The following is a 71,850-nucleotide window of genomic DNA, read 5'->3' on the forward strand; positions in this document are numbered from 1 at the left end:
TATATGACAAACTCACAGCAAACATCATACTCAATGGTGAAAAGCTGAAAGCTTTTCCTCTAAGATCAGGAACAAAACAAGGATGCCTACTTGCACCACTTTTATTCAACATAGAATTGGAAGTCCTAGCCACAGCAATCAGACAACAAAAAGAAATAAAAGACATCCAAATTGGAAAAGAAAAAGAAAAACTGTCACTATTTGTAGATAACATGATACTATATACATAAAACCCTAAAGACTCCACTAAAATACTGTTAGAACTAATAAATGAATTCAGTAAAGTTGCAGGATACAAAATTAATATACAGAAATCTGTTGCATTTCTATACATTAATAATGAGCTATCAGAGAAATTAAGAAAAGAATCCCATTTACAATTGCAACAAAAAGAATAAAATACCTAGGAATAAATTTAACCAAGGAGGTGAAAGACCTGTAGTCTGAAAAGTATATGACACTGATGAAAGAAACTGAAGAAAACACAAATAAATGGAAAGATCTACTGTGCTCATGGATTGGAAGAATTACTATTGTTAAAATGTCCATGCTACCCAAGCAATCTACAGATTCGATGAATCTCCATCAAAATACCTATGGCATTTTTCACACAACTAGAACAAAGAATCCTAAAATTAGTATGGAATCACAAAAGACTCCAAATAGCCAAAGCAATCTTGAGAAAGAATAAAGCTGGAGGTATCATGCTCCCTAATTTCAAACTACACTACAAAATTACAGTAATCAAAACAGTATGTTACTAGCACAAAAACAGACACATAGATCAATGGAATAGAGAGTCCAGAAATAAACCCACACAAAAATAGTCAATCTATGACAAAAGAGGCAAGAATATACAATGGGGCAAAAACAGTCTCTTCAATAAGTGGTGCTGAGCAAACTGGACAGCTATGTGCAAAGATGAATTGGACCACTATCTTACATCATACACAAATATAGATTCAAAACGGATTAAAGACCTGAATGTAAGATCTGAAACCATAAAACTCTTAGAAGAAAACATATACAGTCAGCTCTCTCACAATGGTCTTAGTAATATTTTTTTGGACTAGTCTCCTCAGGCAAGTGCAATAAAAACAAACATAAACAAATGGGACTACATCAAACTAAAAAGGTTTTACACAGCTAAGGAAATAACAAAATGAAAAGGAAACGTACTGAACGAGAGAAGCTATTTGCAAATGATATAGCCAATAAGGGGTTAATATCCAAAATATATGAAGAACTCATACAACTCAATACCAAAATAACAAACAATCTGATTAAAAAATAGACAGAGGACCTGAATAGATATTTTTCCAAAGAAGCCATACAGATGGCCAATACACACATGAAAAGATGTTCAACATCACGAAAAATCGTCAGGGAAATGCAAATCAAAACCACAATGAGATATCACCTCACATCTGTCAGAATAGCTATTATCAAAAAGACAACAAACAACAAGTGCTAGTGAGGATGTGGAGAAAAGGGAACCCTCATATACTGTTAGTAGGAATGTAAATTGGTACGGAAAACAGTATGGAGGATCGTCAAAAAATTAAAAATAGAACTACCATATGATCCAGCAATTCCACTTCTGGGTATCTATCTGAAGAAAACGAAAACATTAATGTGAAAAGATATACACACCCCTATGTTCACTGCTACATTATTTACAGTAGCCAAAATATGGAAGCAATCTAAGTGTCGATCAATAGATGAATAAAGATGTGGTGTATATGCACAATAGAATGTTACTCATCCATTAAAAAGAATGAAATTTGCCATTTGCAACAACATGAATGGACCTAGAGAGTATTATGCTAAGTGAAATAAATCAGAGAAAGACAAATTCCATAAGATTTCACTTACATGTGATATCTAAAAAACAAAACAAACAAATGAACAAAACAAAATGGAAACACACTCAAAGACAGGAAACAAACTGGTGATTCACAGAGTGCAGAGGGGTTGGGGAGACAGGCAAAATAGGTGAAGGGGATTAAGAGGTACAAACTTCCAGTTATAAAATAAATAAGGCATGGGGATGCAATGCACAGCATAGGGGATACCGTCAGTAATATCATAACAACTTTGTATGGTGACAGATGGTAAGTAGATCTACCATGGTGATCATTTTCTAATGTAGACAAATTCGAACCACTATGATGTACACCTGAAACTAATAGGGTACTGTATGTCAATTATACTTCAATAACAAAAATAATTATGTATCAGCATTGGTTCATTAACTGTAACAAATGTACCATACTAATCTAATAAGTCGATAAAAGGGATAACTGTGTGCAGGGCACGGGGTAGTGGGTGGATATGGGAACTCTCTGTACTATCTTTGCAACTTTTTAGTAAATCTAAAATTATTCTAAAATACAAAGGTTATTTTTAAAAAAATCACAAAACCTGGAAAAAGAAGAACAAGAGTCAAATCCCAGCTTTTGTCTTTACTAACTGTGTAACCTTGTACAAATCACTATCTGAGCTTTGGTATCCCTATTTTATTTTTTTTTATTTTATGTTTGCTGAGGAAGAGTTTCCCTGAGCTAACATCTGTTGCCAATCTTCCTCTTTTTGTATGTGAGCTGCTGCCACACCACAACCACTGACAGATGAGTGGTCTAAGTCTGTGCTCAGGAACCAAACCCAGGCTGCCAAAGTGGAGCACACCAAACTTAACCACTAGGCCATCAGTGCTGGCCCGGTATCCCTGTTTTTAAAATAGATAGAATACTATTTTTTTTTTCAGTGACTTTTGCAAGTTGGCAGACTAGGAAGTTCCAGGCCCTCCTTCCCCTACCCACATTAACATGTTAAAAAACAAGTAGAGATTGACCAAAATAACTTTATAGGAGGTTTGGAAAACAGTGTACAGCAAGCAAGTGAATGCTTAATCAAGAAAAAGTCACACAGAAAATGTTAGGAAATCCTGCGTCATTTTTAATTACCTGTACCCGACTCCACCTTCCTCTGTAGGGCACCGCAGCACAGCCTAGGGGAAGCAGTGGCCTGGCTGCCAATTCCCTCCTCTAACTGGAGAGAGGAAAGCAGATCTTTGTTGCAACATTCTAATCTGCCTGGGGGCTGCCTGAGGCACTGGTCTCTGATTCACCTAACTTGGAGTTCAGACAGAGAAAAGTGGCATAGCTTGGATCTCAGGCCAGGAAAAGCCAAAGGAAAGGGTGGACACTGCTTGTGAAAAGCTGCAAGGGGACTACAGCCTCACAATACCTGGGGCAAGAGATAGAGGTAGAGAAACAATAGAACATCAACGGCCCCCAGAAGAAGGAAGAGTGAAACTCTTCAGGAAATTGAGATACTTAAAAATAGATTTGTATTTAGGGGAAGTGAAAAAAGCACACACACAGGCCCAGGCAAGATGTGTGCCTAGAAAAGGTCTAAGAAGACTTTAAGCCTTCACGTGAGGCTGATCCCAAGGCTCAGAGCAAGCCCTGCTAATTCCTCAGCACAGAGCCTATCTGCAAGGTTGTTTCTTTCAAATGTCAATTTTCAATTAAAAAAATCACAAACCAAACAAAGAAACAGGAAAATATGCCACATTGAAAGGAAAAATATAAAGTGCCAGAAACTGTCCCTGAAAAAAACAAAGGCATGCGAAGTACTAGACAAAGACTAAAACAACTGTCTTAAATATGTTTAAAGAGTTAAAGGAAAACACAAAGAACTGAAGGAATGAAGAAAAGAATACATTTAAAAAATGAGAATATCAACAAGGAGATAAAAATTATAAAAAGGAATCAAACAGAAATTCTAGAGTTGAAAATATAGTAACCAAATTGAAATATTCATTAGAGGGGGTCAACAGTAGACTCAAACAGGAAGAAAGATTAGTGAGGTTGAAGACAAATCATTTGAAGTTATCAAGTCTGAGGTGCAAAAGAGAAAAAAGGAATGAAGAAAAATCGACAGAGATTAAGACATTTATGGGACATCATCATGCAATACATGCATTATGGGAGTCTCAGAAGGTTAAGAGATAAACACAGGGGCAAAGAAGTTATTTGAAGAAATAATGGCTGAAAACTGCCCAAATTTGAGGAAAAACACAAATTTGCAAGTTCAAGAATCTCAATGAACTCTAAGTAAGATAAACCCAAAGAGGCCTACATCAGGATACATTATAATCAAATGGTCAACAGCTAAAGTGAGAATTTGAAAGGTGCAAGATAAAAGTGACACTTCATGTACAAGGGAATCCTTGATAAGACTATCAGTCAATTTCTCAGTGGAAACCTCAGAGACCAGAAGGAATGAGATAATACATTTATAGGGCTGAAAGAAAAAAAATGTCAACCAAGAATTCTATATCTAGCAAAACTGTCCTTCAGAAATGGAGAAATTAAGACACTCTCAGATAAACAATATTCAATATCACAAAGGAAGTTTTAGCCATGTATTTATGCAAAAGAAGGAAATAAAAGACATCCAAATTGGAAAGGAAGAAGTAAAATTACCTCTGTTTGCAGATGATCTCAATACCCTAAATATTCCTTCCTCCAAAACTCATTAGAACTAATAAACAAATTCAGCAAATTTTCAGGATACAAAATCAACACACAAAAATCAGTGGCACTTCCATACACTAACAATGAACAATCTGTAAAGGAAATTAAGACAACAATTCCATTTATAATAGCACCAAAAAGAACAAGCAAAGGTAACAAAAGCAAAAATAAACAAGCGGGACTACATCAAACTAAAAAGCTTCTGCACAGCAAAGGAAACCATCAACAAACTGAAAAGGCAACCTACTGGATGGGAGATAATATTATCAAATTATATATCTAAGGGGTTAATATCCAAAAGAATCCTTTATATAAAAGAACTCATAAAATTCAATACCAAAAAAACCAAACAATGTGATTAAAAAATGGGGAGAGGATCTGAATAGACATTTTTCCAAAGAAGACATACAGATTGCCAACAAACAGGTACATGGAACTGTGCTCAACACCACTAATCATCAGGGAAATTCAAATCAAAACCACAATGAGATATCCTACACCTCACACCTGTTAGAATGGCTATTATCAAAAAGATAAGAAATAATACATGTTGGCAAGGATGTGGAGAAAAGGGAACACTTGTGCACTGCTGTTGAGAGTGTAAATTCTTGTAGCCACTATGGAAAATAGTATGAAGGTTCCTCAAAAGATTAAAAATAGAACTACTATATGATCCAGCAATTCCACTTCTAGGTATTTATCCAAAGGCAACAAAAACACTAGTTCACAAAGATATAAGCACCCTCATGTTCACTGCAGCTCTATTTACAATAGCCAAGACATGGAAGCGACATAAGTGTCCATGGATGGATGAATGGATAAAGAAAATGTGTTGTGTGTGTATATACACACACACATACATGCATACAATGGAATATTATTCAGCCATTAAAAAGAAAATCTTGCCATTTGTGACAACATGGATGGACCCTGAGGGCATTTTGCTAAATGAAATAAGTCAGACAGAGAAAGACAAACACCATATGATCTCACTTATATGTAGACTCTGGAAAAAAAAAAAAAAAACGAACTCACAGGTACAGAGAATAGATTGGTGGTTGCCAGAGGCAGGAGTTAGAGGGTTGGTGAAATGGCTGAATGTGCTCAAAATGTATAAACTTCCAGTTATAAAATAAACAAGTCCTGACGATGTAATGTACAGCATGGTGACTATAGTTAACGATACTGTATTGTATATTTGAAAGTTGCTAAGTAGATCTTAAAAGTTCTCATCACAAGAAAAAAAGTTGTAACTCTGTGTGGTGATGGATGTTAACTAGACCTACTGTGGTGATCATTTCACAATATATACAAATATCAAATATCAAACCATTATGTTGTACACCTGAAACTAACATAGTATTATATGTCAATTATATCTCAATAAAAAGTATACATATATAAAACAAAGAATAAAATACTCAGAAATAAACTTAACCAAGGAGGTGAAAGACTTTTACACTGAAAACTAGAAAAGGTTGCTGAAAGAAATCAAGGACTACACAAATATATGGAAAGACACCCCATGTTCATTGGTTGCAAGACTCAATATTGGTATGACGTCAATACCACCAAATGTGATCTACAAACTCAACACAATCCCTATTAAAATTCCAATGACATTTTTGCAAAAACAGTAAAATCCATTCTAAAATTCATATGGAATCTCAAGGGATTCTGAACAGTCACAACAATCTTAAAAAAAGAATAAAGTTGGAGGTCTCAGACTTCCTGATTTCAAAACTTGCTACAATAATCAAAACAGTGTGGTACTGGCATAAAGACAGACACATAGATCAATGGAATAGAATAGAGAGCCCAGAAATAACCCCTCACATAGATGGCCAAATGATTTTCAACAAGGGTGCCAAGGCCATTCAATGGGGAAAAGACAGACTTCTCAACAAAGGGTGCTGGGAAAACTGGATATCCATAAGCAAAAGGAAGAAGTTGGACCCTCACCGTAAACCATATACAAAAATTAACTCAAACTGGATCAAAGACTCAAATGTAAGAGCTAAACCTATAAAACTCTTAAAAGAAAACACAGGAGGAAAGTTTCATGACACTGGATTTGGCAAAGATTTCTTGGCTATGACACCAAACGCACAGGTAACAAATAAACAAACAGGTAAGTTGGACTCCTTCAGAATTAAAAACTTGTGCATCAAAGAACACTATCAACAGAGTAAAAACGCAATCGACAGAATGGGAAAAATATCTGCAAATCATATATCTAAGGGGTTAGTATCCAGAATACATAAAAAAACTCCTACAACTCAACAATAAAAAACAAACAGCCCAATTAAAAAATGGAAAAAGGACTTAAATAGGCATTTCTCCAAAGAAGATATACGAATGGCCAATAAGCACACAAAAAGATGTTCAACCTCACTAATCATTAGGTGCGAGATAATAGAAAATGTCTATACTGTTCTTTGCCTCTGGCTCCTGGCACAGAGGTCCTCAAACTCTTGTAATTCCCTAATTGATGAGAGCACTACGAGCATCTCATGTTCTAATATTTGGTCTTTAACCCTGTCCCTGACACAGGGTTCCTAAAATCCTTGTAAATTCCTAAGTGATTAAGAGCATTGAGAGCATCTTTTGTTCTAATGAAGTAACTCTGGGTGGGCTCCCAGATGGGGATTGGTCACCAGAATGACCAAACCATGATTAGAAGCTTGGAATGTCCAGCCCCACCCCACCATCCTCCAGAGAGTGGAGAAGGGCTGGAGAGCGAGTTAATTACTGATCATGCCTATGTGATGAAGCCTCCATAGAAACCCCAAAAGTAGGCCATTCAGAGAGCTTCCAGGCGGGTGATCACATCCATGTACCGGGAGGGTGATGTACCCCAAATCCATGGGGACAGAAGCTCCTGCACTCGAGCCCCTCCCAGACCTCTTCATCTGGCTGTTCATCTGTATCCTTTCTCATATCCTTTAATAAACTGGTAAATGTAAGTAACTCTCTTCTTGAGTTCTGTGAGCCACTCTGTAAATTAAGTGAACCCAAGGAAGGGGTCATTGGAACCTCTGATTTATAGCCAATCAGTGAGAAGCACAGAAGCCAACCTGGACTTGCAACTGGCATCTGAAGTGGGATGGGGGCAGTCTTGTGGGACTGAGCCCTTAACCTGTTGGATCTGATGCTATCTCCAGGTAGACGGTGTCAGAACTGAGTTAAATTGTAGGACACCCAGCTGGTGTCACAGAGAATTGCTTATTGTGGGGAAAATCTCCCACATGTTTGGTGACCAGAAGTGTCAGAAGTGAAGCATTCTGTGTGAAAGTAGACATACAGGAGAGGAGAATGATAGGTTTTTCCAATACAGTAGGGAAATGCAAATCAAAAACACAATGGAACACCACTTCACACCCATTATGGTGGCTATTATTGAAAAGAAAAGAAAACTCAGAAAATAACAAACATTGGCGAGGATGAAATGAGAACACTTGTGCATTGCTGGTGGGAATGTAAAATGGTGCAGCCACTGTGGAAGATGGTATGGCGGTTCCTCAAAAACTTAAACACAGAATTACCATATGATCTAGCAATTCCATTTCTGGGTATATACCCAAAATAATTGAAAGCAGGGACTCAAACAAACAAACAAATAAAAAAAGTTAACATGGTACTATTGTTATGTATATTTTACTACAATAAAAAAAAGATAGGATACTAAAACTACCTTTGATGTGTTGTAAGAATCAAGTGAGATCTATGTAGAAAAGCTTTGTAATCTATACGGCCCTTCACTAATAATAGCTCTTTTTTTTTTTTGAGGAAGATTAGCCCTGAGCTAACATCTGCTGCCAATCCTCCTCTTTTTGCTGAGGAAGACTCGCCCTGAGCTAACATCCATGCCCATCTTCCTCTACTTTATACGTGGGATGCCCACCACAGCATGGCTTTTGCCAAGCGGTGCCATGTCCGTACCCAGGAGCCAAACCGGCGAACCCCAGGCCACCAAAGCGGAATGTGCACACTTAACCGCTGCACCACCAGGCCCGCCCCAAGCTCTATTTAATCATTATCACCCTGTTTACTTCAACCTGATACCATTATCCACATGCTCTACCCAGCTATGCTCACCTCGCAGTATACTGTTGGAGTTTAAGTGCTGTCCAGCGATATCCACCTTCATTTTGCTAAATCCTGGATTTCATGTGCCACAGCAACAGTGCCCCAGAGTTCTGGTTCTGAAACAGAACAAGCCTCTAAATAGACATAAGTTTTAGACAAGCCTGGTGGATTCTACGGAAAAAACTCAGAGACTTCCTCCTCTTACTCAGTTTTCCCCAGTGCTTGGTTTGGAAGCAGTCCCCATTCAGCAACAGGAGGTCACAGTGCCATTGCCAAGGACAAGGGAAATCTTTCTCCATTTCAGTTGACCACCTAACTCCCCAGCCTGCTACCAAGCAACGTATCTCATAAGGCATATCTCTTTGAGCAGGTGAACAATCCTGAACCTTCTCTGAAGGAACAGGATTCTGGGAAAGGAAATGAATTCATCGAGCATGAATTGACAACAAAAATAGATAAGAAGCAAAAAATGAAAATCAAAAGATCAGAATGACCAGCTTTGATGGACTGGACAACTCTCTGTAGCCTCAGAGTTGAACCCTCAAAACTTCCCCAAAAGTATAGATATTGCTGCAGAACCAGTGTGATAATGCAGTAGCGCAAAACGTAGGAATGGTGTTTCTTTCTGGAAAGTAAGCAAATTAGTACCTACACCCAGATACTGACCAGGATCTGTGTCAGCATTCAGGTGCTCTCTGAGAGCCCCAAGTTTCCTTAGCTCTTTTAGGCGTCGCTCTTTGAAGATTTCTCCTAATGTGGGTAATGCTACTGTGCCATCTGGAATCTTTTTCATGCAATAATGTCTATCCAGTAGCTGCTGCCTTTCAAGATAGTCCCTGGAGGACCAGTTCATTCCATGACTCTTTGAGGAGCTTTAAATGTGGGTCAAACATGAAGTAGTCCTTATGCAGCCTTGGATATTTGACCTTCTATGGCCAGGAGAAAGAGCCCGAGTCTCTGAGCCCTCACAATCTTGAATGTCCCTGCTTGCTTCCACTTGTACCTTATCCAAGATTCTTAATGTCATCAACAAGACTGGATAAGAACTCAGGACTTTTCCACAAAACTTTCTGCCACTGCCCCACAAATCCTAAATGTGGTTTCCCAAATTCTCTGATTCGCCTAATGTACCCTTTCTCTTCTGCTCAAAGCCCCCAAATAACACGTACTCTATATATTTAGTCCCATTTGTGTAGAAATGCATCTTTCCCAGTTTTCCCCCTACCTCTTCATCCTGCACCTATATCATTGTTAACTGAGGCTCAGTCATCACACATACCTACAACAGCATCAAACGTCCCACCTTCTGCCTTCATTTCTTCATAACCCAGAGGCAAAAGAAATGTGTCACTCTGGAATTGTCGCAGTCAAAGGAAGACTCTCGTGGACAACAGGAACTTAGGCAGGGGTCACTAGCACATGGCCTACACATGGAACACAAATGTTAAAAAGCAAAAGCTTAGGAAACATCCCTTGCACACATCTCCTCTTTTATAACCAGTACAATAAAGTTGGTCGATGAAGTGACAGAACCAACAAATCCATTCTCCACGGATGGCTGACGGCAGCAGAACAAGTCCCTGGCTACGCGCCTCAGCCTACTCTTGGCTGGTTCATTACTATAAGCCATTGACCCACCATCACCAGGTCACACGCTCTAAGTTCTTTTCCCGAACTGGTAATAAAACATGTTGAGCTCTCCATATTCTCTTAGTTATACGGGAAGGCAGAAGATCCAGCAGTTAAGCATTCAGTCTCTGGAGCCAAAGCAACCTGAGTTCAAACTACGCTTGAGCCGCTTGTTGCGCACCACCGGTCAGCGATGGTTTCTGGATACCCTGCCTGCCACCGTCCTGCGCCACCCCCTCACCGCTACCACCACCACCACCACCAAGCCCACGGGTCCCAGGGCTACGCGAGGGCAGCCAGGGGGCTGTGCTCCCTTTACCTCCCCATCTCCTCGGGCACGCGGGCGCCTTGACGTCGAGCGCCCCTCATCCCGTCCGCGGCCGCGACTCTCTGCGCAGCTCACGCCGCCCGCTCGCAGCTTCTACAAAACGCGAAGGCGCCGCCGCCGGGGCCCGCCGGAGTTTTTCCCCCCGACAGGGCGGCACGGAAAGGAAAGGACCGGTTGTTAGCAAACGACTTTCCGTTACCAGGGTAAAGCGCTACCGCCATCTTTATTGAGGTCCACGATGACCTGCGTTGGCCTAAGCAAAAATGAATGAGGAATTCGACAGACTCCAGTCCGCCCGATGCGGCTGAAAACGGAGGCGCAGCCGAGCCGGCACAGGGTGAGGGCTCTGCCGAACAGCACGCGCGCCGGCCGCGGACGGAAGGACGCCGGGGGCGGGGCCGGCGGCCGCCCGGCCCAGCGCTTCCGGCTCCCGCGCCGTACGGAAGCGTATTGGACGCTGCACTCGCGCGCCGTACGGAAGTGTGTTCTGGCGCACCGGAAGCCGCCGGAAGAGAGCGATGGCGGGTTTGACTGCGAGGGACCCTGCGGTGGATCGTTCTCTGCGTTCGGTGTTCGGTGAGAGGAACTCGGTGGAGCCAAGCGTCGGGGAGGGACAGAAGGAGACGGGGAATGACGAGGCATGCCCTCTGCACCTCGTGAATCGCCGCGGGAGCCGGTGAAGGGTCGGGCGTGCAGCCTTACCTGCCTGTCCTGTGGGGCGGCCAGCCTGGTGGACTCGTGGGCAAAGTGATGCTCCTGTAATCCCGAGGTTCCGCAGCCTTTCCACCATGTGGCCGAGGAAGTTAAACTAGCGTTCAGCTTCCATGCGTTTCCCCTTTCGTGAGCTTTAATTATTATCTCGAAGCGAGGGCACATGGCACCTGTCCCGTACTACTTCTCACTCCCTATCCCAGAATACAGATTGTGTGCTGAGGGTATAGATCCTTGTGCCCGCTTCCCGCCCTCTCATAAGGACTTCCATTCTCTGCTTTTTACCCCTAACATTTTAGTTCGTCGATAGCGGTAGCGGCCAGCTGGCATTTTAAGGTGGATTGTCAATAAATGAATGAGTGAGCGACTAAGACTTCGTCAAGGAAATTTTAAAGAGGATCGAATCTATCCTGAGTAACCTTTTCAGCCGAAAAAAATTTTTTTAAAGTACATGTGGTGATTTAAAAGCACCTTTTGGAAGGGACATGACAAAACGGTTCAAAATAATTTTTAAACATCCTCCACTACATTCATGGTCATTCTCCTTTGAGTGTGTGTATGTGTGGAATATGTACATATGAGCCGGTTTTAGAAGTTATAATGTTGATATCTTTAGTTGTTATTGGTAAGACTTGCAGACCTTCAGGTAAATACCAAGCCTAACTATTTATTTTCGCCAAAGTTAAGGAAAATCTAACACTTGTCAGGTCAGTCTGAGAACTGATATTTAGGAGTGCCTACACCTTTTGTATTTAGTCTTAGTGGTTTATTTCTCTTGTAATTAAAGTTAGCAGGCAAGATTGGAATCTTGTCTAAGGGAGTACCACTGAACTGGAACTGGAAAAACAGTATTTTGAGCCAGTTGTTACCTTGTTAATGATATAAGTAGACACGGTGTACTTTCTCACTAAAATCTAGGTTATAAACTCAGAACTAAATATGTTATCTGTTTTCTTCCTTAGTGGGGAACATTCCATATGAGGCTACTGAAGAGCAGTTAAAGGACATCTTTTCTGAGGTTGGACCTGTTGTTAGTTTCAGGTGAGATTCCCTTTTACTACTTGGTGAAAGTTTCTTAAAAATTCCCACAAATTGGGCCTTTAGTAATAGTGGCAAGGTTTTTACTGGTGACTTTACACATGCATTCTTTTTTGTTTGTCTGTAACAGCTTTATGGAGATATAATTCACATACCATACAATTCACATTTAATTTTACTGAAAGACAGATTTTTTTTCGTTTAAAAAATATTTCAGGCAGAGTGATAAGGTTATTTGTCTTACAGTCAAGCAAATCAGAACATGGCAATGTTAGCAGGAACCCTGTGTGTATGTAACATTTGTGCCTGATGCTTGGTTTTGCTCTCCAGATTGGTATATGATAGGGAGACAGGAAAGCCAAAGGGTTATGGCTTCTGTGAATACCAAGACCAAGAGACGGCTCTTAGTGCCATGCGAAACCTGAATGGGCGTGAATTCAGCGGGAGAGCACTTCGAGTGGACAATGCTGCCAGTGAAAAGAACAAAGAAGAACTAAAGAGTGAGTGGAAACAGGCGTATGTAACATGAGTAAAGATGTAACAATGAAGATTTTCCGTTTATGATATGTTTTAGCGTTTGCTGAAACGATTAGCCACACACTTTACTTGACCCACCTGAAGTGCCTGCATTAGGACCTTGTATATCTTTGAGAAACAAGGTAAAATTGACTTTAGAGAGTTGACTGAGACGTCCTTCAGTTGCCAAGAAGTTGATTTCCAGTTAAAGATGAATTCAGGCTCACCAAGCCGTTAGTAGTGTTATCAATGTCATCAGTGTTTGCCATTCCTATAACTGTGTTGCCAGATCTGTAAATATTGGGGCTACTAAGGCATTCTTATGGCTTTTTTCATGAGGTAGTAGATCCAAGAATTCCATTTAGAAATCAGCATCCTTTTCTATTTAAACTGTTTGCTTAATGACTTGTCAAAGGAAATCGATATGCCTTATTCCTAATTTAGGTTAACATTGTCCGCGTATGTGATCCTGGTCCAGCTTTCCTCTGAGAGTGGAAAATACACTCTGTCACTTTCCTCCACAGAAATAGGAGATTTGCAAATCGCTTAATTCTCAGCTCTAGAGAATTTAAAGTTATCAGCAGGTCCTTACAGGAGCCCTGGAAAATAGATACTTGAAATGATTTAGCTCTTTCTTTTGTCTCCTTAACCTTTTTGTACTTTCTTCCTGATCAGGCCTTGGCACTGGTGCCCCTGTCATTGAATCACCCTATGGAGAGACCATCAGTCCTGAGGATGCCCCTGAGTCCATTAGCAAAGCAGTTGCCAGTCTTCCACCAGAGCAGATGTTTGAGCTGATGAAACAAATGAAGGTGGGAGGAGGCATTAGGTTATGAATAAATCAAATCACATTAGATTTTCAAGGAGTTAATAAAGTTAATGAAAATGATTCTCTGAGCTCAAATAGAAGGTGTGCCTATTGATCACCTTTTCTTGCACCTTCAATATTCCATATGTGCACAGTGTATTTCACATTTCCTGCAAAGGGCTTTCCATTTTTGTACACCAACACACCTACACAATCTGGCTGGGGTTTTGTGGCCCATAGACATCAGATGTAAATATTAATTGTGGCTTTTTCCCTAAATGATGGTATTTGAAATGCCTTTTCCTTCTCTTGCCTGCCATGACCAAGATTTTGTGTGCTATGCAAAAACATGATAGCTTAAAAAACCTCTTGAATATTACACTTCTCAGATGAGAATGGCTCGAAATCACTATTAATTTGTAAGTAATAATATTGAATCTGATGATGAATCTGTTTATCTTCTCAGCTCTGTGTTCAGAACAGTCCCCAGGAAGCACGGAACATGTTACTTCAGAACCCTCAACTGGCTTATGCTTTGCTACAAGCACAGGTAGTGATGAGAATTGTGGATCCAGAGATTGCCCTGGTGAGTGTTTCTGGTTCTTTTATGGAAATGCTAGGGTAGACCTTGATTGGGGTAGAAACTACCTGCTTGCTTTGTTAGACAGCTCATGGATTTGTCTTTTCACTTTCTAGAAAATTCTGCATCGCCAGACAAATATCCCAACGCTGATTGCTGGCAACCCTCAGCCAGTCCACAGCACTGGGCCTGGCTCAGGATCCAATGTGTCAATGAACCAGCAGAATCCTCAGGCCCCTCAAGCCCAGTCTTTGGTAGGGCTTTATCCCTTAACATTTGTTCTATCTGTCTTAGAATGTTGTTTTCATTTTAGGAGGATATATTGAAAGAGGAATGGTCAGGAGCCAGAGATGATAATTTCAATTTCCAGGCATAAAAGCAATTTCCAGGTTGCAGAGTACATGGCATCTGAATGAATATAGATTCAGTGCCAAGTCTGTTAAACTAAAAGATCTTTCCTGTATGCCCTTTTTTTAAAGCTGATTTTGTGTATATTGCATGCGTGACACTGTGGTTGGCACTTCCTTATTCCATATACCTTATCTCATTTAATTCTTAGAGCAGTTGTATAAAGTTGGCACTCTTATTCTTACCAATCAAAAAGTAAAGCTCACTTTCTAAGAATGACACAAAACCCTGAAGCTATAAAAAATTGATACATTTGAAAACGGAACAATTTCTGTGTGGAGAAAAAGAAATAAACACCAAAGGCAAATGACAAATTGGGGAAAAGTATTTGCCACACATGTGATGGACAACAGGCTGATTACTTAAGAGCCCTTAAGTTGTGTTCAAGAATGTTTATTGTCACATTATAATAGTGAAAAGTTGGAAACATCCTAAATGTACATCAATGGAAGAATGGAGAAAATGTGGTATATTTATCTAATGAAATACTCTACAACAGTTAAATAAACTACATACGTCACCATGAATGGCTTTCAAAAACATAATTCCGTATAGCAGTTAAGGCAAACTAGGATACATGGTATCAACACAGATAACTCAAAAACACAATACCATGCAGAAGTGAAAATAAGTGAGTGTGGAAGCATTCCCAAAGTATGGGCTATATGTCTGCATATATCCCCAAAACATGTTGAGTGAGTTGCAAAGAATATGTTCAGTATGTAATGATTTACATAAAATTTCAAAACATCTATAAGAATTCTCAAATGCTTGTCTAAGAAGAACGGATGCAATTGGGGAAGACCATACGGGAGATTCCAATTGTATATTTGATTTATTTCCTAAGCTGTATGGTTATTTTATTCTCTATATAATCTGGAATTTTTCATAATAAGCAAGACCTGTAAATTAGTAAGAAAATTACAAATAACTTAGTAGAAAAGTATGCAGTGGACATAGTTCACAACAGTGGAAATGCAAGTATATATTAAATGTGTGAAAAAGTGTTCAACCTCAAAATAAGCTAAATGTAAACAGGAAGTATAATAGGCTACCGTTTTTCGCCTGTCAGATGGGCAGAGGTAAACAACTTGGATGGGTCATACAAAGGATTAGAGCAGAGGTCCACAAACATCTTCAATAAATGGCCAGAAAGTAAATATTTTTGGCTTTGCAGACTGTGGGATCTGTTTTAACTATTCAACTCTGCCGTTGGGATGTGGAATCGGGCAGAGATAATACATAAATAAATGTGTGTGGTTGTGTTAAAATAGAACTTTACTTATGAAACCAGGCAGTGAGCCAGCTTTGGCCCAGGGGCCATAGTTTGCCAACCCCTACTCTGATTCAATAAATACTTTTTCAGAAATAGAAAGGAAATAAACTAAGGCCCCAAGCAATTAACTGGTCCAAAAAGAACACAATTCTAAGTGGCAAATCCAGGATTCGAACCTGGTTCTGTCTGACTTCAGCCTGTTTTCTCTTAACCACCTTACTATACAGTTTCCTCTTTTCTGTTTTAGAATTTTGTATGTTCTCTGAGAGTTAATGTGGTTTTTTTTTATAACTGAGCTTTTATTCTTTATTGATCTCTTTCTATTCCAAGGGACTGCTCAGTTTTCTGGGGAAAACACAGATGAAAATGTAACATTCCCTTTCCCTCCAGGAGCTCTAATGTAGCATTAAAAAACAAACCACGTTTTCCCAAAACCAAAATTATGTCTGAGGACAGGGATGAGAAAAGATTGGTCAAGTAAAAAATTTTTTCATCTTAAAAATGCAGACCACCAGCATTTCCTTTTAAAAAAAAGTCCCAGTCTCCTCTTTTTCTCCTTCCGCAACTTCTGTCCATAGCGTGTTATAAATCTAAAGCTGCATGAGATAACAATACACAAAGGCTATTTGGTGGACTATTTGGGGGTGTCAGTTTACAGAGTTCTTTAAGGTCATAGAGTTTGTATGTTGAGTCTCCACAGAGGCATGTCCATACTCTGGTTTTACTCTGGTTTTTCTCTTGGTCAGGGTGGAATGCACGTCAATGGTGCACCTCCTCTTATGCAGGCTTCTATGCAAGCTGGAGTTCCAACACCAGGGCAAATGCCAGCATCTGTGACAGGACCTGGCCCTGGTGCCTTAGCTCCTGGAGGTACGTTTTATTTAGTCTTCACCATTTTGGTATTTTGCTAAAGTTTTTTTTATAGCAAATGGCATAGTGTAGCCAAATTCTTATGTGATAATGAGATCTTGATATAAAATTAATATACAGCTAAGAAGTATATATCCTAGGTGGAGGAAATAGTTGATTTCTTATATACAAATCCTATACGATAGTCACCCCTATCCACAGTTTCAGTTTCCATGGTTTCAAATTACCCACGGTCAACCATGTCTGAAAATACTAAATGGAAAATTCCGGAAATAAGCAATTCTTAAGATTTAAATTGTGAGCCATTCTGAGTAGTGTGATGAAATCTTGTGCTGTCCCACTCTATCCCACCCAGGACCAGAATTATCCCTTTGTCCAGTGTATCCACACTATATATGCAACCCGCCCGTTAGTCAGTAGCCCTCCCAGGTATCAGATCGATTGTTGCAATATCGTAGTGCTTGTGTTCAAGTAACCCTTTTTTTACTTAATAATGGCCCCAAAGCACAAGAGTAGTGATGCTGGCAATTCGGATATGCTAAAGAGAAGCTGTACTGTGCTGCTTTTAAGTGAAAAGGTGAAAGTTCTCGACTTAATAAGGAAAGGAAAAAATCATATGCTGAGGTTGCTAAGATCTATTACAGTATATTGTTACAGTTGTTCTCTTTTATCGTTAGTTATTGTTAATCTCTTATTATGCGTAATTTATAGATTAAACTTTATTATAGATATGCATGTATAGGAAAAAACATAGTATATATAGGATTCAGTACTATCTGTGGTTTCAGGCATCTACTGGGGGTCTTGGAATGTATCCCCCATGGATAAGGGAGAACTACTCTATCTGATTATAAGAGCAGGGAAAAGGACACCAAAGTGGAAAACTACAGTAAAACTTCCAAATGAATGAGGGGGAGAAACAGAATGAATGGAAACTAGACCAAGCAAGCAAATACAGAGAAAAGGAAATGACATTGTGAAGTAAGTATAAATAAATGTAAAGTAAGGTAGAAGGAATAAAATCTTGTGTGGTCATTCTGTTAAATGTGAATGGACTGAATTCTCCCATTAAAAGCCAGAGACTGTTAGATTAGGTTAAAAAGCACATTTAAAAAACACACAAAATACATAGTTACATTTGTTATTATTTAACAGACATAAAATTGCTTCTCATTAAATAAAATCAGACCAAACAACAAAAGGAGAAAAGAATTTTAAAACCTGTATATTTTCACTGAAAGTGTTTATATATATATATATATATATATGCGCAATTAATAGAGTATTGCTATTACACTTGTGGCTTTTTGTCATTCAAGAATCGTAACTTAAAAAGTTATGAATGAAGTAGCAATTCCTCATGAAACACCTGTATGACACGCAATGTGTATCAACATATAAAGTTTTTTATGCAACAAACTTGCTTCTTTTTAATTTTTCTAATCTGGGTTAGATTGACTACAGTACTACTCATGGAGGATAATTTGAATTGTTCTGTTTTGTAGAGAAATCAGTCTACAAAGCTGAGTTAACAGGGAATAGAAGAGATTTTTAAAGAAATTTCAGCAAACTCATGATTTTCATTTATCCTATAGAGTTATAGTTAAATTGTCTTTCAGTGAAAGAAATGGATTCTGTATTTTATACATTTTTTTTTTGTTTTTGATGAGGAAGATTGGCCCTGAGCTAACATGTGTGCCAGTCTTCCTCTATTTTGTATGTGGGACACCACCATAGCATGGCTTGATGAGTGGTGTCTAGGGCTGCACCCGGGATCCAAACCTGCAAACCCTGGGCTGCCGAAGCAGAGCACATGAACTTAACCACTATGCCACCAGGCCGGCCATATTTTAAACATTTTTGAGTTATAGGTGCCTAACTTACCTTAAAATATTATAAGTCGTAGTGTGGTCCTACTACACATGGCAAATATGCATACATGACGTAGGTGGCTCATTACTTGAGTTGAAAAACACTCAAACTGCTCTATACCTCTTCGGTGAGACAAGTGCAGTGATCATGCACTTGGATATCACAGCAATGTTAAATTGCTATAAAAGATTTTAAGTGTCTGCTCTCCATTTCTGTACTTACATTCTCATGAACTATTAACATACAGTGTGTGAATCAGCATCATCTATGGACCACACTTTGAGTAGCATTGTGCTAGTGGACAAAAGATACAGTAGCCCTCCTTATCTGCGGGGGATCCATTCCAAGACCCCCAGTGGATGCCTGAAACCACAGATAGGACTGAACCCTATATATAATGTTTTCTCCTAAACATACATACTTATGATAAAATTTAATGTATAAATTAGGCACAGTAAGAGATTGACAACAATAACTAAGTAAACAGAACAATTACAACAATATACTGTAGTAAAAGTCATGTGAATGTGGTCTCTCTCAAAATATCTTATTATACTGTACTCATCCTTGTGATGATGTGAGAAGATACAGTATCTATGTGATGAGATGAAGTGAGATAAATGAGGTAGGCATTGTGATGGAGAGTTAGGCTACTGTTGACCTTCCCATGATAGTTAGAAGGAGGATCATCTGCTTATCCACTGCCTGAACACAGTTGACTATGAGTAAGGATAAGGGAAGACTACTCCAAGTAAGGATGTTGAGGAATAAAATACTGGAATCATTAAGCCTGATTAATATATAGAGGGAGCCTGATATCTTTTGACTAGAGAATTCACTTTTTACCCCCCAATGACCGTGGAACAGTAAAAAAAAAAAAATTGACCATGTACTTAGCCATAAAATAAAAACAAATTTAAAAATGTATACATTCTTTAGGCTGCATTCTCTGATTATAAGTCAATAAAATTAAAAATAAATAATTAAAAGGTGACTGAGAAAACCTTTACTTGGAAAATTAAGGAACGTACTCTAGGTAGTCCTTGATTTAAAGAGGAAACAAAAAGAAATTTATAAGTTAGTTAAAAGACAACAAAAAGTAGTACACTCATACAAAAAAGTATAGGAAATAGTGAAAGCAGTTCTTAAAGGAAAATGAATATTCTTAAATGCCTATATTATTAAAAAAGTAACTCTTGAGTACTAGTTTTAAAGAATTAGAAAAATAATTTTTTTAAAAAACAAGATACCAAGGAGAGGGAATTAATAAATATAAAAGTTGAAATTAAGTGTAAAAGAAACAAATAATGGAATTTTCAAGTGATATTTTTTGTGACTTTGTAGCATTTATACTTCTGAAGTTAAAAAACTTTACTATTTTTTTTTAAAGATTGGCACCTGAGCTAACATCTGTTGCCAATCTTCTTTTGTTTTTCCTTCTTCTCCCCAAAGCCCCCTGGTACATAGTTGTATATTCTGGTTGTGAGTGCCTCTGGTTGTGCTGTGTGGGATGCCGCCTCAGCATGGCCTGACGAGCCGTTGACGAGCCGTGCCATGTTCGCGCCCAGGATCCAAACCGGGGAAACCCTGGGCCGCCAAAGCAGAGTGCACGAACCCAGCCACTTAGCCACGGGGCCATCCCCTTTACTAAGATTTTTGAGATACCCTGTACAAAGCTCTTTGACAGTTGATGAAAAGTGGGGACAACTTAGTAAAAAAGTAGGCAAAGAAAATGAGTAGGCACTTCATAGAAGAGCAAATCCAAATGGCACCAAACAAAAGCAAATTTGTTTGTTGTCAGGGGATTGCAAATTAAATAACGAGATTTCACTTTACTTAAAGCCGTCAGACTAGCAAAAGTTGCAAAGAGAGATGACACTATCATCTGAGCTGGGGAAAGTGATATCATAAGTCACTGGTGGAAATGTGGTTTTGCAGCCTTTTAAGAAAGTAGACTCACATTAAAAATTTATATGCACTTTGACCCACCAGTTCCACTTCTGGGAAGCTAGCCCATACAAATAAAAGCCCTGTTATATGACAGTGTATAAAATGAGAAATTATGCCCATGAATCCTCCAGCCACTGCTTTCCTCAGATCCTAAATCTTTATATTGTTTTGGTTTGTGGTCTGAATTAGTCATAGAATGTTATGGCTAGAAGAGAACTTTGAAATCATTTAGACATGTGGCCTTCAAACTTGAGTGTACATTAGAATCACCAGAAAAATTGGGGTACCGGCCTGGTGGCATAGTGGTTAAGTTCTTGCGCTCTGCTTCGGTGGCCTGGGGTTCACAGGTTCAGATCCCTGGCGTGGACTGAGCACCACTCGTCAAGCCACACTGTGGTGGCATTCCACATAAAATAGAGGAAGATTGGCACAGATGTTAGCTCAGCGACAGTCTTCCTCACAAACAAAAAAGAATCACCTGAAGGGCTTATTAAAACACTGATTGCTGGGCCCCACCCCCAGACTTTCTAATTCAGCAGGTCTGAGGTAGGGCCCTTTGAATTTGCAGTTCTGACAAGTCCCTGCTGGTGCTGACGCTGCTGGTCTGGAGACCACATTCTGAGGACCACTGGCCTAGACCAACTAGTTCACTTTACAGATGAGGAAGCCTGGGACTATGTTAATTTTATCAAAGCACTTGTTCAAAATCACAGTTGTGTAGTAGCAGGGGTAGGGGTAGCGCAGGTTCAGCTTCTTAATCCATGACTCTTTGGTGCCTGGGATGTTAAATGGAGTAAGGGAATGTGACATGTACATGATATTTTAGGTGTTAATGAACTACAAACAGTTCGCTTGTCTTTTCTCCCCACTCATAGCATATATTGTTCCTTTGAGGAAAGAGAATTATTTCTGTATGGGAAGGACCACACAAGGACTTGTGGTACATGATTATAGTCTTTATATAGCAGTCATTGTACCCTGACTAGTTAGAGCAGACCAGTGGTTTTCAACCCTGTTAGACGCAATGGCCTCTTTTCAGAACGGATATTTTGCAGTGACTCTTTACTATCCTGAAATGAAATGCACAGATGATATAACTTATTTAACATGATTTCCCAAAAAAATTAGTATAATCAAAAAAATTAGTATAATGCCTAACTATAATATAAAGGAGAAGTAAAAGGAAATTATGATAAAAATATTTTTTAATATGCAAGTGTTCAGGCACAACTACACTAGAAAACAAAAGGTGGCAGGCAGATGCTTGCACCTATACCATGAATGTAAAAGCTACAGATGTAGACAGATACGAGTATATTGTTTTAGCAACTCAAATACCATAAGGACTGTTGACGTTGGTGATGTGATTTTCTGAAATGGTGAAAACTCTTGGTAAAGTTCTTAACAAAACAAAATACATTACCCATAGTTTACTCAGTAATTGCATTTCTGGAAAATTTAGTGTGTGTGTGTGTATATATATATATACACACATATATATTTATATGTGTGTGTGTGTATATATAAACAAGGCACAGAACCTTTTTGTTTACAAATAAAACAGACTTAGGTTCTAAGTTCAGATGACTATAAACAGGTTTTCATTTGTGTGAATGTTTAGCTGTTCAGTGAGACATTTAAAAGTTTTGCAAGACAGAGTAATGCTTGATTTTGTGGGACTGTCTCATACATGGGAGGACATCCAGTATCCCTGTTAGCTTCTCATTAAATGCCAGCCGTGCTCCCACAAATCCTTGTCACAAGCAGAACAGTATACCCACACATTTACAAAATGCCCTGGGAACAGTACTGCCTCCTATGAGAGGGGTTACGTGAGTAAGTGCCATTGTTATCCCGTATTCCAGAAGAATTTCCTGCCAAGGTTTTGGTAACCAATGAGATTAAGTATTCTTATTTGACTCACTTTCTGCCACTGAAGCCTAAAGTATACTAACAAACTCCATCTTCTATGTAACTGCATTGTTTAGTGGTAGTTATGATCTTTGTAGGTTTCTGCTTGTGGGGCAGAAAGAAGAAATTTGTTAACTCAGCCACTGCTCTAATTTTTTTCCCCTGTCCTAATTTGTGTTTTTCTTTCCTGCCCTTTATCTTATAGGAGGAATGCAGGCCCAAGTTGGAATGCCAGGAAGTGGACCAGTGTCCATGGAGCGGGGACAAGGTAAATAACTAGTAATGTCTGATTAATGTGAACTAGACTTGGAAATGTTCTATGTCTGCACTGTCTAATATGGCAGCCACTACCTCATGTGGCTCTTTGAATATTAAATTAATTAAAATTAAAATAAATTGAAATCAGGTAAAATCTAAAATTCAGGTCCTCATTCACAGTAGCCACATTCCAAGTGCTCAGTAGCCACATGGGGGTAGTGGATACCATACAGGATACTGCAGATATAGAACATTTCCATCACTGCAGAAAATTCTATTGGACAACACTAATCTAGACTTTCCATCTAGTGATTCAGAGCCTAGCTCTACAAGAATTGATAACAAAGCAATTGGATCCTTTGTTTCTATTTAATTTATATCACCTTTTCCTGATTGTCTGATGATTCTGCTGACAAGTTCTCTACCTCTACGGGTATCTGTTGATTAAGAAATTTTAATAATAAGCATATAATATGTGTCTGGGTATGTAGACGACTAAATTTAAACCGCAGAGGAAACTCGGAGGGGATTTATTTTTCTATGTTCCTGGAGTTGGAAGAAAAAGAAAATGGCAGTGGTTCAGTTGAAAACGATGTTAGGAGGAGAGAGAGAGTGAGAAAACGGAAGAAACTAACAGTAAAACTGAATGCCTACTGTAGGCCAGGCACTTTAATTTTCGTAAACAACCTTGTGAGTTAGGTGGCAGCACTGAACTATTTTCAGGTAAAGAGATGGAAGCTCAAGAGTTTTAAGTTACTCGAGGGGGACAAGGTAAGTAAATACTAATATGTGAGTAACGTGGACTGGACGTGGTGCTCTCATCTTCTCTTCCTGCTAGAAAGTGGCAGAGCTAAGATTCTGAAGTCTCTGACTCCAAAATCTGTCCTCTTTCTGTCAATCCATACTGCCTCTCTTAACTTCTAAAAATACTCAAGTGTCTTCTGTTCTCATTCATTGCGTCCTTGTGATGAGAGAGAACTGCTTTGCAGGAGCATAGAGAAGCTTAAGTTACTCCTTAGAATACGGCCTTTAAGTGAAACCCATTTTTTTTAAAGCAAAATATTAAGATATAGGCCTGAGGTATAGTACTATGCTCCTGGTCTATGGTTTGTACACTGGGGTTGATTGCTGAAGTAATGGAACTAATAATCTTGTCAGATGATTGACAGTGGGACAAGCTCTTGGCCAAATACCTCATCTGAGCCCCCTATGCTTTTGTGCTATTGTGCCCCACCCCCTCAGCCACTATCAGTAGATCATGTATGTACCCCAAAGTATTTTTGCATAGTGAGAAGAAATTGGGGTTTCAGTCATTCTTTTACAAAACTCTCCACAAGCCATCAATCAATCAAGCTTTGGCTGTTTAATACATACTTCCGCAAGTCATCTGCCTTCCTGCTAGTTATCTTCACGTTTCTAGTCAAAAGTTAACAAAGGGAAATGACTCAAGTTTTAAAAGTATATCAAAGATGTCTTCATGAAGAGACAAAGTGAGATGAGGGTTTTTTCAGTTTTCCTTCAGTAACCAGCAGAAGAAGTGAGAATCTTTCCATTTGTACCCTGTTTGTCTTTCTTTTCCTGGACTCCGTGCCGCTTTTGTACGTTTGTAATGGTGAAAGGAGACAGTGAGATGCTTAAGAAGATACTTCCTCTTGCCTTCTGCCGCCTGTGTTGAACGTTGGTGCCCTTGTCATCCCGTTAGTTTTTGTTTGCTGTTGTCATGATGTTTGTTTATTATCAAAGACTTGCAGTGGAGTATTTCTTGAGGAGTGATACTCTTTCATTGTCTAAAGTTCGTTCACTACATTTCCCCATTTGATGCTTTTTGATAGCAGAAATTTTTGTGCTTTAAAATATGGCAAAGGTGCTACCACCCTATTTCTCTTATGGGCCTCTCCAGAATAAATCTTGCCTTCCAGGTTCAGTACAATTTCTTTCATTTTTTGTTTATGAAAATGTGTTTATGTTCTGTGCATAACTAGAGATTCAGAACCATCCTTTTTATATTGTTTCCTTTTTTTTAATGGTATTATAAGGAGATTTAGGGGGAATCGTAGTAGCAGAGATGAAAATTGAAAGTGGCTGGTTATTCCTGCCCAAACAAAACCAGTGACCCACAGGTTTCACCTTAGGAAATCTCATCAAAGTGGAACAGTTTCAGATCCCAAAGAAGCTGTAATATAGTTTAGGAAGATTTTGTTGCCTGGGGCAAACTAATGTACTCTTGGCTTTTTAACTTATATGTGTAAATCTCCAGTGTCTGTATGTGTGCTTCCGCTTGTGTGTGCAAGCTATTTTAAGCGTCTGCTCTTTCTCCTTTTGAACTTACTGCTCACCTAGGAACCCTACAGCACTCGCCCGTGGGACCCGCCGGGCCTGCATCAATTGAGCGAGTTCAAGGTACCCATTGTATCTACGGGTTTCCTTTTGCTTGTGGTGTTCAGGGTGGGACGTTGAGAGGACAACGGCTGCTTGGCAGTCATCCTCACGTTCAGAACCCAAAAGGGTAGTGTTTTGGGTTTTTGTTATTTAATTTTTCCTGTTGGGGCCACAAGCCTAAGATTGACCTCTTCACACAGGGCAGAGAACATGGATGATATGGGCATCTGTCCGAGGCTGTACTCCCTCCCTACTGGTGTCAGGAGGCTTGGATGGAATAGCAGTCTGTAAGGAGACAGCGGGTTCTTGCACAGCCATGGCAGTGTTCACATATGCCAAGACCCTACCTCTCTTTTGTGACTCTGGTCCTTGAACTAAGATTGATTATAAAGAAAACCAGGAGCATAAGTTTCTTCAGGTTGCAGTGCTAGTCCTTGGCAGGTTGCTCCCCAGTTTGCTCTTTATATAATTCCATCCATACCTCTGACATGGCACAGATTCTGCCTACACCCTGCTTCTGTTCTTGAGCTGCAAGAGGAGTCTGCTGTGGTGAGGTTTCACCCACTCTAAGGTGTCTGAATTATGTTGTCAGTGGTATATCGAGTCGTTTCTGGTTTCCTTATGTGTCCTTCACAGCAGTAACTCCCTGTTTGCTTCCCTGTCAGTGCCGATGCAAGACCCCAGAGCAGCGATGCAGCGTGGGCCCTTGCCTGCCAACGTCCCAACTCCTCGGGGTCTGTTAGGAGACGCTCCGAATGACCCACGTGGAGGCACTTTACTTTCTGTGACTGGAGAAGTGGAACCTAGGTAAGCATTAACCTAGAAGGGGAAGACTGGAGGACTCAGAATTTCCCCTTGCTTTGAGAACAGTCTTTTCATACCAGTTTACCTACTTCAGAAGGTAAATGAATATTCATGGCCGCTGTCCAACACTAAGCACTTCTCTTTGGGCAGAACTGTGTAGTTGAGTATGTCATTTTGAACTAACCATGGCTACTCCGTCTTCAGAAATTGGAAATTCTATCACACATACCTGAACAGGAAAAACTTATATTGCTTACTGGTAGTAGTAATATTAATAATAGCAATAATAAAATAATAATAATAATTGGTATTAATGGGGATTATGCCTCTGACTCTGCTCTGAGTGCTTTACCTAGATCATCTCATTAAATCCACACAACAACCCTGTGATAGTGATACTAATATCAGTCCCATTTTACAGATGAAGAAACTGAGGCATAGAGAAGTTAAGTAAATGTACCCAAGATCACAGCTAATGAGTGATAGAGCCTAGATTTGAGCCCATACAGTGGCTCATGTTCTTAAGCACTATGCTGCATACTCATTATATATAATGGATATCTGTTAATTCCTCCTTAATTATGAATGCCCCAACCAAATATGAAATTCTAGAATACATGGATTTACATCTCCATAGCTTTTCTTCAACCTGTTTGGTGTTATTCTTTTAGCATTCATAGACTGATGTTTGCATTAGTTCTTTGTCTGCCTTTTACTTTCTGATCTTCTGGTTGAGACTTTTTTCTTGTTGTTTTGTTCTGTTTTAAAATATAACATTTTTCTTCATCTCTAGAGGTTACCTGGGACCACCTCATCAGGGTCCACCCATGCACCATGTCCCTGGCCATGACAGCCGTGGCCCACCCCCACATGAGATGAGGGGAGGGCCATTAGCCGAGCCCAGACCTCTAATGGCAGAACCAAGAGGACCCATGCTAGATCAGAGGGGTCCACCCTTGGATGGCAGAGGTAAGGGGAGACCATGTCACAAGGCTGACTCGTAGTTGTGGGCTGATGATAAACCCAACTGTCTTAGGCTCTAATCTGGGATAAAGAATACTGGGGAAATAGGGTTGGCAAGCATTTTTAAGGTATATCTGAAATTCTGAGAGATTGGGGAGGAGAAAGCAGTCTCATGTAGCTTTAGGGAGATGTGACTAGAGGAATAGATTTCTTTCTTTCTTTGTTGGTTCTTCTTGCAGTAAAGGCGAGTAGCTACACAATGGTTTTCTTGCAACTTTCTTTATAGGTGGAAGAGATCCCCGAGGCATGGATGCACGAGGGATGGAGGCACGAGCCATGGAGGCAAGAGGATTAGATGCCAGAGGTTTGGAGGCCCGTGCAATGGAAGCCCGCGCAATGGAGGCCCGTGCAATGGAGGCCCGTGCAATGGAGGCCCGTGCAATGGAAGTCAGAGGGATGGAGGCCAGAAGCATGGATACAAGGGGCCCAGTGCCTGGCCCTAGAGGCCCTATACCTAGTGGAATTCAGGGTCCCAGTCCAATTAACATGGGGGCAGTTGGACCCCAGGGATCCAGACAGGTATGTGTAACACTTCTTGATCTGATTAGTAATCTTGATCTATGCAGGAATTGATTACTCAGCCTGATTATTACTGCTTTCTGATTTGGGCTATTTCTCAGCTTGTTAGGGAAAATTAGAATCTTCCTTTTCATTTCTCTGCCCCTTAGAGTGGTGATTTTCTGGCCACAAGGATTGTAGTCCAAAAGAGCAACCTTGTCCCACAATTTCAGGAGTTCTTCCATTCAGAGCAGAGCTCCTGGAAATTTAGGAGCTAGAGAGTATATCAGTAGAACCTAGGCATGGATCGTTTAAAAAACCTCCCCCAAATGATTCTAATGCACAGCCCTAAGAACCCCTGCGTTAGAGCATATAAAGAGCTATTAGTGGACATTTAGATAATCTTAGCTTTGCGGAAACCTATTTTAATTTACTTCCATCACACAGCCTAAGTCAACAGTGGAGTATGACAGGCAGCTTACAGATGCTCACCTTAAAACCTGCGGAACTGAACTCTTATCTCTTCTTTCTCTTTATTTGGCTCTCTCCAGCTGTGTTTATATGGTGGTCTATGATTGTCTGTGCATCGTCATTTCCTCCCTCTTCACCCCCAGTTGTTTGTGGGGAGGTGGCATGTGTGTATCTCCCCTGAGGTTTTATATGCCAGCACCTTCATCTCCCTCTAGCCCCTCTACCTTCCTTTTTTCTGTGTCTTCCTTCCTCTTCTCTGTACTTCTCTTTCTCTTACCTCTTCCATATGTTTATGTGTCTTGCTCCCCATCTGTGTGTGTATGTGTGTGTGTGTGTGTGTGTGTGTGTATGAGAGAGAGTGAGAGAATGTCAGCTGGAATGGAATATGGCAGTCATCCAATTCTCTCATTTTATAGGTTTGGAAACTGAGGCCCAGGAATTCAGGTGACTTGCCCAAATTTATACAACTAAAAAGTGGCAGTGCAAGGAATAGAATCCACTATTTTTCCCACTCTACTACTCTGTCCTGGTCTCTGCACGTTATGTATGTGTATATGTGTGTCTACCTCCCCCTCTTTAATATGAATTAGGAATATGTTGTTTTCTGGTATGTGTAGAAGAAAACCGTTTTCTATTGTTTTTCAAGTTATGCTTAAAAAAAACTTGTTCACGGGCCTTGTGTTTATTGTGCCCTCTGTGGTCAGTAACCTCATAATAAAAATGTTTTTTATGCATTCATTCAGTCATTCAGCAAGTATTCATTGAGCACCTATGATGCACCAGACAGACTGTAGGTACTGGGGATCTAGCAGGGTGAGCAAAACGAAGTCCCTGCCCCCAGGGGGCTTGGATTCTAATTGGGGAGACAGACAACAAATAACTATACGATGTGCTTATATAATTCTGTCAATGAATCTATGGAGAAAGAAGTTGAAAATAATGGTTGGAAGACAATTTCTGGATAATGTCCTGTTCCTTTATCTCTGCTAGCGCTTGAACTCATTACTCTGTAATATTAGGTTTATATAGTTTTCATTAGTAGATTCTGTAAAGTTAATTAGATCTGAGGTGGAGAAAATAAAAATTTTATCTTCAAACCTTTTTAAAATTGTTTAAATTAATATGTTCACTTATAAATAAAAGTATAAAATACATTCACTCACATATAAAAGACATATAATAAGAACCTCACTTCCACCCCTGAACCATCTCCCTATGACCCCCATCTCCTATAGATAATCGCTTTCATTAGATTTTTTAATGTATCTTTCTAACAAATAAGAATACATATTCTTATTTTTTCAGTATTTTCCCCCCTTTCATTGTTTTGCACCTTGTTTTTTTATAGAACAGTATATCCTTAATTCATCATGTTAAATGAGGTTTTAAAATTAGCTCGATTCTACCCTCCTGGAAATTTTTTGGTAAAAGGCTTAGCATCACTAGGGTGATTATATAACTTATCATCCAAACAGGGACACATTTGAGAGTCAGAGTGCTGTTAGTAATTACTAACAAAAGCATAAACAGGGACTGTCATAGGCAAAGTTGGATATGTGAGATCACCTATATTATTACCTGTCTGCCTAGAACAGACACTCCTTGGAAACTGTAAATGGCCATTATTGAATGGTTAGATCCCATTATAGTACCTCAAATTAGTATCTACTGAAGCTTCAAAAAGGTTATTCTCCTAGATGTTTCAGATCCCTGACAGATCATTATGGTTCAGACTGGTGTCTGGATTCAGTATTGATAAAGACAGAGAGCAGTAATATTCTATCAGTCTATACAAGGATGTACTAATGCTTTACCTCTCTAGTGTCTCTGGGAATTAGTTAATGCATGTAAGTAAATGTTCCAGATAAAGAACTATCCTACCAAGTTTTTAAACTATTTGAATGAAGAATATTTTATAAAATGTGTTATGCTTCCTTCCCATCTTAAACAGGATACAAAAAATGATGTTAATCGTTATTGTTTACTCAGAGTCATCGTTACGTGTACCCATTATTGTATATGCTATCATAGAAAGCATAGTTAGCTCCTGTTTTGGTTTCTGGTCTCCTCCACCATCAGGCGGTCACCTGACTCTTCACATTGCTGTCATGATATCTGCTTTTAACAGTTTATCCACATTTTTTTTGTTTTGCTGATTCTAATCTGCTGGGGAAGCAGGTAACAAGTTTGTTAACAATTTGTCTTTAATAAGAGTACCTAAGCTCTGGATGAATGCCTGAGTGTGATCATAACTCCAGCAGAGGGACCTTGTAACAGTTATTCTAGGTGCTTGGAGGCCTTTTCCTTGTGTTCGGGTAGTCTTTCAAAAGATTGAACTCACCAAAGATCTTAAATACCAATAAGTGTGATATAACTGTACTTTATTCTTTTAACTCGGGTCAGTCCTGTTTCTTGGTCTGTATTTAGCAGAAAGCATCTGCTGCCTATTCTCTATGGAAAGTTATAAAAAGCAAATGTTGGGCTAATAGCAGTCTTTTCCCCAGAGGCCTTCCCAGCTCCTTTCTGCCTCTGCCGTTAGCATCGTTTCTGCCTTACTTGTGGGATAGGGCCCTTGGGATGAAGGCGATGTCCCTGTGAATGTAGCTTCCCCAGTGGACCAGCATACATTATCTCTAGGATCTGTCAGCTTTCGTTTCTGTTTCCACTGAACACTAGCTTCCAGGATGCTCTGTTTTCTCTGTGCTTATGTGGCTGGATTTTGCTTGATTTGATGATATCCAGTTGTGCTGTGTGGTATTTGTGGATGATGCTGGAGCTGTTGTAAGCAAGTGTGTCTAACTTGCTAGATGATCTCTGGCTAAACCCTGCCTTCTGCCCTTGCTAACAGTAGGAAATGATCTTCAGAATCATTAATTTGCTTTTTTTACTCATATCCATAATCAGATCATATTTTTTCACATTGCTGTTACTGGATTCTGGTTACCTATATGAGAAGTTCTGAAAATCTCTCCTTATCTCTCTTTGTGCACATAGGTCCCAGTCATGCAGGGAGCAGCCATGCAAGGAGCAAGCATTCAGGGTGGAGGCCAGCCTGGTGGCTTTAGTCCTGGCCAGAACCAAGTCACTCCACAGGACCATGAGAAAGTAAGCAATGCTGTCTGTCTCCATATGCACAAATCTTTTGGATTCCTCTCTTCACAGTTACCATGTGGAGGTCCTGGATCTTAAGAGTCTGTTTGGAAGTGATGTTTGCTCTTAGAACTCTTTATGATCTTTTTTGATGAGGAAGATTGGCCCTGAGCTAACATCTGTGCCAGTCTTCCTCTATTTTATGTGGGATGCCACCACAGCATGGCTTGACAAGCAGTGTTAGGTCCACACCTGGGATCTGAACCTGTGAACCCCAAGCAGAGCGAATGAACTTAACCACTATGCCACTGGACCAGCTCCTGGCTCTTTATGATCTTGTTACCTGAAAATCTGTGGGCCTGGTCCTAAAATTCTTAAATGGATGTATGTAAATGGCAGCTTATCTTACATTTCAGACTCATCTGCCAATAGCAGTTTGTGCAGGCCAGATTGATCTGAAAATCCAAATGCCTTTCTTCCTCCCCTTTCTACCTTATCCCCAAAAACATAGCAGGTTCCCCGCGAGTATATCTTTCTGTTTCTATATTTGACCATTGTGGGGAGCTCATGTCTGATAGAAAGGCTAAAACTTGTGAAAAGGAGAGACTTTCAAAACAGGATTAAATACTGAAGACTTCCTGGGGCTCACAGATAGCATCTTAGTCTGCAAGAACCTTGGGTTCATGAAAGTGTCTGTCTTGAGTCTTCTAATCTTAGATATTTTTCAACTTGTGCTTTTCATTGTGCCTTTTCTCACCAGCTGGTTTTGGGTTTTAGCTTGGTTTGACTTTTTTTTTTTTTGGGCCTGCTGTTTTCTGTGTGTGAAATATCCATCCTTTTTGAACAAAAGCTGTTGGTGTTTTTTTAGCTGCCATCATTAAAACTCACTACCTTCTTTTTCTCTGCGCAGGCTGCTTTGATCATGCAGGTTCTTCAACTGACTGCAGACCAGATCGCCATGCTGCCTCCTGAGCAAAGGCAGAGTATCCTGATCTTAAAGGAACAGATACAGAAATCCACTGGAGCACCTTGAAAGGTGAGCAGACTTGCCCCGCCTAAGTTGGACGAGCTCCTCGTGCATTCGGGGTATATACTCTCAACCTGAACTGCCAGGACTCCTGATCTCAAGACTCTAAGGCCTGCACTCCTCTTGGCTAGGCTCTTCACCCTTCCGTAGGTCTGCCCCCGTCAGGATAGAGGAAGGCCACAGGGCGTTCGTTCAGGTGTTGAATTGATTATCATCTTTTTTATACATTTTTTGAAGAAGAAGATGATTAGCGCTGAGCTAACATCTGCCGCCAATCCTCCTTTTTTTGCTGAGGAAGATTGGCTCTGAGCTAACATCCGTGCCAATCTTCCTCTATTTTATATGTGGGACGCCTGCCACAGCATGGCTTGACAAGCGGTGCATAGGTCCGCACTCAGGATCCAAACCAGTGAACCCTGGGCCACCAAAGCAGACCATGCAAACTTAATGGCCGTGCCACCAGGCTGGCCCCAATTGTCATCTTTTTTAACCTTTCTTTCCTCATAGCAAAAGTAACATGATCAATTTAACAAAACTAATCAAATACAGAAATGTAGAAAGTTCAGGGTAAAAAGCTCTGCTTTCTTAATCTCATTCCCCAGGCATAACCTCTAAATACAGTTTGGTGTGTATCCTTCTGGAATCAGTTGTGTTACTTTATTCCAAACTGTCCCATCAAGATGGAGAAAATACAAAGCATTTCAATAAATTGTTCTAAGTATTTTAGTTTCCAGTATTTATTTTATATCGAATATTTTGAGGTTAAACTATTATGGTACACAGGTCAAGGTAGTGAATGTCTGCTGTCACCGTCAGTCCCTGTAAATTCTGGAGGTTGCTGTATGCTGCTGCCCTCATTTTTCTTCTTTATCATTCAGGTAAAAAGGATCGTAATCGTGTGACCTAACTTGATTATGTGTATTTGTGTTTCTTTTTAAAATTTTTCCGCAATATCTGGTATTTCATAAACAATTCTGTTTTCTAAAAACAGTTTAAAATTTATGTTGTCCCAGTGTCAGCTAGACTATCACATTTTGACTTTCTACTCTTTCCCCCATCTGTATTATAATTCCCATCCATATATCATCATATAATAGTGAACTCATTTACACTAATTAGTAATCTTTACTAAATATAGTATTTTAATCCATATTTGTAATATCATTAAAACATCCAAACTGGAAATAGGCATCATACCTGTATTTAGACTTTAAGTGACTGACCGTGATGGGAAGCCGTCATAGAAGGGTGGCTGGGTAACCTTCAGTGTGATCAGTACTTGAACTTTTTAGTCCAGGCACCCCAGGCATTCTATTTTCTTCAGTAAAAGCGTAGGCTACTGTTATTTTCAGAGGAATAGATAAAAACTATTCCTCTCTTTTACTTTTTCTAACTTATTTATGCTAGGAAAGGCATTCCCTACAATGTGAGGAAATTATTTCATTTGGATAGTGAAGGTAGAAATCCTTCTGAAAGTTCTTTGATTATGTATTCTCTTATGACATATTTCAAAGCCTTACACATAAGCCACAGGGCAAGGTTTTTTGGTTTTTTTACCTTTTATTTTGAAGTAATTATAAACTCACAGGAAGTTAGACAAATAGCACAAAAAGCATCCTGTACTGTTCCTCCAGCTTCCCTCAATGATAACATCTTGAGAAGCTGCTGTACAATACCTTTTTGGTTTGTAGTACAAAAACCAAGAGATTGACATTGGTATAGTACTGTTAGCTAGACTACAGACCTTGCTCAGTTTTCACCATTTGTTTTAAACGTACATTAATATGTGTGTGTGTTGTGTGCATGTAGTTCTAGGCAATTTTATGTAGGTAAGGTTTTAATGTGTATTTGCTGGTATTTGTGCATACTGTAAGCAAAAGGTTGGTATTGCGTCCATCCTATACCTTGCCAGTTATGATTCATCTGTGCTATCACTGACGGGCTTATACCGTTACCATAAGATAAGTAGTTTTCAACCAGAGGCCATTTTGCCCACTACTGGACATTTGGAAATGTCTGGAGACATTTTTCGTTGTCATAAGTTTAGGGAGTACAGTGTGCTACTGGCATTCAGTGGGTAGAAACTAGAGATGCTGCCAAACATCCTGTAATGCACAGGACATCCTCCATAACAAAGAATTTTCTGGCACACAAATGTTGGTAGTGCTGAGGTTGAGAAACCCTGCTGTAAGGGATGATTATTCTGGGGAGACAGGAGGCAGACACCTTAGGAGTCCATCCCTGGTGACTTGCTCTTATGCATAGCCTCCTTCCTCCAGCCTTTGAATTTTTTTCCTGATGTCGAGGAATTTTGTCTCCACTTCTAATGGCTCTCTCCCAACTTTTCCTTACAGGTTGACAAAAATACCTGGCAACAAATCTGGAAATTAATTCCATCATGTGGTTGAAATATTGCAAAAAGATGACTTCTGCATCCTGACCCTTGAATGACTCAAACTGGTGCCAGGTGGAGGACTCCCATCACCTCTCAGAACAAAATCAGTCCATTCTGTCATCTTAGTTTGTATATTTTCTGTGACTTGAAATAAACTTTGAACACAATTTTAGTATACTGCAAATTGATATACATGACCTTTTTGCTTTTAAAAAGCTGAGCACCAAGGGTGAAACCTTAGATGTGTTTTCTACCCTTACCGCAGTATTGTACTTTAATATATTGCCGTAGCTGTTTTTCCTTTTAAGTTAACCGTTTATTCCTCTTTGATATTTGAGAATTTCTCAGAAGCAGTGTTTTCTGGAACTTAGTTTTTGCTTAGTTTGCTTCCAGCAGGCATAATAAGATTTGCCCTTTGAGAACTTGCTAGAACTTCTGAGTCTACTGGGAGAAAATAGCACCTGCTTAGAGCTATAAAATGGTTAGAAGCCCAACAAAGCAGAGAGCCTAGCAGAGCAGTGTAATTTAGTTTAGAAAAATCCAAATATCAAAATGCATTTTTACGTCAGTAGCAGGTCTATTCATGTGCATAGTTCGGAATTAAAGACAAAGATGTAGTGGCACTGGTTCGAGTGTGTCAACAAAATAAGACTGTTGACCTTTACCTATCTGTTCTAAAATTCTTCAGTCTGGATAGTCAACTTTAAAAGGTAAAAAAGCCACTAATTTTTCGCATGTTCAAGATGAAATAAAAACGGAACAGAAATCAAATGAGCAAAATACATTTCATCCTATCTTCTAGATTTCACTAACCTGTAGCTCTACCCTGTAACCAAATTTATTCTGGGAAGTTAAAGGAGAAAACCCTAAGACTTTTACATTCTTCTCATTTATTTGAAGAGGACCAAATGCAGAGCACAGTCAGATTGCCCATTAGGCCTGCCCCTGTTTGCTTCCTTGCAGATAGGTATGAACATAATTAGTGCCACGAGCTCTAACCTATGGCTCTTCCAGCCTAGTATTCTCTCTCATGGTGGCGTTAAGGAGGAACATGTTTTCCCTCCATCAGGCCAGCCTCAAGAGGTTAAGAGGTGCCTTAATAATTAGTAAAGTTCCACTGGAACTACTCTTGAGCCTATTTATATTCTCAGAATCCTATCCTCTGGGTTAGGATTATGGTCAAGTGAATTAAAAGCCTTCCATAGGCTTAGAGAATGTAATAGCATATTGCTTACATGTCAAGCGAAAGAATGCAAAGATAATCATTTTTATGAGAGACATTGAAATTGAGGGATTTTCTATTCTGATACATAAACATTTACAAAATTGGCTGAATAAGATACTTCATATTGCGTCCTAGGAAGAAAAACATGCTCAAAACAGCTGAGGAGCTTTCTGGGTATCCTGCTCATCCCCAGTTCAGGCATGGATGTTGATCATGGATAGGATTTATTATTATCATTACCTTTTTTGCTTGCTTCCATGAATATTCTAGCCCACGATATGTTGATTTTAGCAGCAGTCAGCCATATCTTGAAGTGTCAATACATTTAGACATTGAGACCAAGAGTGAAACCTTTCTCATTAGGAACTTATCATAAGTTTCAAGGAACACTAAGATTCCAAATCAAAGTCGTCGAAGATCAAATTATCATTTGGTCAGCAGTTGTCTAACAGGAACCATACTGTCAAGGTTCCATTGTGCATTTTCCTAAAACCTTATTAAATTTAATTTAGGTAGCTAAAATCCGGGAAATTGGCAACAGCAGGGTATCCCAATCTATTCCTATGGAAACTCATTAGTATTTTTCACCAATGTCCAATTAGTAAGTGAAACACAATTAGCTGCCGTGAGTTCGTGACCTGCCTTTACCTTGTTAAACTAGTGACTGAAAAAAATCGATCTTACTAATCCTTCAAGTCATATATGTTTCTGGATAATTAGAAACAACCATTTATTCATTCTTGGTCACTTCGTAGTAGAGAAATAGGTGCTATAATGCTAATTCAGTAGAAACATTGTTATAAATTGATGAGTCGAATTGTCTTTGGGCACAATGAAGTGTGAGTTTTCTCCTTCTCTTAAGGGCCCCGGTCCTCTTTCCTCCTCCTGATTCACTGTGACTACTAACATCCCAGAGCCAGCTGGATGGGAGAAATAAAAGCATTTTGATAGGAGAAAGAAAAGGCATTTTGTTTATGTCATTAGGTGAATGATTCTTTAGTGAATAGGGAGGAGCCCAAGAAATGTTATCAAAATTCTAAATTATCTTTTTTTAAACCTAGGCATTAATAAACCCCCTTAATAAAAATGGTGATAAAGAGCCCCTGTTGACTAAATAAGTCATCCTAAGGTGGATTTCACGTTTTCACAATTATTTTCAACAGAACAATGCAAGCTAATGACAATATAGGTTTCATTTCTAATACAATTTCAATTATGATTAACATATTTGCAAGATTTTCTTTCCCAAATGGAGAGTCCAGATAAAGTAACAAAAGACTCATTTGTTAAGCAAAGAAGAAAATCCTTCATTTTTTGACAAGGAAACGTGAGTAAAGCATAAATTGCTGTTCACACTGGATAAGACCATGTTGAACATAATAGAGTGTACATAGTGTTACATAGGGATGGGGTTCTTGGTAATCTTATGTTCGTTATTTTATTATTTATGCTTATTATGTTGTGTCGTTAATTCTTCAATAAATTTTTATTTTAAAAAAATCATCCTACTTAGAAATCTTCTTTGTGGGTGGGAGGGGAGATTATGACCCCAGGTCCAGGAGATGGTAACATTTAGAATCAACAAAATCACCTCGGCTTAAATTGTCTGTCAACCTCCTCTACTAGCAGGCCTTGCTGCGGTCATGGCATTCCAAAAGGATTTACAGTTATTTTCCCAAGAAAGGATCCATGGGCTTTGGATTATCGTGACTCCTGGTGTTCTCAGGTTCGTGAAAGCTCCGTGACGACAAAGTTGAATCCAATTGAAAAAGAATGCCAGGGACTCAAGGCTTGAGAGGCACATTATTATCCCTCAGTGGCAGCTGCCCAAACCTGATCAGACCAAGTAAGTTGTTGAAGATACAAAGGAGAGACTATGCAGATTACCGTCCTTATTCCTATAATTCAGAAGTTTTCTTTGTTGAAGTAGAATTGAACCTTCCTAGGATCCAGACTGGAGTGTTGGCGACAGCGTTTGCTCAGGCTCTTTGCCATTTTCTTAGGACCACATAGGAAAACTCCCACCGCAGACCTGCAAGAATAGAACAATAGTGAGGGCAAGAATTCAGCGAGGCTGCTGATGTGCTTGGTGGGAAGGGAGAAAGGGCCTCTGCTAGGCCTCTGCTACTCCCAGCAAGCTTGCACAAAAATCCCCTGTTGACGCCCTCTCACATTCCTCAGGGTAGTTTTCTTACCTTTTCTGCTTGCAAGCCCCAAATGTGCCCCCAGCCCTTATCACTCAGCACTCAGCCTTTCCTATGCTATTGAGAACAGACACTCAGGAGGTGTAGTACAGTGTGGTAGTTCAGTGCTAGACTCGAGCCAGGCTATCTGGGTTCAGATCCCAGCTCTGACACTTGTCCCAGCTGTGTGACTTCAGGCAAGTTTCTTTGTTTTTTTTTTTTTTAAAGATTTTATTTTTCCTTTTTCTCCCCAAAGCCTCCCGGTACACAGTTGTGTATTTTTAGTTGTGGGTCCTTCTAGTTGTGGCATGTGGGATGCCGCCTCAGGCAAGTTTCTTAACCTCTCTGTTTCAGTTTTCCCACCTGTAAAATGGAGATAAAAACAGTACCCACCTCATAGGGTTGTTCTGAGGTTTAAACAAAAAACAGATGAAGCAATTAGAAAAATCCTTGGCACAAAGCAAATGAGTACGTGTTAGGTGCCATTAAAGCCATCCATTATGCACTTATCCCTACTTCAAAATTTCTCACACTGAAGAGGCGGTGGTCTCTCTTGCCAAGGATAATCTTTCTAACTATGCTCTGTGTCTCACCCTTTCCTTCCTTCTTTCATACCTTCCGCTTCCCTCTTTTTTACTTAATTGAGATAGAATTCACAGATCATAACATACACCCTTTTAAAGTGTGCAGTTAGTGCTTTTTAGTATAGTCACAACGTTGTTCAACCATCACCGCTATCGAATCTGAGAACATGTTCACCATCCCCAAAAGAAACCCCATACACGTTAGCAGTCACTTCCTATCTCCTCCCAACTGCACCCGCAGCCCTAGACAATCAAATTGACCTTCTGTCTCCAGATTTGCCTATTCTGAACATTTCGTCTAAGTGGAATCATATGATATGTGGCCTTTTGTGTCTGGTTTCCTGCAATTAACATACTGTTTTCAAGGTCCACCCATGCCATAGCAAGTATCAGCACTTCATTCCTTTTTACAGCTGAGGAATGTTCCATTGCGTGGATAGACCACATTTTGTTTATCCATTCATCTGTTAATGGACATGGGTTGTTTCCACTTTCTGGCTATGCTAGTACATTCACGTACAAGTTTTTGTGTGGACATATGTTTTCATTTCTCTTGGGAATAAGGAGTGAAATTGCTGTGTGATGTGGTAACTCTACATTTACTATTTTGCGGGAATTGCCGCTTATCCCAAAGTGTTGCAATGTTTTACATTCCAACAAACAATGTAGGAGGAACCCTCCTACAATTTCTCCAATTCCTTGCCAGCTCTTATTGCCTGTTTTTTATTATGGCTATCCTAGCCCTCTGTCCCCTTTTGTATATTTACTTTATTCCTATCTACTGGCTCCTGTTCAGTCTATAAAAATGTTTAGATTGCCCTTACGCTAAATAATCATTTCCTGGACCTGCCACTCCTTCAACGCTGTTAACCACACTTCTCTAATATTGCCTTCTTTGGCTTCTGTGACGCCGCGTCTCCACGTTCTCCTGCTTGTCCCTGGTTCACCTTTCTCCCTTCCCACGTAATGTAAGCATTCCTTAATACTCTGTCCTCTGCCACTCTCTCTCTCCTGGCAACTTCATCCATTCTCACAACTTCTACTATGGTCAACTTGACACAATAATTAACATTGTCTCTTTTGCTTATATGCTGCTTTACAGTTCACAGAGCATTTTTATATATTGTCTCGCTTAATATTCATGACAATCCTGCAAGTGAGTAGAGCAGGCACCTACCAACATAAACCATATTTTACAGATGAGAAATCTGAAGATCAGGGGGGTTTCTGGCTCAAGGTCCCAGAACTAGAAAGTGTCAGAACTACCATTAGAATCTAGAATCATCTGAATCTGAGTCACCACGTGTTCTCACCACTGCCCTCGTGAAGCCTTTCCTGATCACCCCACGAGGGCATAGACTTTCCTTCCCTCGATGTCCATGTACCTGTTTCATGGAGTGCATCGTTCTGCTTTGAATTGATGGTATGCATCTCTTATTAAAATGTGTGCTCCTTGATGGCGAGAACCATATGCTATTTCTCTTTCATCCTCCAAAGCTTCTAGAATAGTGAGTGCTGAGCTTATGGAAGGTAACAAATAATGTTTGTGGAAATGAATTGATCTTCACCTGGTAACTTGTTCCAGGAATTTCTCTAACACCATCAGCTTAACCTCCTTCCCAACGGGATGGCTGATTTCCTGGCACCAGGTTTTTCTCTATGCTCCAGCATGCTTCAAAACCCCTCCAGAAAGACCTAGGTCAGGTCATCAGTTAATTAGGTGATACACTCCAAACCCTTGTTACTTTAAGTAGAGGTCATTAAGGCCAAAACCAACGCATTTGAATTGTTCCAGTTCTCTACTGTGTTTGGTAATACAGATTGAAACTGAGTCTCCTTGCCTCACTGTTTGAATGAGGGCTTGCTGGGGCATCAAATATCTTCTCATCAATTACAATATCATGACCCTTATTTGGCTAAAACCCTAGATGAAATTTCCTCAGTTTTAAGCAAGAATCTAAGCTGGTGCAAAAAGTTTCTGCCCCAGAGAACTTTTCTGCCCCAGAGATCTTTTCCCAAGAGTGTTCAAGGTGCTGTAAGACATTTCCTAAACCCTAACTCTGCAAACTCAACTAACTAGAGGAGCATACACTTACTTGGGATGGGCAGTGGCTATTGCAGAAAACTCATTGTCCCACATAGGTCTCCCAAAGAAGGTTTTCTGCTTCAGACCTGTCAGGATGTCAGTGGCCTTGTCAAAGTTTAATGCTGCGTGACCAGCCTGGAGTCAGAGAAATAAGAAATTAGAAAAAGCAGTTCTATAGCTGTCTCTCCCTTCAGCCACTTTTAAACTTGGGTGTGAGGGTGAGGGCAGGTAGAAAATCATAAGAAATTATTTCCAATCAGCATGCTCTATCTTTGGTCCAAAATTCATCTTGCATCTAACATGGGAATTAGCGTTGTTTGGACTCACGATGTTGCTGTTCCATCCGGTAAGGAAGAGACGGTAGTTTAGAAAACCCACTTTGCCTAAGTCCTCCATCTCCTGTTCCAGGGAAGCCAATAGGTCATTGAACCAGGCAAAGGCACCTGTCTCCCTGCAGATCCAGTAGAAATAGATCTGGAATCAGCAAGAGAGAACGTAACATTATTAAGTGCCCCTTACGATGTGCACTGTGGTGACGTGATTATGTTTATATGCTCTACATTTGTTGATGAAGTCTAAGGGTGACCTGAAAAATCACCTCTACAGAGCCGCAGACCTTAAGCAGCATGAGTGTCCAGAGTCCTGACAACTTCCCTTATGGAAAGAAACCTCCAACATGATCTTTGGTTCAAGGTGATTTTAAACTCCAAATTGAAAATGAAGACCCTGTTCTTGTGATAAATCTGTAGAAGCAGACACCTTGGCAGAGAGAAGTGATCACTCACTCTCATAACTCCAGGGGGTGGGGGGTGGTGGTGGTTATTCTCTTATCCATTGTAAAGAGCTTAGGCCCTGAAAGCAATGGACCTGGTAGGCCCAGAGCAGATGAAAAGTGGTATACGGGAGAGTACCGTTTGTGTTTTGAGCTTGCGATCATCCTGCCGGAATTTGTACCAGATGGACTTCAAAATGGAAGCAAAAGGAGTGACCCCAATTCCTGCTCCAACCAACATAGCCACTTCATACTGGAAAACATCCTCACTGACGGTGCCAAAGGGACCATCCACCTGAATCCTGGCAGAAGACAGAAGACAATGGGCAAGTGAAGTCTCACCTGCACCCCAACCTCAAACATCCTTCCAGATACATAGCTGTTCCCACAGTTGACTTCTGCCAACTTATTTTAATCATATTCTATTGTACCAGACTTAAGGTTCAACGAGGAATTGTTTTCTCTTTTCTGCCTGTCTGCCTCCCGGTCTGGGACTCTGCTGCTCTCAAGGACCTACCTGGGAAATGGCGAATGCTGTTGTTCAAAAGCCCTTATGAGATTTTCTGTCCAGTCCCCTGCTGCTCGGATATGAATGGAGAAGAAGTCTTCCTCTGGAGCAGAAGTCAGGGTAAAGGGATGCCACTCCAGGTAAGAGATTGAGGGGCACTTAACAAAAATATACTGTCCCACTTCCATGCTGAAGCCACGCTTGGTCAACTGCAATTCCAAAACTTTGGATGGGTGCATGACAACCTATGAATGAAGCACAGAGACCAATGGAGGCAAATCCAAACGGCGACAGGGGCAGGCAGATAAAGTAAATGAGTAAAGCTGGAGGGCTGGTGACAGTGGTGAACTGCAAGCACGAATCCTTTCTAAAGGGGGCAGCAGTTACTTAGTCCAGACAACGGTTGCACTACGGAACCGTGACCCCGCATTATCAGGTTGCCTGATTCTTCAAGAGAAGCCAGAAATGCCATTTTTTAATGTGAAAGCCGCCATCCAGATTTTTAAATGTTAGCAATCAATTCGACTTTCTAAACAATCAGAGTGTGGGCCAAACAAATATGCCTGTGAGCTAGACCTGGCGCAGGCCACCTGTTTGCAGCCTCTTACATAGACCCATGCTCGATGATTTCTGCCAAATCCCTCTTTCCCATAGTTCTGGCCGGCGCTGGCGGAACTGAAGTATGTGGCCTCCAAGTCCTTTTTTATTCCCTTCAGGGTGACAACATGGCCACTGATTTCTATAATCAGGAAGAATGGAAGTCTTATCCCAGCAAGGGGAAAGTACGTATTCTTTACCTTGATAATCTCAACCTTCTGCAGGGAGCGATAACCTCGGAGAATGATCCTTTCAAATAAATAAAGAATGAGTGGTGCAAGGATCCACTTCCAAGACTGCACAGAGAGTAAAGAATGGAGTTACACATTAATCTCTCGTTTAGGATTTACTTGTGTAGCAGTTCAATCCTTCATTCAATAAAAAGTTTATTTAGTTCTCTGGCGCTTATCATTATTAAGCCACTAATTTCACCAAATTTTGAGGATGGAAATGGAAAGGAATAAACTACAATGGTTTTGTTTGCTAATCTGTTACTCATAAAGCAGATCATTTGCTGAAATTTTACAGTTCTCACCAGGAAGCAAAAGAAAAGCACAGAAATAAAATACATGGTAATTATATACATATCTGATATACATTCTTAAATTATATATAAAATAATTTTAGGAATCCAAGACTGTTTTCCAGAACAACTTGTCCAATCTGAAAAACCAACAGAGAAGGTAAATGTGAAATAGAAGCAGATGATTAAAAACAAAACAATCAAAAAAGGGAAAGCACGCGGCTGACACTATTGGTAACAACAATATATAAAACTTGGTACTTATCCATCACCTCTTTTCTCAAGCACTCAAAACACCTAACATAGTAATATACTTTTTATCTTGTACACATTTTTTTAAAAAGCAGGCTTCCTATCCCTGAGTTCTCAAAGGTAGCAGGTTGCTTCCATATGCACAGGAGCTACTAAAAATGTATATGCTAGCAATGCGAAGTCATGTGTTGTCTTGTACAATTGCTCGGGCATGATACATCAGAATATGTGCAATGAGGTTTCTTATGCTGTTTCTGGCAAATAACCTCCTTGGATACCTCTGGGGAGGAAAGGTGCAGAAATGGGGCTAGTAAACTTGAGAGTGGGCATTTTACAATTTGATGTTACTTCTTATTTGGAAAAAACTCCCAGCTGAACTCAGAAGACATGAAAAAACATATATTTAAGAAATGGCTAATGACAACGTGGGAAAAAAACCTGCCTCAGAAGTAATCAGAGAAATGAATATTAAAACAAAATAGCAATCTTTCACAAAGGATCCAAGAACATACAATGAAGAAAGCAAAACAAAAGAGCATTTTAGCCTCTCAAGTTGGAAAACAGCTTTAAACAATAATGCCGCCCATTGACTGGGATGCAAAGAATTGGACATATTCACATGTGTAACTGGTGGAAGTGCAAATTAGTAGCATCTTCCCAGAGAGCAATTTGGCAATATATCCCAACAGCCTTGAAAGCATTCCTTCTCTTTGACACAGGAATTTTACTTCTAGGAAATGGAGCATAAAGTAATAATTAAGGTATGTACAAAGTATAAGAGTATAGTAATGGCCACATTATTTACTAAGAAAAAAATGAAAAAAAAAACAGTATACCATACAGATTTTTTTGTTGCCCACATCAACTGTCTTTTTTTAATTTTAATTTTTATTTATTGTTTGGTTTTGAGATATAATTGACATATAACATTATATTAATTAAAGTGTACAAGATAATGATTCAATATTTGTATGTATTGTGAAATGATCACCACAATAAGTCTAGTTAACATCTGTCACCATACATAGTCACAAAAAAATTTTTTTCTTGTGATGAGAACTTTTAAGATCTACTCTCTTAGCAACTTTCAAATATACAATACAATATTAACTGTAGTCACCATGCTGCGTATTACATCCTCATGAATCATTTATTTTACAACTGGAAGTTTGCACCTTTTGACCTCTTTCACCCATTTCGCCCACTCTCCCCACCCCTTGCCTCTGGAAACCACCAATCTGTTCTGTATCTATGAACTCGTTTTTTTTTTATTTTTTTATTAGTAGATTCCACATATAAGTGAGATTATATGGTGTTTTTGTTTGTCTGTCTGACATTTCACCTACCACAATGCCCTCAAGGTCAATAAAAATGACCATGTGGGTGGTTTCCTTTGCCATGAAGGGGCTTTTTAATCTGATATAGTCCCATTTGTTTATTTTTTTCTTTTGTTTCCCTTGCCTGAGCAGACATGGTATTCAAAAAGATACTGCTAAGACCAATGTCAAAGAGTGTACTGGCTATATTTTCTTCTAAGGGTTTTATGGTTTCAGATCTTAATTCAAGTCTTTAACCCATTTTGAATTAATTTTTGTGTATGGTATAAGATGATGGTCTGCTTTCAATCTTTTGCACGTGGCTGTCCAGTTTTCCTAACACCATTTATTGAAGAGACCAAATCATCAACAAAACGAAAAGACAACCCACCAACTGGGAGAAAATATTTGCAAATCGCATATCTGACAAGGGATTAATTTCCAAAATATATAAAGAATTCATACAACTCAACAACAAAAAAATGAACAACTCAATCAAAAAATGGGCAGAGGAGGTGAACAGACATTTTTCCAAAGAAGATATACAGATGGCCAACAGGCACATGAAAAGATGTTCAGCAACACTAATTATTTGGGAAATGCAAATGAAAACTACAATGAGAGGGGCCAGCCCAGTGGTATAGTGGTTAAGTTTGTGTGCTCCACTTCAGCAGCTTGGGTTTGTGGGTTCATATCCTGGGTGCAGACCTACACCACTCATCAAAGCCATGCTGTGGCAGTGACCCACAGACAAAACAGAGGAAGAAGGGCACAGATGTTAGCTCAGGGCCAATCTTCCTCAAGCAAAAAGAGGAAGATTGGCAAAAGGTGTTATCTCAGGGCCAATCTTCCTCACCAAAAAAACAAAAAACTACAATGAGATATCACCTCACCCCTGTCAGAATGGCTATAATTAACAAGACAAGAAATAAGTGTTGGACAGGATGTGGAGAAAAGGGAATTCTCATATACTGCTTATGGGAATGCAAACTGGTGAAGCCATTACGGAAAATAGTAAAGAGATTTCTCAAAAAATCAAAAATAGAAATACCATATTACCCAGCTATCCCACTACTGGGTAGCTATCCAAAGGACATGAAATCAACAATTCAAAGAGATTTATGCACCCCTATGTTCATTGTGGCATTATTCACAATAGCTAAGACGTGGAAGCAACCCAAGTGCCTGTCAATTGATGACTGGATAAAGAAGATGTGGTATATTTATACAATGGAATACTCCTCAGCCATGGAAAAGACAAACTCGGGCCATTTGCAACAACATGGATGGACCTAGAGGATATTATGCTAAGCAAAATAAATCAGACAGAGAAAGAAAAACACCACACGATTCCACTCATATGTGGAAGATAAACAAACACATGGGTAAGAACAGACCGGAGGTTACCAGAGGGGAAGGGGGTAGGGGTAGGGTGAAAGGGGTAAAGGGGCACATGTGTATGATGATGATGGAGAAAAACTAGACTATTGGTGGTGAACACGATGCAGTCTATACAGAAACTGAAATATAATGATGTACACCTGAAATTTACACAACGTTATAAGCCAATATGACATCAATAAAATTTAAAAAATGACCATGTAGAAAACAATGACAAAAATGGTATACCATACAGGTTTTGAGAACAAATGTTTCAGAAGAATATTTGATAACAGAGGAAAGCATCCATGACATAGATCAAGGGGAAAAAATTATTACCTCTGGGTGGTAGAATTCTGTGAAATTTTCACTTTCTTTTAAACATTTCTCTGTGTTTCCCAAACTTTCTACAATAAACATGTATTATTTCTATAATTCTTAAGTGGGGAGAATATGGAGAGAGTATTTTTTTAATGTTTATGGAAGAAACAAATCAATACACTCAAACAGATTGCAAAACTGGGGTATTTATTGTGTGACCAATCAAAGCAACCTCTGAGTTGTAAGTAGCCCTTCAAATAGGCCAAATATACCTAATCTCAGGTAATAGATGGGAACAAGACAAAAGTTGAAGTGCAAGGTAAAACAGGGGATTAACCGCCTTAGCTAGTAAGGGGCTGATCAAGCTTTATAGCTTCCTGCCCTTAAGGGCCTCTCGTCTACTGGTCAAATAATATAGCAAGTCTTTGGATATAGCTTATAAGTTCCTCTGACTTTAGGAATGAAATGTGCTGTTAACATATGCCAGGCATGTCCTTTAAAATTATTTTTTAAGTAGCTAATACATGTACACGGTGCACAATTCAAAAGAACAAAAGGGTATACAATGAAAAGTAAATCTCCCTTCCATCCCTGTCCCCCTGCTGCCAGGGGCAGTCAATGTTACTGTTCTGTGAATCCTTCTGGAGAACATGCATTTAAGTGATAATATTGCATTAAGTGAAAATGGTAGCAGACTATACACACTGCCCTGCCTTTTTTTCATTTAACCTCTTAGAGACCGGTCCATATGAGTACATATAAGAGATTCCTCTTTCTTTTAAATGACTGCAGAATATTCCATTGTAGGAAAGTCCTATAATTTAACTAGTCCCTACTGATGGGCACTTCTTTCCAACCTTTTGTTCTATCAAGCAGTGAATAACCTAATACAAAATTTAACACATATGAAAATATATTTTTTAGAATAAATTACTGGAAGTAGAATTTTAAAGTTTGATAAATACTGCCAAATTACCCTTACAAGCAGTTGCATACGTTGACGCTCTCACCAGTAATGCATGAGAGCATTGCCAACCTAGCACACGAGTAAATATTTTTATCTTTGCTAATCTGTTAGGTTAAAACAAAAGTATCTTAATGTAGTTTTATTTTGCATTTCTTCTATTATGAATAACATTAAGTGTAATTGCATATATTTAAGATTAACATATATCTTCATTTCTGTTCATATCCTCTACATATTTTTATCAGGTTGTTAGGCTTTTTCTTATTGATTTATAGGAGTTATTTACATATTCGGAAATTAGTTCATGGTCTGTGAGTTGTAAATGCTTTTCCTACTTAGTAATTTGTCACCTGTCTTTATTTATGATGGATTTTTTGCCATAAAAATTTATAGATAGATAATAAAGTTGGATATTTATATTTATTCAAATTTATTATCTTTCCTTTTCTTATTTAGAGGTTATTTTCAATAATATTCCAGTATTAGAAAAAAAATTTCCCATGTGGTCTTAGGGTGCTTTTATGATTTCTTTCTTTCTTTTTTTTAATTTTATTGAGGTCACATTGGTTTAGAACATTGTGCGATTTTCAGGCGTATATCATTACAGTTCAGTTTCTGGATAGACTGCATCATGTTCACCACCAAAAGTCTAGTTTCCATCTGTCACCGTACCTATGTGCCCCTTTACCCCTTTCACCCTCCCCCCACCCTCTTCCCCTCTGGTAGCCACCAATCTGTTCTCCTCCTTGATCCATGCATCCTTGATCCATATTTTAGTGTAAAGTGTGGAATAAAGAAACAGCTTTTTTTTCTTAGATGGCTATTTTATTATTCTAAAAGAATTAGTGAATAATCTATCTTTTTTCCCCACTAAGTTTGAAATGCCAACTTTAGGGGATTTTTTAAAGATATTTTTCTCTTTCTAGATGAGGTATGAGCTGTTGCTCTTGATTCTGCATGTGATTGAAAGACTTTAACCATCCTCAGAGCACATTGACGCATCACAAGTCAACCTTTCCCTTCAATTTATTCCTCAATCTAACATATTTTATGAGGAACCCATAACCATAATATCCACGATAATTACCCTGAGGCACACCTCAAGTTTGCCTGGAACCCAGTTTCTTGATCATCCACTACTAAAAATAATTTCCAAGCATGTTCTTATAACACCAAAGACGGCTGACTTCAAGAGTGTTTCAAAAACAAAGTTGAACTCACAGAAACAGAGAGTAGGAAAGTGGTTAACCAGGGGCTGGAGTGGGGGAAATGGGGAGATCCTGGTCAAAAGGTACAAGCCTTCAGTCATAAGATGAGTAAGCTCTAGGGATCTAATGCACAGTATGGTGACTATAGTTAATAATACAGTGTAGTACACTTGAAAGTTGCTAAGAGAGTAGATCTTAAACATTTTCACCACACAAAAAAAATGGTAACTCTGTGAGGTGAAGGAGGTGTTAATCAACCTCATTGTGATAATCATTTTACGAAGTATACATATATCATTATCACATTGTATACTTTAAATATATACAATTTTATTTGTCAATTACCCCTAAATAAAGCTGGAAAAAAGAATGCGTTTCTTCCCCCACAAAATTGACTAGGATTTCACAGCAAAGCTTTGGGACAGTACAGGGGTCAAGAGCACAATCTTTGGAATCTGAAAGGCCTGGGCTTGAATTCCAGTTCCACTAGTGACATACAGTGAGAGCTTGACAGTTTTTTCCATCTCTCTGAATCCTAGTCCTTTTCTCTCAAAATGAAGACAAAAAAGTACCTTTTTTGTCATAGTTTATTGCTATGTATAAATGAGAGAATCCATATTATGCAGCAAACCTGGCACATGGTAAACACCATCAATAATGTGGGCTGGCACTCTCAGCTTTGGAAAGGGTCTCACAACATACAATAACCATTAGTCCTTCCTTTTCAGGATCTCCTGCTAATGATAATTCCCTAGGCTGTTGCCAGTGACATTTGAGCTCCTTGGAGCTCCAAGGAAGGAACCTTGTGGCTGTATTCTCCATAGGACCTAGCCCAGGGCTGAGCTAATAACGGTAATAATAACAGCAACAACAATAACAGCTCCTAACAAGAGTCTATCCCTGTCCATAGGGTTCTTACCTCAGGGGCGTGCCCTTCAAATCGGGGATTCTTGCAGCTGGGGTGATGATCCTTCCACGTCTGGAAAGACTCTTCACACTTATGAGGATCACTCTCATGCATGCTCTCTTGTGTTTGGCCCCGAACAATTCCACTGAGACAGACAAAGAAGGACGGTTTGAGGCAAAAAATTATGCAAGGTCAGGAGCTGGGGCACGAGGATGGGGTTTGAGGACCTTACCCAATGCCGTGAAGCCCTAAGCCGATGAAGTAGATGACAAATAAATGGTGTGTATACCAGAAGACCTCAAAATAACTCCTCCGGATAAACTCCATAGCTGAAGTCACCATGAGAACCAGAGCTATTGTGATGATCACTCCAGTTAGACCAGCAATGGTGGTGAATGTCACATACTCCACTGTCTGTGAAAGGAGAAATTTCAGCCTGATACCACGTCCACCAAGGATACCATGCCCTTCTTGCTCATGCTCAGATCCCAGATGCTTGGCCATTGAGTAAACTCACCATGTCTGGGGAGTGGAAGGGATTTAGCCAATAATTCTCCTCTTTCTTATCATTATACAAGCTGGAAAGAACGGAAGCAAGAGATCCATCTGTGGCCTTTCGGCTATTGCTGTATCGTTCAAAGTTAAACAGGTGTGCAATGATGTGAATAGCTAAATGGGAAAGATGCAAAAGAATGTGAAAGGTGTCTCGGGAACATCATGGCAAGCAGCCTTCCCCAGAAAAGGAGAATCCTATATATAGTGTCTAGCAGAATGCTGAGTCCACAGAAGGTGCCCAATGAACCTTGATTGCAGAGAGCTCTAAGATCTTTTATATATTCACTCTGTTCCCAAAGGAATATAATGTAAGTTCCATGAAAATAGGCCTAGCACAGTGCCTGGCAAATAGTGCCAATTATTCAATAAATATTTTTTTAATGTCTATATGCATGGATGAATGAAACTAGACTCTGAAGGCCCAGGAGCCTGCAGTTTTGTGGTTTGCCTCAGTTACCTGTGTGTAGGCAGATCATATATGCCACCAGCTTGTGGAAGGTGAGGTTGTGATCCAGTGGCTTTCTCAGGGCGCTCCTGCAAAACTACAATGTAAAGTGATCAAGGTTAGGTGTCTCCAGGGAGCTTTATGAAATTCACTAACCCATAACCAACATGTCTTACACAGAGCGTGCCAATGCCACTCACACTTGCCCATCCCCTTGGCTGCCAAAGGAGACCTCTGGCTTCCATTCCTCAGGGCTTGGTGCTGGGCTGTCCTCCTGAGGAGGCAGGGCCCCTTGTTTTTATTGTGATAGTTGACCCACGAGTGGTTGGAACTCACTGAGCACGTGCCCCTCAGGAAGGACAGCAGATTTCGACACACAGGAATCAGGATCAGCATGCTGTTAAAATTCAGGCAGCGAGCAGAGGCTCGGGCCCAGGCCAGTGCCGACTAGAGCAGAGAAGAGAAGAGATCATCAGCTGCCGCATCTCACCATCTAGCAGCTAAGCACAGGCCCAGTCCACTTGTCCAAGACCCGGAAATGGGCAGGCTGTACTTCCTCCCCTCCCTCTCAGTAGCTAGCACAGTCAGTCCAGGCTCTCTGTTTGCAAACCACAGAAAATTCACTGAACTTAATATTGAATTAAGAAATTCCTGTGACGGATTGGAAATGTTTGACTATACATTTATCAATATGAAAGTGAACAGGATTTAATGATTCCATGTTAACAAATACATTCTATGGATGTACTACTTTGTAAGAATTATTTTTGCTTAATATGCTCAATTATGATTTTATTATTTGTCATTTGTAAAACAATCTTGAGGATCATATGTATTTTTATTTGCATTTTAAATAAAGCATATAAATTTAGAGGTATAATTACAGACGGTGACTATTTTTTCTCTTTTCTGTATTTTTAATGTTGCAATTATAAGCATGTAATAATCATGTAATAAAAACAATAAAACATGTAACTGCTTATAGTTAAGATGTCTTTAACAACTGAATAAAGTTTAGGTAAAATTAGTGAATCCCTCAGAGGAAAAATTTTAAACTTAGGTAGAGTTCTGAAAAGGGAGAACTTCCAAGAACAGAATTTCAAACTGATTTCCTTGGGTAACGAGGCAGCATACATCCAGATCAATCTGATTCAGCAGTAGAAACTGCTAGAAAAGGAGACAAGAAATCAGTGCTTCAAAGAAGTATTTGGCCCAGAAACAAGCTTGAGTATGTATAGGCTGGATGGAACATGCTCAACTCCACGTAAGTTCGACTTCTTTCTTCAACTGTACAACTGCTGAGTTGGCTCTACGTACTTGGGCCTGCAGACTATAGAGTGTGACAATCTCGCAGGAGCAGTAGTGGAGGTAGTGGCGGCAGCCACACAATTTTTTTTTTGCACTTGGCTGACTGGCCAGCCTTTCATGTGTGCCTGTCAGTGACTTGCTAAAAGGAAGAACATGTCTTGGAATTAACAATTTCTCGGCCTTTTTCTAACAATCTTTTCGGCACAAAAACTATTTTTCCACACAACCTAACCCCAGGACAACATGGCATTGGTTTAATAAGCCAGGTCAAGATCTGCCTAGCGTCCATAATGGCTGACGATGTCAGGCGGTGCAGTGAGCAAGAGCTGCCCTGCTGCTTTCCATTTCTGGTTCTTCCACATGACCTGCGTTCTCTCCCTCTGCAGAGTCACGCTCCGACTGGTTTTGGTAGAGACAGCCTGTTCCATTTTGAAGTAAATTTTCTCTGCTCATCTCAAAGATCTTGCATTTCCACACTGGCTCCCACAGCTTGCTTATTTGAGTCACAGAGGTTTCTTCAAGCTAAAATTGGCAAGTGAGTTGAAAATGTAGGACTACAATGTCACAGCTCCATATTCTGTGGGGGCTATCTGTATGGGATGAATTCTTTTTAGAGCAAATCTTTTTCCCCCATTGCAGCACATTGAAATATCTCAACTCATGTTGATTTTTCAACAGCGACACTAACTGATGTCTAAGTCAACTGCTGCTGTCATTAATGCCTCATTGACTATGGATGTAAACTCCTTCCTCTGCTACTTATTTGCTCTGCTTCATAATAAATCAAATAATTCTTTGTATTTTCCTAGAGGAAGCATGAATTCAAGAAATACTCTACAGAATGATTCAATAAATTATGGCACCTCAACGCCATGGACTATTACGCTCTTCAAAGGATGAGGGCCACATGCAGTGGTGTAGGGGTGGTAAATGTTTAACAACCAGCTTCAGGGGAAGGCGGAGGTCTCGATTTCCAGCACTTGCCAATTTACATGACATAAATACTCCCACCAGGACAGATTTCAAGATACCAACTTGATGTCACTGAAGACCACTGAAGGCAGAGTTGCAAAGAGATGCACACAACTGGCTATTGCAGGTTGCTATGAGCTGGTTTCAGCACATCGCAGTGACATACTCACATGGAAAGATATCTGAGATACATTAAGTGTAAGAAGCAATTTCCAGCCAGTATCTACAATGTGATCTCTTTTGGTTAAAACGAAAAAACTCTGTGTCCTACTGTATGTGTTATCAAAACTCATGAACAGTGCACCAAAAAAGAGCAAATTTTACTGTATACAGAAAATAAATAAGTGAATAAGAATAGTACCTATCTCAAAAACAACAACAAACCTGTATGTCTGGTGCATTTGTGAGTATGTCAGTGTGTCTATGTAGATACACACACCAAACTATTAACAATGTGTGGTTATCTCTGGGGAGTAGGATGGGAGGGCGTTTTCACGTTTTACTTATGCACTTCTAGATCGTTTGATCTCACTGAAAGCAGCATTATTTACAATTAATTTTTTTAATAGAGAGGATTTTTAAAAATAAAATGTCCACAGGATATCGGCATGATTCATTTTTCTGCTGCTTTTTGGTCATAAAGCTGTTCAGCTCTTAATAACTAGTCACATTTATTGCATCATTCTCTTAATAAAAAGCTATTTTTAAAACAAATTAACACTTCCTTTGGAGGTATAGTTTCCAAAGAAGGATCAAGGACCAGCATTTAAAATGGAAAACAGCAGGGTGAAATAAGCCATGGACAGAACATTCAAATTAGTCGTGATCTCAACATGGATCCTTTGACTATGGAAAGAAAAGAAGGACTTTTAAAAAGGTCAAGCTGTCTTTAAACATGTACATTGGGTGGGTCTTTGTGGAAAGCTAACAAAAAAAGGCACCGTCAAGGTGAAAGCGATTTAACCAAATACTGCACCTGTTACTGAATAACTGACTACAGGTGTGGAAAGCTAACCAAAAAGGGCACCGTCAAGATGAAAATGATTTAACCAAGTCCCACACCTGTTACTGAATAACTGCCTACAGTTAGCAGTCAAATTTGTTTTTCAAATCAGGTAGTGGCCAGATTAATGAGCCTGTAAAGAACTATTTTCTCATCTCCATGCTTCTTCCCGGTCACCTACCCACCGCCAACCCTTGCCCCTCTGTGCTTGATCTGCCACTTCCCCAGCCTTCTCCGTCTTGCTACTCTGACCTGACCCCACCTTTGTGCAGGCCCTGAGTTCTGCAGCACCACCCACTGCGTAGACCCCCCGCTAAGTATCCCTCTCATTTGATAGAGAGGTGTTGTCTGTAAGATCAGTCCACAGTGGTGATTTTCAAGTTGCTCATTTGTTTTTAACCAAACTCTTTCTTCCAATCACAAGCACGAGTCCCTAAGATGGGTAAAGGCTGCTTTGGTTGAAGTAGGGGCAGGAGCAGAGGCACTGCCCACTTAACCTTCCCCTCACACCCTGCAGGGGCGCCTGAGTCTCCGTGGAAACCAGTTTGAAAATCACCGCTTAATAGTGTTCTTTATTGTGTGTTTTCATTCTTGGGTCTGGGGAGTACACCCCAGATAGTGCTGTCAGATTTAGTGAACAAAAATACAGGATGCGCAGCTAAATTTGAACTTCAGATTTTAAAAAGGAACAATTTTTTAGTATACCCATGTCCCATGCAATATTTGGAATACACTTATACCCAAAGAAGAATTTGTCGCCTTTCTGGAATTCAAGTTTCACTGGGTATCCTGTATTTTTTCTGGCAACCCTAGGCCAAGAGGAAATCAGGGCACTGGGTCTCAAAGGGGCCAGGGTCAGAGAGAAGGTAAAAACAGAGTTCCACACTCCACAACGGTGTACTCACCCCCAGGATTTTTCTTGTGTAGAAGTACTTGTCGGCCTTCTCATACAACAGGAAGGCATTCACAAACAGGAAGACATTCAGCCCCAACCAAACAGCCTAGAGGAAGAAAAAACAAGCAAAGAGTAAAGAGAAATTTGAGTATGAGAAGAAGTAGACGAGGGATAGGAAAGAGTGTCACCATTTTGGCTATTTTACGTTTATCTGTTCTCGTTTTAAATGAGTACAAGCTTGTTGGTATCTAACTTACTTTCAGAGTGAGTTAGCACTTCAAGACGCGCATTAGCCGCCAACAAGCAGGATCAGCAAATCAAGGCCCATGGCCAAATCCAGCTCACCACCTGTTTAGTACAGCCTACAAGCTAAGAATGGTTTTCACATTTTTTTGTTTTCACATTTTTAAATGGTTGGAAATAATCAAAAGAAGAATAAAATTTCATGACGTGTGAAAATTGAATGAAATTCGAACCTCAGTGTCCATAAATAAAGTGGTACTGGAACTTAGCCATGCCTACTTATCTCTGTATTGTTTATGGCTGCTTTCATGAGTCAATGGAAGTGTTGAGTAGTTGTGACAGAGACCATACGGCCTGCAAAGCCTAAAATATGTACTACCTAGCCCTTTACAGAAAACATTTGCCAACTTCTGGACTAGAGCATTCAAACCATTGCACCTAAAAGATGGCAGTAAGTGAATAAATGGATTTCTAAAGAAACGAAGAATAAATTTAACATCTATAACGATACCCATCTGAAAAGAACTAAACCATTCCAGATGGGCCTGCCTCTTTAATTACACCCTGACACACATTTTCCTGTTTTTAGATTGTGAGAGTTTTGGCAAATTAACCTATCATTGCTTTGGACTAATTTGAGCTCTTAAGACTGCTTTTGTCTATCCTAGGCTCTATCTCTGTACCGGCAAGGGGGGAAATTTGGAACCTACTGCCCATTGCCTTGGAGACCAACCAAATGGACTCTAGCCAAGCTTGGAGTTGCTAGTCTGTAACTGAGCAGGACTCTAGGGCCCTGGGATGCCTCCAATATACATCCTTGGCCCCAGGATGGATCAGAACCATCTCAGCCCCACGGGTAGAGGACCCTAAGCCTAGAATGGCCCATTCAGATTCCCCAGATCCGGACCCTTCACACCTCTAGCAGCATGGCATAGGGATTTCAAGTGTGATAGTGGAGTCAAACTCCTTGGGCTCCAAGTCTAGCTCCACCAGTTTCTAGCCCTGTAATCTTAGATAGACATGTGATTTAACTTCTCTGACCCTCAATTTCTTCACCTGTAAAATGAGGATAATAACAATATCTACCTCACAGCAATGCTGTGAGGTTTACATGAAATAACGCATGTGAAGTGAATAATACAATGCTTGGTGCATAGGAAGGGCTTAAAAAATGCTGGCTATAGAGTTGCATCATTAGCACACTGGATTTACCAATCATTTTCTTCCTGAATCCTTTGCTCAGACACCCTTTCTGGAGTTGAGTGTCTTCCAGAGATTCTTTGATCCTAATGGAAAAAGAGAGATGAAAGCCACAGATCCTCAAGATTCAGAAGACAGAGGAGAGAAATTTATTTAGAGGGAGCAGAAATATTTCAGGATCCGAGAGGGACACAGACACAAAGAACTCTGTGTCAGCTCATCCTCAATTGTTGGCAAGGTGCATGATGACATATAGTGACATCTGGGATTAGGGAATTCCATTTCCCACCTTGACTATCATTTCCTCCACTGTGAAAGGAAAAGAAAGTGGAGTTGACGACCTGGCAGAAAAGAGGAGTAAAATTATTTTTTGAGTAATTTATTTTTCATTTAAAAACTTAGTGCGTAGGAGTATATGTCAGAGATAGCAAGAAGTTGGAGCCTGCCAGCAGGATTGGTGAAGGATGGAAGTTCAAAGCTAGATAGTTAAATGTGGAACCACCACCATGGGCAATGAACTCTTCAAGCAAAAAATAAGAGAGGGATAAAAAGCGCATAGGATTTTAAAGCTAGAAATATCCCCATATTTGTATCTAGTCACTTCATTAATCCCCTCCGCACACATACACACACAGATGACTTAAAGTCTAGAAAGGATAAATAATTTGATTAAAGTCACTCAATTAATAGCAGAACTGAAACTAATTCCCAGGTTCCCTGTCTCCTTCACCAGCACAAAGGAATTAAATATAGGGCATTGCATGTTGAAAACATGTCATAGGATAACCTGCCAAAATAAGCATGTGGCCTTTGACTAAATGCAAAACAGACAACCCTCCAGGGGAACATGATTGCTCTGGACACCTTTCTCCCTGGAGCACCTGGGTAGTCCTATGGGACCCAAAGAAAACAAAGGAGGAAAGAGAGAAGCCCAGAAGGAATAATGACATGAAGATCTAGGAAAGCGATGAGGGAGGGACACAGGGAGTCCCAGGCTCAGGGGTGGGTCAGAAATGGAAGAATGAAGTGGGGAAAGGTGTGTGTTAGGAGGAACGGATTGTGCACACGTGATGTGTAAAGGAGTTCTGGCCTGAGCACTAGGGAGCTGGGTTCTGCAATCAATTCACTGTGTGACATCCGGGTCTTATTTTCCCTTGTAAAATCAAGGAGCTGGTTTCCATCTGCACCATGCAATGCCGTAGCTGCTACCACCTGCGGCTACTGAGCACTTGAAATGGGGCTAGTCCTGACTGAGATGTGCTTTAAGTATAAATTACACTTCAGATTTCAAAGACTAGGAAAAATAAAAGACTACAAATTAGCTCATTAATATTTTCAATATTAACATTTTTGATATATTGGGTTAAACAAAATATACTACTAGAAATTAAATTCACCTATTTCTTTTTACCTTTCTCAATGTAACTATTAGAAAATCCAAAAATTTCATATGTGGCTCACATTGTATTTCTAGTGGACAGCCCTGGATCAGATGATCTTTAAGGTCACTTTTATCTCAAACATTCAGTGATTTTATGCAATCTTGATGTGAGCGCTATAGGAAGGATGAAGAGAAATGACTGCTGTATGGCAGTAGTTAGAAGTGATGGAAGAGAAGACAGAAAATGAAAACTGCTTGAAATTCCAATTACTTGTGGCTTGATAACATGAACAATTGCAGATTGTCTCTTTACCAATTAATTTCTAGAGTTGGATTTTTTCCTTTTCTGAAATGGTGAAATATATCAAACAAAGAAGAACATATAAAACATACATACATAATTCTAGAATTTGACTTTTTAACTAACTGGCCTTGATAAGCCTAATATTGGCATGGAATCTTTCCCTTTCAAAAAGCTTTACAAATATTAACAAACATGATCTCTCCTTACTTTGCTAAGAGTAATTAACAGCAAATCAAACACTGCCTACCAGAATCAAACCTGAGATCCCGTGGTTAATTATCCAGTTTCCCATTGTCAAGAGGTGACTTGGAATCTCTCTAGGCAGCAGGGAAGATTCAGCAACCTGGATTCTGGAGAAGTTCTTCAGGGTTGGGACTTTTCTCCAGCTTAGTGTCTGTGAGTCTTTAAGATGTGAAAGAGGCACATCTACTCACACAGCCTCCAGGAATGAATAAGTGCATGTTGCCTTCCTTCTCTGGACTATATTATCAGCTTAGGTAGACCAGCCCTACCTATGAGAGCCACAGGGGTTTTCCCTGGTGGGGTTTATGTTCCTTCATGAAATAGAAGTCTTCTTGGTTGAGAACATTCTCTCATCATCTTATCAACATGACCTAATATGAGGAATTGCCTTCCTTGATGTGACATTTGCTATGGTTTCTCGCAACAACAGTAGGCTAGTGCTGTAAAAAGATGACCTCGGGAGAAGTAGGGCAGAGAGTAAGCACGTTAAGGAAGTTGCTTTAAGGTAGGCTCTCAGAAGAGCTGCTGTATCTGCCAGCTGCGATTTGGACTTCAGTATCTGGAAGATGATCAGTATCCTGGAGGATGAGCTGGCTCTGGGGAGAGCTTGACCAGCTGGGAGGACAAGTGAAAAGAATGGCCAAGTAGAATAAGAGAAACTTTAACAGATATAAATGTACACCTCAGTTCAAAAACAGAGTCAGGGGCCAGCCTGGTGGCAGAGTGGTTAAGTTCATGTGCTCTGCTTTGGCCGCCTAGGTTTGACAGGCCCAGATCCCAGGCACAGACCTAGCATTGCTCGTCAAGCCACGCTGTGGTGGCATCCCACGTAAAATAGAGGAAGGTTGGCACAGATGTTAGCTCAGGGCTAATCTTCCTTACAAAAGAAAAAAAAAAAACAGAGTCAGAATACTCAAAACAAGGGAGGTGATTATCTCTTAGTATAATAGATTAGCTAGAGTTGTGTAACCAGTTCTGGGCACTATTTTTTTCCTTCTTTAAAATGGTAAAATACATCACACACAGAAGGTATATAAAACATATATATGTAATTTAAAGAATAACTTTAAGGAATGAATATCTGTGTACTCACTACCTAGGTTAGAAAAAACAGAACTTTTCTCTCCAGTATCTTAAGCCCTGATCACGTCCCTCTTCTTCCCCTCTCCCTCCCCCCAGCCGGTGCAACCACCATCCTGAAATGGCGGGGGGGGGGGGGGGGGGGGGGGGGGGGGGGGGGGGGGGGGGGAATCCATTGCCTTGTTTTTCTTTATAGCTTTATCAACTAAATGCATCCCTAAATAATATATTTTTTTAGTTTCTCCTGTTTTTGAACTTTTTAATAAATGGAACCTAGCTGTTTCTATGTATGTATGCTTCTGTGATTTGCTTCTTTCACTCAACATTGTGTTTTTGAGATTCATACACGTTGGTACATGTAGTTTTGCTTCGTTTACACTACTATACAACATCCCATTACATGAACATGCCATAGTTTATTTATTTGTTCTACTATTGTTGGATATGATGATGAAATAATGTTAACGGGATGAGGTACATATGCTACAGTTTCTCTAGGGTATATACCCTGGAGTGGAAGTCCTGGGTCCTGGGATTTGCACATGTTCAACTTTACATGATGCCAAACCCTTTTCCAAAGTGCTCACATAAATGTATACTGCAATGAGCTGTGAATGAGAGTTGAATTTCCTCCAGATGCTTACAACACTTGGTATTTTCTAGACTTTTTTATTTTTACGATTCCAGTGAGTGTGAAATACTATTTTATTGTGACTTTAATTTTCCTTTCCCTGAGTACTAATGAAGTTGAGGATCTTTTAATTCCACTATTGGCCATTTGAGTTTTGTCTTTTAAGAAGTGCCTGTTCTAGTTTTTGGCCTGTATTTCTATTGGTTTATTTTTCTTTGGCTATAGAGCCTTAGAGCTCTCATTATTAATCTTTGATTGGTTATGTTCATAGCTTGTCTTTTCACTCTCTTAATTATGTTTTCTGATGAACAGAAGTTCGTCATTTTAATATACTCGGATTTACCAGTCTTTTCCTTTATGATTTATACGTCTTTTTTTAGAAATCCTTCACTACCCAGAGATCATTAAGATATTCTCTTATGTTTTCCTCTAAAAGTTTTATATTTTCCCTTTCACATTTATGTTTTGAATCCATCTGGAGTTTATTTCTTTATGTTTGGTGTGAGGTAGGGGGTCCAATTTGCTATTTTTCCACATGGAAAACTAACTATGGCAGCACTATATTTGAAAAGTACAGGTTCTTCGCTGATCTAAAATGTCTGTTTTATCGTATATCAAATGTCTATGTGCAAGTGGGTTTGTTCTTGAACTCTCTGGTCAGTTCTTCCATGCCACTGCCTTCATTTCCAGGGTTTTCTGTTAAGTCCTGACATGGGATAGGGCCAGTTGCCCCGCCTTGTTCTTCAGGAGTGCTTTGGCTATTCATGGCGTTTTTCACTCGCACATAAATTTTAGATTCAACTTTCTCTTGCACCTCTTTTTTTTACATTTATTCCTAAGTACTTTATATTTTCTACAGGATTGTAAATTATACCTTTTTATTTTAATTTTTAATTGTGGCTATTATTAAAAAAAGTGCAAAGTTTTTACGTTGTAGGGGAGGAAGACATTTCCTATTCCCAAATGTGGGTTCGTCTGGCCTGAGAACGAATTAAATTCACATGAGACAGAATAGCAAGAGAAAATTAAACCAAGCTTTATGAGGAACCATGGCCCGGGGACTTTCTTCCTGAAGGAAGAAAGGGCACCGAAGAAGTGGGGTGCACATAGTGGTTATATACCCCCAAACAGGGTGTTTCACATGTGATTGAAATGTCCCTCCCACAATAGTCTCAAGATTGCCCTATCGGCACAGTGCTTGATGGACACAGCAGGTAGTGGTCTGCTATCTCGGTGGGTGTAGCAGGAGGCAAGTCGATTGTCTGGAGCTGGGCTGTCACAGGTGAGCACAGCAATCAGTTCCTAGCCTAAGGAAAGATGCTTAACCCTTAAAGAAATGCCAACGTTGGGAGGGGGAGGGAAGTCAGTTACAGGAGGTTACCAGACTAGCACAATAAAATGCAGATTTAAGTCCTTGCCTTTGGTATTGATTAAGAGTTTCTAGAGAGGTCATCTCCTTTCTTCTTCCTGGTACAGAGAGGGAGGCACCTTTACAGATAGAGATTTACCTTACAAACGTAAATGTGTCCTAACAAAGGGCAAGTTCCATTGCTCAGAGCCTCCTTGCCTGTCCCAGTTTATCAAAAGCAATGAGCCTCAAATAATCCTGATGCCAAAGAGACATATCTTGGGGTGGCCAATTCCAGGTCCCCACAACGTATTGATTTTTGTATCCAGCAATGTAGCTAAACTCACTCATTATTTCTAATAATATTTCTGTATTTAGTCTTTTAGATTTTCTACAAACACAGTCATATTTTTTGGTATAATGACAATTTTATTTCTTTCTTCCTGATTCTTATATCTTTTATTTCTTCTTCTTGACTTATTGCACTCACTAGAACTTCTAATACAATGTTGAACAGAGGTAGTAATAGCGACTCCCTTTCTAATTGCCAGTCTCAAAGTGGATTTTTTTCAACATCTCATCCTTAAGTATGATGTTTGGTGTAGCTTTTTGTAGATACCTGGCTATATGTTCTTATTTTACTGTATTTTAGGCTCAAAGTTAACATTTATTTAGAATAAGGAGAGAAATCATAGCACATTTTTAACAGGTTTATTGAGGTATAATTTACATACCATGAAAATTTCCCCATTATAAGGGGAAACGCATAGCATATTTTATATTTTAAATAGCTGAAAAATCTATTCAATATCAAAAACTCATACAAATAACATAATACTTTCATTAGCTGCCTAACACACCTGCAACTTAGTGTCACAATGCTGAGTGAAATTAGCACAGTGAGCGCTAGGAGTGTTCTTGGAAGCCATTCCTGCACTAAGACAGCTAGCACTAGCAATCGACTAACTATACACAGAAGTGTCAGTGAACCACATGATACACATTCTCCTAAACCCTCAATAAATATACCATCAATGCACCTTCAATACAAGACAATACAATAAAGCTAAGGAGCTTTATTCCAGAAATGCTCATGGCCACTCCAGCATTGCTTAACTTGAGGGGAAGTGTGACAGAGGGGAAGGAGGAACAGAAAAAGACAGTCATCTTAACCATTTGCAGTCTTACTTTTGCAAACTTTACAAAAACACTTGATCACGCCCAAGACCACCACTCTTTAAAAGAGAAACTAAAGCCTGCCCGTGGGAGGGTTACGAGGATGACGTAATGGTTCAAAACCATCCCGTATTAGGAACTGTTAAAGAACTTAGGGAATTTGGCTTGGAAAAGAGGTTTGCCAGGGACAGGAGCTTACCTATGTTTTCGGGGGTTTTTTTTTGGAGAAGGTTTAGTTTGTTTTGTATTTGGACCCAAGGGGTCAACCTAGGACTGGAGGCTCTAAAGTAACCCATTTTTGTTCAATATAAAACAGAATTTTCTAACAGAGGTGTTCAAAGAAGTGAAGAGGTAATGAATTTCTTGTTACTTGAGATGTTCAAGGGAAAATGAACAACCCCTTGCCAGCTGTTTTATAGGGGAATTTCAGCACCAGATGGATGGTTAAATGTCTTTGAAGTATCCTCCAACCTTGAGATCCTGTGATTCGTTAAGAGAATGATTTATATTCTAGATAACAATTTATGTATTACCTAGTGGATTATATACGCCGTGATGAATGGAGCCTTGTGTCTGTGGGTAGGGGCCCCCATACTCAATACCAGAGTCCCAGGAAGTCAGTTGATAAGTTGATGAGCATAGAATCTGAGCAAAGATAATCAGATGATCTTAATGGAATATTATCATTAAGCTTCAACAGCAGGATCAGTTGGACTCTTTCAAAATTAGATTATAACAGCTAATCCAACTACAAGATTCATGCTGCAAATCTGAGGCCCCTCCTCCTTGGGCAATGCTGGACACACTAAAAAATTCTTACCATCAACTTCCCTTTTTGTAACTTCTCCAAGAAATTCCTTTCCTTCTTTTGGCTCTAGACATCCTAATACTTCCCCTCCCTCTTTGTTTCTCCAGACTGTCTTAATATTTGCATTTCCCAGGTTTATAGATTGACCTTCTTTAATCTTGAGGTTGACTGCTTCCTGGAGTACTTAAACATCAACGTCATTAGTAATTTAGCCACAGTTATCCTGTAGGCTGCATTCATTTGGAAAGATTTCCTGTAGACGGTTGATCTCACCCAGGGTAGGTGCATTTTTGTAAATTGTAAACACAGAGCCCCTCCCTGACTTGCTGGCTCTGTCTTCTTCCTGATCACTGGTCATATCGTTTGTCCCTAACTTACCTTTACAATTACAATCCTTGTACATCTTTTCCAGGAATCAATATGAAACAGTCAGTGCTGAATTACTAACAGTTTAAACATGTGCTTAGAACACTCAGAAAAATGCTTTTAAGAATTTGATTGTTGGTGTTTCAAAAAGAAAAATTTAAGTGGTCATGATGGGAAAAATTGGTACTTTGCTGTATTTATTTTGCTGTCGTAATTGTTATTTTGGGGTTTTTTTGGTGAGGAAGATTGGCCCTGAGTTAACATCTGTTGCCAATCTTCCTCTTTTTTCTTCTTCTCCCCAAAGCCCCCCAGTACCTAGTTGTATACCCTAGTTGTAAGTCCTTCTAGTTCTTCTATGTGGGGTGCCACCTCAGCATGGCTTCATGAGCAGCGCCATGTCCACGTCCAGGATCTGAACCAACGAACACCGAGCCACCCAAGTGGAGCACGCAAACTTAACCATTACACCACGGGGCCAGCCCCTATCATTGTTTTTAAGTTGAATCCATAGAGAATGGTGTTGAGTGGACATCCTTCTCTTTTTAAAGCTTAGAGCCTCCAAAGGTATTAATCTGGCCTTGATCACAGTGTCTAAAAATGAAGCATCCCATAATGACAAGAGGGATTGATGTATGTGGAATTGTTTAAAATCAGTTCTTTTCACTATGTTGGATCAGAACCAGACCTCACAAAGTAGCCTCTCTTAAAGACAACATGGTGCAACGTTACTGGATTTAACTCCCAGCTCCCTGCTCACTACCAATGCTGCTTTGGAAAAGTCTAACTTTTCTGGGCCTCAGTTTTTTCATCTGTAACTTAGTGTACTGGGTCCTCATGGAGAAAATGTCCAAATAGTAGCCTATATTGACAGGCAGCAGGCAGGGTAAGGGTAGGGAAGAGGCAGTGAGGCAGTATGGTACAGTGGTTAGAATCACAGATTCCAGAGCCCGTCTACCCGGGTTTGAAGTCCGCCTCATTTTACTTATCCGTAAAATGGGTGGTTGTAAGAATTAATGAGTTAAAATATGTAAAGCAATTAGAACAATGCACTCTACGGTTGATTGCTGCTCTGATGATGACGATCCCTAAGAAAATATAAGCAGACGGCCTGAAGCCAATGGTACTTTCTTTTACCATTGAAAAAAGGAGCAGAAATTATAGATTAGAGGCCATGATTATATAAGCTTTGCAAGATTATGGAACCTTTGCCATTCCCTTATTTCTGTTAGCTTTATCTCCTGTTTCTCCAGAGCAGGTAGCAGACAAACCTTGAAACTGAATGAGCCTGTATGCTTGGCTTCAGTGGCAAGGAAGTGGGGGATGTGGAGAGGCTGTGTCTCATTCCGCAGCGAGGCTCAGGAAGACAGCTACCAAAGGAGAGAAAACAGGCTGTGTCCCTATTGTTCAAGGAAGAAGGAACACGGGGAGCAGACACTAGGCCTGGAAAGGGGCCTGGGGACTTAATGGTGGCAAGGATCCTGTGGCTCCCTGCCCTCTCTACTTCCCTCACAGGGCTGCAGTGAGCATCGAAAGAGGTTCTAATAGCGCTGCTCAAGCTGAAGAGTGTTATGGGGACATCACTTGAATAGCAGTGAGTATTTTCATTTTACAACTTTACATTGGAAAGCGGCACTCAAAAGTGTGTCTTGCTGCAAGATAAACTGAGGCACATTAAAAACATTAAAAGTTGACTTGAGCAAAACTCGATTCAAATCCAGCAGCGCCAAACTGGAAGTGGTTAGGAACACTTCACTGAGAGGAGTTAGGGGAGTGACATATAGAGAAGGGACAGAAGCAGAAAAAGGAAATTATTTGACGGGCTATAGCTTAAAGCCAAGTTGGCTGTTTGTGATTGGTTATCCTTGGGTTTCTATTTCTTAATCTTGAGGCATTTACAGGTATAGGTTTCACTCTGCTTACATAGGTCACTAAAGCATTAGTCACCTCAGTCTAATGGCCTCCTTATTTAATTAATTTAACAGTACGTAAGACCTGTTCAACTCATTGAACTCAGTTCAATGTTTCACTATTATTGAAACAATAGTCAAGCATTGCCCTTTAAGACTGATTGAGGAAGTTCTGCCTCTTCCAGGAAGACTTCTCTGAATACCTCAACAATCACACCACACCCTGTCCTAATTTTCATAGCAGGAGTTCCTCTTATCCTCTTACTCCTCCCACAATTTGTAAAACCTTTTATTGTTATTTACCCTTTTCTGAGCAACTCCTGTCTCACCCAGATGGCTTTCTAAGGCAGAGCACAAAGCTCTTTATGCACAGTACGTGCTCAATAAACATTTGTCAAGTGATGGTGTGGTAGGCAGTATCATGGCCCCCAAAGATGTCCACATCCTCATCCCTGGAGCCTGTAACTATGTCACCTCACATAGCAAAGGGGAATTAAGGTTGCAGATGGAATTAAGGTTGTTAATCAGCTGGCTTCAAAATAGGGAGATTATTCTGGATTACGCAGACAGGCGTAATGTAATCACAAGGACCCTTAAAAGTTGAAGAGGGAGACAGAAGAAGAGTTCAGAGTGATGTGATGTGAGAAGAACACAACCTTGTGTCCCTGGCTTTGAAGCTGGAGGAAGGGGCCATGACAAATGAGTTAGAACTATTTTGGTTGCATGTAAAGCAGGATGTAAATGATTAGTCTTTTAAATAAGGAAATGCAACTGCTTTTTAAAAAGGCTTTTCCTTTGTTGTGTTAGAAACATTCAGCTCTTTCTAGGGGTAAGGGAACTTCCTCAGAACAGGATGCAAATATTTTCCCTTCTTTTCAGAGAGCACAAGACGAGATTATCTAAATTTTGAAGACTGAGCTTTTCTTGCTGTCAAGACAAAGGTTTTTGATTGCTAAGGATTTAGACTCTGATTTGAGGCTCTTCACCATGGGTCATCAAGGTCTCTTGGTAAAGAAAACAGACCTGGGCTTTGGATAGAGAGGAGGTATCCTGAAATCCAGGGAGGTTTTGGAGTGGGGGAGACAAGGAAGAGAATTGCTTGATGGGTTAGGGAAGGTGGTCCAGGTCCTTTGGGGCTCAGTCCTAGAATTCTGTCCCCACACCTATAGCTAATCAAGTGCACCAAGAGAAGAGCTATGCTAAAGGGCAATACTGCACCCAGGGCCTGTGCCCATTGGTTCTTCAGTCTGCACATGGGCAAGAACGTGACTCTATTCTGCCCAGTGCTTTACCAGCTGACCATCCGATGGGAAAGAGCAATGCCTGGGCTTCAATAAGATTTTTTTTTATTATGGTAAAATATCACATAACATAAAATTCACCATTAAGCCATTTTAAAGTGCCCAACTCAGTGGCATTTAGTACATTCACAATGTTGTGCAATATTCCATTGTATGGATATATCATATTGTGTTTATCCACTCATCCATTGATGGACATTTGGGTTACTTCCACCTTTTAGCTATTATGAATAAAAGCTTTTAGCTTTTAGCTATTATGAATAGTGCTGCTATCAACATTCACACACAAACTTTTGTTTGAACACCTGTTTTCAATTCTTTGGGGTATATATCTAGGAGTGAAATTGCTGGGTTGTATGGTAAGTCTACGTTTAACTTATTAAGAAATTGCCAAACAGTTTTATGCAGTGGCTACACCCTTTCACTTGCAATAGGATTTTGCTAGGGGATGTAACGTACAGCATGGTGATTATAGTTAATAGTGCTGTATTGCATATTTGAAAGGTATTAAGGGAGTATATCTTAAAAGTCCTCACCACAAGAAAAAAAAAATTTTGTAACTATGTATGGTGAAAATGTTAAGTAAACTTTTTGTGGTGATCATTTTGCAATGTATACAAACATTGAATCACTATGTTGTATACTAATATAATGTTATATGTTAATTATATCTCAATAAAAAAATATTTTGCTCTTTCACCAACTCTTTATCTCATGCAGATATCTCTCTACAATACCCACAAACACCCCTTGTTGGGGTCGCTACTCCCCCATGAGTCTCTCATGCTCCTACACATCTTGCTGGGTGTGCCAAGAATGCAAGGTCTTGATCTGCTCAGGTCATTCCTCAGAGTTGCATTTGCAGCAAGCAGCCTCGACAGATGAGGTAATATCTCACCATGGACGAAGAGTGGGCTTGCTTCTGCTTGCTATAAATCAGTGAATCTCCCAACCTGAGTGTTCCTTGGCCACAAAGCAAATCCATTCCATGCATAGTATCTGCCTGGCCCTCCCCTACCCTGTTTACCTCTCACTTGTGAGACTTGAGAGGCATGGGGAACCTCCACAAGTCAACACGAACTTAATGCTGTTTGCTGTGCCATGGGTAACAAAGTCTTTTGTCTCTGACCCAGGAGTCTCGTGTCTTTGCCAGCATCCATGACACAGGGAGTCTCACTTATTAGCTTGTAAGGTAAAATTCCAGACCCTTCAGTTCTCGAAGCCTATAAGCCCTGGACATCTATTGGGGTAGCGGGGATGAGCTTCTACATCTGTTCTGGGAGGAAATGTGAACTGAGAAAACTTAAACCCCAGGGCCAGGACACAGGATTTTGGTATTTTAAAATTTGAATTATTATTATTCTTTAATTATAGAAGTTTTGCATATTTTTCTATATATTTATTCCTGATAGTTCATATTTACCATTGCCTGGCATTTTGAATTATATTTTAAATTTCATTTTTATCTGTTTGTCATCTATATAGGAGTCAATTGATATATTTATTTTGTATCCAAGAACCAAGATCAATTCTTTTTAATTCTAATCACTAATCTGGACATTCTTTTGGACTTTACAATTTGAAAATTAATGATGTTCATAGCCACCTTGTAAAAAATCATAATTATTTAATGCAAGTTAGACAATATTTTTCAAAATATAAGGTCTATGGAGGGAAACATAAGGAAAGAAGTCCTAGGTGATAAAAAGGCTGGGATCAACCAAACTATGCTATCTGATCTTGATGTCTTGCATTCATCATAGAAAATTGAATTTTGTATTTGATATTTATTGGATACCTGTTCTATACAAGGTGTGAGGAAGTCAAAGATGAATAAGACACAGTTCCTTCCTTCAAGGAGCTCACAGTGCAGCCAGAGGGATGGAATAAGTATCTTTAATGTTCTGTTTAGGCAGAAGCCACCAACTTCATAGTTTACCATTCATTTATCCTTCCAGGCTATGATGTTTTCTCCTTCATTGTTGTTTATTTTCGCACCTCTGTGACTCAAAGAACAGAAGCTAACTCAAAGTTCTGCCAGAAAGGAGGGCCTATGTTCAAGTGTATATTTTCTGTTCTTTCTATGGATTACTTTTGCTGTCATCTCTATATCTTTTCTGTTACCTCACCAATATTCCTGAGAATAGAATTTGACCCAGTCTTTCTTATGCTACAGGCCAGATGTGGTTGCTGGCCATTCTATTGGATGGGTTTGCCTATTCTTGGGTTATGTGATCATAGTGCAGAACATGGCCACTAAGCCAGGGGGAGTATATGAAAAGACTTTAGGTAGAGGTATGGCATAGGTTGAGCAATCATTTACATCTCTAGTATAGCAAATTTATCTCTTGAGGAGCCCATTTTTGTTCCTATAAATGGGCATGAAAATAAGCCATTTAAAATATTATATGCTGGGGCTGGCCCCGTGGCTGAGTGGTTAAGCTCGCCCGCTCAGCTGCAGGCGGCCCAGTGTTTCGTTGGTTCGAATCCTGGGCGCGGGCATGGCACTGCTCATCAAACCACGCTGAGGCAGCGTCCCACATGCCACAACTAGAAGGACCCACAACGAAGAATATACAACTATGTACTGGGGGGCTTTGGGGAGAAAAAGGAAAAAAATAAAATCTTTAAAAAATAAAATAAAATATTATATGCTGGGGGCCGGCCCGGTGGCTCAGCAGTTAAGTGCACACATTCCACTTCAGCGGCCCAGGGTTCGCTGGTTCGGATCCTGGATGCAGACATGGCACCACTTGGCAAGCCATGCTGTGGTAGGCGTCCCACATATAAAGTAGAGGAAGATGGGCATGGATGTTAGCTCAGGGCCAGTCTTCCTCAGCAAAAAGAGGAGGATTGGCGGCAGATGTTAGCTCAGGGCTAATCTTCCTCAAAAAAGAAAAAAAATATTAAATGTTGTGGATTGAAGGCCTAAATAAATATTTTTAGATGAATAGTTTCCATTCTACCAAAAAAATAAAGAAGTTATAGGAAAATTATTGGGTGAAATATTGGTCAAATAGTATCAGAATCCTTTAAGCTTCAGTAAATACCAGGTAATGCACTATCATCTGCAGAAAAACCTACACTCAGATCTCTGTCTCTTCTGTTTTTTTTAAAGATTAGCACCTGAGCTAACAACTGTTGCCAATCTTCTTTCTTTTTTTCTTTCTGCTTTTTCTCCCCAAATCCCCCCAGTATATACTTGTATATTTTAGTTGTGGGTCCTTCTAGCTGTGGCATGTGGGACGCCGCCTCAGCATGGCCTGATGAGTGGTGCCATGTCTGTGCCCAGGATCCAAACCAGTGAAACCCTGGACCACCGCAGCAGAGTGTGCAAACTTTACCACTCGGCCACGGGGCTGGCCCCTCTGTTTCTTCTCTTGCTTTGGAATTGCACCTCCTTTGTACATAGACATAAAATAGCTGGTCATTTGACGGTTTCACGGCCCCACTTCTAAAATAAGACAATGTTGCTTTTAATGAGACCAGAGCAGATGAGAGGTAGAACAGAAAGTATAAGTAGGTCAGGTAGGCAATCTCCTATGTTGTATAATTTTTTGAGAAATTCAAAATGACATTCCTCCTCCCCACCCCACTAAAAAATAGCTTTTCGGGGCTGGCCCCGTGGCTGAGTGGTTAAGCTCGCCCGCTCAGCTGCAGGCGGCCCAGTGTTTTGTTGGTTGGAATCCTGGGCGCAGACATGGCACTGCTCATCAAACCACGCTGAGGCAGCGTCCCACATGCCACAACTAGAAGGACCCACAACGAAGAATATACAACTATGTACCAGGGCGCTTTGGGGAGAAAAAGGAAAAAATAAAATCTTTAAAAAAAAATAGCTTTTCATTATTCTGCTATAGGGCAGGAAATTCTTACCATTGGAATTATCCTTTTGGGAAAAAGCTTTGTCCCCAGAGGCTATGATTAAATTTCATTGTTACCTTGTGATGGTGGAGGGGTGGGTGGGGTTGTTCTTCTTAATTACATAATCAACCCACTGTCACCTGTTACTCATTACATTTTCACAGGTGGCAGAATCCAGAGAGAAAGGGACCTAAGACAGGTAAATTTGAAGGCAAGGTAAAAACAGAAAGACCTGTAACTGGAGCATCTGGCAAGGAGTAGTTAGAATGGGGAACTGCAGCAGAGGGCTCTGGAAAACAGGGGTGCATTGGGCGTTTGGAGGCAGGCTGAAGCCAAAATGCCTAAAAGGGAAAGCTTGAAGACCCACTTGATCCACCCTATAATGCCCTCTCCAGACCTACTTAATCAGAACTTTCATTTTAACAGGATAACCAGGTGATTCATGTGCACATTTAACTTAAGAAGCATTGCTGTAAGGGGTCTGCAACCCACAAGGGCTCAAAAACTACTGACTTAAGCAGGTTTGAAAAAAAGATTAAATGGAAAAAAGTTGGGAGTTGATCTCAAAAATGGTTTAATTAAATTCCGTCCTCCTTTTATTTAATAAAAATTATCTTTTGAGAAATAGTCTAGAAACTAAACCTCCCTCCCCCCTTGCTCGAATCTTCTCAGATCACAAACCACAAACAATCCCTTTTTTATTATTATTACAGGAAAATCCTGAGTTTAGGTGAATAAACATGAAAGATTCTGGTTAGAGTCCTCTTTTGATTGTTAAGGAAAGATGAAAACAAAAAATTATCAAAACCCCCCAAGAGATAATAATCAAAAACCCCAAGAGACTTTTTCACTTCAGCTATCACTTGATCTTAGCACCTGTCATCATAGGTCATACAGCTGAGAGCTGGGAGGCAGGTGGGGGGCACTAGGTTCACCCCTCTACTTTCAGGAAGCTCAGAACTCAAAGTGGACAATTCCTTTTTAAAAACCTTTGAGGAATAAAATATAGCCACTGCTCTGACTTAAGGCTCTTAAATTCAGAAATCTGAGTTGGAAGTCAGTTTATTTCCTCAGCCTTTTCCGAGTGAGTTAATCCAATGAAAGGGATTCCCTTCTTTTTCCTAACAGGTAATCCAGTCAGGTTCATGAATGTGTGCCTATTAGACCTGCAAAGAACCAGCCAGACTGGAGACAGAGCAGGTGGTTGACAACCTTTGAGGAAAGACTGCAAATGTACCTCTGCCTTGGAACTGACCTCTTTTCGCTCTGATTTTTTGCTGCCCTCAGGTGGTTTCCTGGTAGTACAAGCAGAGGGAAAACAGGTAACTTTGAGGGAGAGGAGTAATATTATTTTATTGTTTTATAATTGAGCTCTTAGAAAGGAGTAGTTCATTTCAAGGGGAGGAAATGAATATCTTGAGGAGTTTGGAATAAGTTCCATGTTCTCAGAGTAAACTTGATTCTACTGGGCTTTCCAGAGACTAAATCAGAGAATCACCAAAGTGAGCATTCTTTC

General features: G+C 39.9%; 2 protein-coding genes across 7 annotated transcripts; one reads left to right on the plus strand and one right to left on the minus strand.

Moving 5' to 3' along the window:
* Positions 1 to 11,024: 11,024 nt before the first annotated feature.
* Positions 11,025 to 34,659, plus strand: CSTF2 (cleavage stimulation factor subunit 2). 4 transcript variants are annotated; one of them, XM_044764316.2, is made up of 15 exons: positions 11,026 to 11,166; positions 12,264 to 12,342; positions 12,670 to 12,839; positions 13,531 to 13,667; positions 14,130 to 14,249; positions 14,360 to 14,497; positions 16,674 to 16,797; positions 22,736 to 22,798; positions 25,129 to 25,188; positions 25,833 to 25,974; positions 26,765 to 26,940; positions 27,221 to 27,513; positions 30,958 to 31,068; positions 31,964 to 32,089; positions 34,435 to 34,659. In XM_044764316.2, exons 1-14 carry the CDS (start codon positions 11,109 to 11,111, stop codon positions 32,084 to 32,086), a joined length of 1,794 nt encoding a protein of 597 aa, XP_044620251.1. In that variant the 5' UTR covers positions 11,026 to 11,108; the 3' UTR covers positions 32,087 to 32,089; positions 34,435 to 34,659. The 4 variants fall into 4 exon arrangements, with proteins under 4 accessions (XP_070359209.1, XP_070359210.1, XP_044620251.1 ...); XM_044764317.2 differs by lacking the exon at positions 25,129 to 25,188 and having other exon boundaries at positions 11,027 to 11,166; XM_070503108.1 differs by lacking the exons at positions 30,958 to 31,068; positions 31,964 to 32,089; positions 34,435 to 34,659 and adding an exon at positions 28,380 to 28,648 and having other exon boundaries at positions 11,025 to 11,166.
* A 2,511-nt stretch (positions 34,660 to 37,170) lies between these two features.
* On the minus strand, positions 37,171 to 58,053 carry NOX1 (NADPH oxidase 1). 3 transcript variants are annotated; one of them, XM_070503110.1, is made up of 13 exons: positions 54,740 to 54,904; positions 54,493 to 54,588; positions 50,641 to 50,751; positions 50,317 to 50,401; positions 49,822 to 49,973; positions 49,537 to 49,718; positions 49,317 to 49,449; positions 42,631 to 42,726; positions 41,843 to 42,078; positions 41,465 to 41,627; positions 40,881 to 41,027; positions 40,564 to 40,688; positions 37,171 to 37,732 (listed from the first exon to the last, which is right to left on the minus strand). In XM_070503110.1, the coding sequence occupies exons 3-13, from the start codon at positions 50,698 to 50,700 to the stop codon at positions 37,606 to 37,608; spliced, it is 1,506 nt and encodes a 501-aa protein (XP_070359211.1). In that variant the 5' UTR covers positions 50,701 to 50,751; positions 54,493 to 54,588; positions 54,740 to 54,904; the 3' UTR covers positions 37,171 to 37,605. The 3 variants fall into 3 exon arrangements, with proteins under 3 accessions (XP_070359211.1, XP_014715164.2, XP_070359212.1); XM_014859678.3 differs by lacking the exon at positions 54,740 to 54,904 and adding an exon at positions 57,858 to 58,053 and having other exon boundaries at positions 37,456 to 37,732; XM_070503111.1 differs by lacking the exon at positions 54,740 to 54,904 and adding an exon at positions 57,869 to 57,994 and having other exon boundaries at positions 37,456 to 37,732.
* Positions 58,054 to 71,850: the final 13,797 nt, after the last annotated feature.

Source organism: Equus asinus, chromosome X, assembly GCF_041296235.1.
Source record: "Equus asinus isolate D_3611 breed Donkey chromosome X, EquAss-T2T_v2, whole genome shotgun sequence".
Lineage (NCBI taxonomy): Eukaryota > Metazoa > Chordata > Mammalia > Perissodactyla > Equidae > Equus > Equus asinus.

What these genes read in the sequence shown, in the direction of transcription:
- NOX1 (XM_014859678.3), bottom strand. Translation starts at nt 57,902, where the DNA reads ATGGGAAACTGGATAATTAACCACGGGATCTCAGGTTTGATTCTG. An exon ending in CCTTCCACTCCCCAGACATG is followed by an intron (nt 49,719 to 49,821) that starts GTGAGTTTACTC and finishes CTCCTTTCACAG; the next exon opens with ACAGTGGAGTATGTGACATT. An exon ending in ATAGCCACTGCCCATCCCAA is followed by an intron (nt 37,733 to 40,563) that starts GTAAGTGTATGC and finishes CTATTCTTGCAG; the next exon opens with GTCTGCGGTGGGAGTTTTCC.
- CSTF2 (XM_044764316.2), top strand. Translation starts at nt 11,109, where the DNA reads ATGGCGGGTTTGACTGCGAGGGACCCTGCGGTGGATCGTTCTCTGCGT. An exon ending in ACTGGAGAAGTGGAACCTAG is followed by an intron (nt 25,975 to 26,764) that starts GTAAGCATTAAC and finishes CTTCATCTCTAG; the next exon opens with AGGTTACCTGGGACCACCTC. An exon ending in GACCCCAGGGATCCAGACAG is followed by an intron (nt 27,514 to 30,957) that starts GTATGTGTAACA and finishes TTGTGCACATAG; the next exon opens with GTCCCAGTCATGCAGGGAGC.